Here is a 72089-nt window from a genome sequence, read left to right on the forward strand (position 1 = left end):
TGTAACGGGAATTACACATTGTTGATATGGGATTCCAACATATGTTGATGTCAATTCTATAATCTAATGTTACTCATGGGAGTGTGTCATGTTGTTGGATGCCCGTTATATGTTTTTTAATTCCAGCACTCACTTATTCCTATTATTTGTTGTGTTTGAACTTCAACAATTGAATCTTTTGTTTTGTTGAGGTATTCCCATGAGTTGGAGTTTCTTTTGCCAAGAAATTGCTCTCAGTTTGCCAAGAAAGGCCTTGTCTAAAGTTGCTCTCGGTTTTGTGATTGAGTTTGGATTAAGGATTAGAGTTGCATCTATTCTCTTTTCTATATTTTTTTGATATATATAAGAGAAGTTGAGTAGTGGCTGGTTTCTTTTATCACTTGACAAAAGCACCAATTTTTCCATGATTTGGTGCTTATTCTCTTGAGAATATTCTCTACTTAGTTTTGATGGCTAAATTTGCCTACAGTGTAATTGTTATTTGAGCCCCTTTGACAACTGACCTTACTTGTTGATTTATGTCAACATGGAGAGTGGACATATGAGTAATAAGAGTGACATACTTCGAATTACTACAATTTCACTGAGAGGACTTTCCAATTACCTCAGCTGGTCACAATCGGTACGGAGGGTTCTCATTACTCGTGACATTCTCAATCATGTTATCAACATCCCTCCTCCGATTGATGAAAGAGATGAAGTCTACCATAAATGGGTCAAAAATGATTACATGGTTATCATTTGGCTTATTAATAGCATGGATGTGCATGTTGTTAACAATGTGGTCCACTTGGAAACTTTGAAGGATATTTGGGACATATGTGCTAAGCTCTATTCTAGTACCGCCTCCTTGTAAAGAGTATATGATGTTTTCCAAAGTATGTTGGCTACCAAACAAGGAGATAATATTCATGAGTTTTTGGCCCGATTTTGTGGCCTTCTCCAAGAATGAAAAATTGCTCAACCATACTCTACCGACATTGCTGTCCAAGAAAAAAGCGCGAGGCCTTGGCAGCGGCTATTTGCCTTGCCAATATTAAGCCGTATCTAGAGGTGGCTAAGACTCAGCTTCTTAGTTCCTCTGCCCTTCCCTCTTTTGATAACATCAATGCAACGTTGTTACGGAATCTTGATCCATCTCCTCCTCCGATTGATACTCCATCAGCTATGTTCTCTGGTAATCGGGGTACATCATCCCCATTTCGAGGACGTGGCAGAAATACAAGAGGAGGCCGCAATAGAGGTGGTCGAACGGGTCCGACCCATTCCCGCACTGATCCTCGATTGTTCACTTACTGTGGTGGTCAGAACCACCTTGGGGATTTATGCTGGAAACTCCATGGTAAGCCTGATTGGGTGACAACCAATCCAGCCTCAGTTAATGTTGGGAAAAAAGAGGACAAGATTGATTCTTATTCTGGGAATGTGACTATCTCTTCGAAAGACTATGCTGTAATTCAGAAGCTGAAATCCTTATTGGATCGATCCTCTAGTCCACCGGGCCCTACTGCTGCCATAACCATTGCCTCAGGTGTGATTTCTTCCACTTCAAACCTTCCTCTTGGATCAATGACTTCGGGGCTTCCGAACACTTGTCAGGTAACAAACACAAGTTTCATTCTTTGTCTCCATGTCTTCTTCATAAATTGGTCACTATTGCTAATGGTTCCCAAACCAAGGTGCTTGGCAAGGGTTCCTCTTCTCTTACCGCGTCTATTCATCTCAAAGATGTGTTATTTGTTCCTCAATTTCCGTTAAATATGGTCTCCGTTAGTCAATTAACCAAACAATTGAATTGTTTTGTCACCTTCTCACCATCTTCGTGCATATTTCAGGATCTAACTACAAAACAGGTGATTGGTGGCGGCCATGAAAAACGGGGTTTATATTATTTTAATCTTCCACCAGTAGCTGTAATTTCATCCACTACATCCGAGGCTCAAATGTGGCACAACCGGCTTGGTTATCCATCTTTCTCGTCACTTCGTTCTTTAGTTCCTTCTCTTAAATCTTTGTCTAATTTTAATTGTGAGGCATGCCAATTAAGTAAGCATGTTAGGAGTACATATTCTCCTCGTCTACAACTACTAGTACTACTCCATTTGAATTAATACATTCTGATGTATGGGGCCCTTTAAAAGTCTCTAACATTTCTCAGGTTCAATATTTTGTTACTTTTGTGGATGATTTTATCCAAGTGACTTGGTTGTTTTTGCTTAAAGAACAATCAATTTTTTTTTCAATTTTTAAAAACTTTCATGCAATGGATCTAAGGCAATTTGGAAAAAAAATTCAAAGCCTTTGATCCAATAATTCTAAGGAATATTTTTCTAATGAGTTCAAATCGTTTTGTAAGAGTATTGGGCTTCTTCCCCAAACATCATGTGCCTATACCCCTTAACAAAATGGTGTTGCTAAAAGAATGAATCATCACCTCCTTGAGGTTGCTCGGGGCCTCCTCTACTCCATGAAGGTACCCTACTTTTATTGGCCTCATGCTATTCTTACATGATACTTTCTCATCAATAGGTTACCTTCATCAGTACTTAGAAATCAAACTCCGTATTCTATTTTGTTTCATGGTGAATATCCATTTTCTCTTCCTCTTAAAGTATTTGATTGCACATGTTTTGTTCATGATACTTCACCACCTAAAAGTAAACTTGATCCTTGGTCTCTGAGGTGTGTTTTTTTGGGGTATTCTCGAACTTAGAAAGGATATATTTTTTATAATCCTACACTTCAAAGGTTGATGGTATCTCGAGAAGTGACTTTATTTGAAAACATTTCCTTCTACTCCTCACATGAGGCTCCTCCAAGGTTTAAATCTACTCCTACCACTCCATGTCCGCTTGTGTCATTTCATGAATATATTACTCAACCCCCTGAAGCACTGGCCGTCCCCTCACCTGTGGAGTTGTTTGATCCACCGAAGGTAAGTCTTTCTCCTTCTCCTATGTTTGGGCCTGAATTTGATACTCGACCTATTGCATTACGTAAGGCAACCCGTTCTTGCACTATGTCTCATCCAATTGCCAATTTTATGTCTTCTCATCGCTTATCTTTTTAGTGTGTTCAGTTTCTTGCTTCCCTTTCGTCTGTTTCCATACCACAATCCTATCAGGAGGCCCTGAAGCATCCAGGATGGAAGGCGGCTATGGATGAAGAAATGCATGCATTATATGAAAATCAAACATGGACATTGGCATCGCTTCCAAAATGAAAAAGACTAGTTGGTTGCAGATGGTTTTTTTAGATAAACACAAACCAGATGGGTCGGTTGCTCTCCTTAAAGCATGCCTGGTTTAAAAAGGTTATACTCAGTGCAATGGGATAGATTATGAAGTGACTTTCTCTCTAGTTGAAAAACTGAACTCGGTACGTATTATCCTTGATATTGCTGCTAATTCATCTTGGCCAGTATATTAGCTCGATGTAAAAAAATGCATTTTTAAATGGTGATATACGCGAAGAAATTTTTATGGTCCAACCACCAGGATATGTGGTTGAGGGGGAGTCCGTATGCCGATTAAAGAAATCTTTATATGGGCTTAAATAGTCCCCTCGGGCTTGGTTTGATAAATTCAGTCAAGCGCTTCTACGATTTGGCTTTCATAGGAGCTCGGTTGATCACTCAGTATATGTTAAAGATACTATCAAAGGGAAGATATTATTGGCCGTGTATGTTGATGATATTATCTTGACTGGAAATGATGCTCATAGTATACAAGAAGTGAAGAATATGATATGTAAAGAGTACAAGACTAAAAATTTGGGTAAGCTCAAATATTTTTTGGGTATAGAAGTCCTTCAGTCAAATCATGGAATAGTATTCTCTCAAAGAAAATACGTCTTGGATCTTCTTGAAGAAACAAGAATGAAGGGTTGTAGACCAGTTGATACACCTATGGATGCAAATGAAAAATTGTGTGCCACAACTGGAGAAGATGTTGATACTGGAAAATATCAAAGACTTGTGGGAAAATTGATCTATCTCACGGTAACCATGCCAAATATATCATATGCTATGAGTGTGGTAAGCCAATTCATGCACAAACCGCAAATTACTCACTGGCAAGCGTTGGAGAGAATACTACGATACTTAAAAGGTGCTCCAGGAAGAGGATTGCTATATAAACAACATTGGTCACTTCAATATAGAAGGCTTCTTAGATACAGATTGGGCTGGATCACCCGATGATAGAAAATCTACATCTGGGTATTGTACCCTTGTTGGGGGAAACTTGGTCACATAGAAAAGCTAAAAGTAAAACGTGGTTGCAAGATCTAGTGGTGAAGTAGTATACCGAGCTATGGCCTACACTGTAAGTGAACTTTTATGGATAAAGACGCTTCTTACTGAATTGGGATTTTATAAAGGAGGTTTTATGGGCCTACATTGTGATAATCAAGCAGCTATTCACATTACATCAAATCCAGTTTTCCGTGAAAGAACTAAACATATTGAAGTGGATTGTCATTTTATACGGGAAATATTTCAAGCAGAAATAATTTCTCTTAAATATGTTTCATTTCAAGAGCAATTAACTTATATCCTCACCAAACCGGTAACGTCCAAAGTTCTATCTTATATAGGTGGCAAGTTGGGTATTTATGATGTATTTTCTCCACCTGCTTCATGGGGAGTGTTGGAAGATGGGCTCAAGCCCACAAGATTAAGGCTAGAAGCCCACATGTCAAAGGAGTGGCAAAGTGGTTATTTATGATATGTTCCTTAAGGATGGCATGGAGATGTAAATACATTGTCTTAATATGTCTTTTAATCTATTGAGTTGTAACCCTAAGGGCTTTGTAATACTATAAATAAGAGCATTAGCTAAGAGGTAAGGCATTCAATCCTTCTCCTCTCTTTGGAAAAACGTCCAACCACCATCTCTTCTCCCTTGACGCATTCTCTCTTTCCCTTAATCCAAACTCTCCTCTCAAACGTCCTTCTCCTTTCTCCCTCTTCTCTCCTTATTCTTCCACGTTAACCTAGAGTCATTCTCATGAGGTCCTAACTTCTACATTACTATTAACTTAGGCCTAATTAGCCGTGGACTAGTATGGCTTTCCATGGAGTTTCCAACAATTTTCTATAGAGAGGTTGGACCTCCGACCGTGAGTGCATCCTTGGTTGTTTGTTCTAGATGGATACGTCCTTCCACCTCTTCCTTCGCCTCCTCTTTAACTTCTACCACGACCTCGGTTGGTGGAAGATGTGCCCCCTATTACCAGAATACATGGTTGATGACACTTCATTATGAGAGGTAGAAGAAGAATCTAGAATTATGAGTAAGGTGGTACATACATCATCAAATGTTATGATAGTGGAGGAGCTATGGAGTTGAGTTTTGGAAACCTCAAGGAGAGGCTTGGTGTTTGCTAGACAAATAGCGGTTGCTAAGGCTTCCCTTTGTTTTTATTGGATAGAGACATCGGTTGAGTAATGCTGAGCTAGCTTCTACAGTAGAATCTGGCCTCTGAATCTTGCCAACTAATCATGTAAGTTGTCTCCTTGTTTTGTATTTATCATATTTTGTAAGACATCATATACATTTTGGAGACTATCAGTGGTTGAGTATAGCTTGAGACATGTATCCCAGAATTGTTTAGTGGTCTCTAGATGGATTACATTATTAGCTACTTGCTCCTCCATGCTGGTTATTATCCAATTAATCACCAAAGTATCATTTTTCAACCACTTATTGTAACTCACATCTTCTTCATAAATAGGTGGTCCTAGCTTGGTTAGGTGACCTAATAGGTCTTGGTTAATAAGGAATCTCCTAACCAATTTTGGCCAGCTCTTCCTCTTGGCTCAAATTCATCCATTCACCTCTCTCTCTTTCCTCTTCATTCTGTTCCTTGGTTTCTTCTCTCCCCTCTCCCAAGAACTAGAATTCCTCTCTTCTCTCCTTCCCTTGAGATCTCTTGTGTTTATGTCTTATCCCTATAAATCACCAAGTAGCATTCATTAAAGTATAATATTGCCACATAAAATATGCTTCTTGTGAAGGTGATGATATGATAAATCATTTTGGTCTATAGTTTGGTCGAACTAATCTTCTACTCGACTAACGGTTGAGGTGGAGAAGGTCCTAAAGAAGGACTGCTCTGCAACCAATTTAATAAGAGTCAACTTGTAAAAGGTCCTTATATTTTCATAAAATTGCGATGATGAGTTTAAAGAGAGAGGTTAAGAAGGTTAGAATAAGAAATATGGGAAGAAGACAAGAGTAAAGAAGATGAAGAGAGAGAGATAGAGAGAGAGTTAGAAGGAAAAGAGAGGAGTTCTATGGCACGAATTTGAGAGGGAGAGGAGAGAAAAAAAGATTTGGAAAAGGCTTGAGTCATCTCTTCCTTCGGCCAGCACTCCTATTTATAATATTATTTGGAAAACTCCTTAATCAACTAAGATTACATAACTCAAGGAGAGATTCTAAAAAATTAAAAAGATTATATCAATCTAGGAGAGATTCTAGGAGTTGAATTACTATATCAATTGAAGATAAATCTAATCTTGTATGATCGTATCTTATCAAGAAGTGGGGACATTTCCCCCTCTACCCTCATATCATATTTTCCATTTTTGCCCTCATACCCCACACCCCCTTCTTGTTGGCCTAGGTGGCTTCTCAAGAGGTTGGCAGGGGGTTGATTTCATTTTTAGAAATTTTAAGCTTAAAGTGTGTGGGTATTAAAGTATACAAAATGCAAATAAGGAGATAAAATTACACACCACAAATGAATACCAAAAAAATTCTTATGGATGTTCCCTATTTGTATTCACCGCCCAAGAATCTGTGCTTGGGAAATTCCACTAATAATCACTCTATTAGCAAGGAATTACAAGAAGGATATTTCAGCTCTCCTTCAAGCCACGTGTATGCCCAAATACACAAATAGAAAACAATCTCTCCAGGAGATTGGCTAGATTCTAACCGTACCAAACATTTCTATCTAGATTGAGCAAGGTTCTACACGAACGTATCAAGAAATGAAAAATTACAAAAGAAAGGTCACCCTTTAAACCGTGGAGAGAAAGCCTTCTTCTTGAGAGATCCAAGCTTGTAGCTTTTGATGCACAATAAAATAGATATGAGCTGGACTTAAATGTGTTCAAGGGGTTAGAATTGAGAAAGGAAAGAAAGAGATATGCCAAACAAGGTTTTTATTTCTCAAAAGGGACTAAGGAAGAAATTTTCTCGAGAATGCTTATAAATTGCAATAGGTATACAAATAAAATTTTATTAACTTCTCAAAGAGACGTTTGGTGGGGTATTTATAAGTTTACCAAGCCTAACTAGCCATTTTTTAAAGTTGACATTACATTGATCGATAAGTGTAAAGCGATCCATCAATCGTGTGTAACGACTATATTTCTGTAAAAAAATGACTTGTCGATCGTTGGTATGATCGATCAATATCTTCCTATTAGGTTTGGCATTTTAAGTTGATTGATCAATGTACAAGATATGATTGATCAATTATAATTCCTACTAGCAGTGCATAACAAGTATGATCGATTAATGGCTTTGCTATGATTGATCATGCTTTATGTCCCTGGTTGGCAAAGTTTTGTATGATCGATTGGTCTCAGAGGTTGATCAATCAATCAATATGAATTCAGATTGCCTGGATGATCGATTAGTCCACTTGGGTTGATTGATCTTGCTTTATAGCACAATTTGGTCTTTGTCTAGATGATCGATCAATTGACCTTGGTTGATCGATCATTGGCAGATGTTGATCGATTAATCCAATGCCAGTTCCGTATGTGGATTTTTAAAGCATGGATTTTTGTGATCCTAAGTGATTCTAACTGGTTTGAAATGTATGTATGCTTTTATACAAATATGTCCCAAAGCTAAAAAATTTACATTGTACCTCATGCTTTTGAAGGATTGGGGTTGTCTCTTAGATAAACTGAGTTTTGATATTTTTCAAGATTTCCTAAACTCTAGTATTCAATTCTCAGTGTTTTTTTTAGGTTTCTTCTTTAAGAACATTTTGACATGCCATAGTGCTTGAGGTATTTGAGAAGCTTGTGCCTGTTCATTGCTTAGACCTTTGAGTTTTATGTCTCTTAAAGGAAATGCATCCAAAATGCTTGACTTGAAATTGTCAGATGAATTAAGTTTTGTTATCATCGAAATAAAGAAGAGAGCTAACTTTAAGTCAAAAATCTCCCCATTTTTAATGATGACAAAACCTAATGTCAAAAAATTAAAAATATATCATCTCTAAGAGGCAAATCTCATTAAATGTGAATTTTTTGGGGAAATAGCTCCCTCTGAATCTATGCATATCAAATTTCAAGTTTTAATTTTTATTTTATAATTTTCATGCTTTGGATGCTATGTCCCCCCATTTAGTCATGCTAAGAAAGATTTGCAATAAATAGAGAGATAGAAAAGTTGGCTCAAAGATCTTTCATATATATATATATATATATCAAAATGTGTACAATAATATTGTAAATACAGTTCTAATACAAAATACAATCAAAAGTAAGCAAATGTAAATACAAAGGGAGTGGGGCTTGATCAAAATGGGCAAGAGGGGTAGTTACTGAGGCAGTGATGGCAGAGATGAGGATTTCGAACATGGTCTCAATCCTCCTCTAACTCTCTCAAAGCTCATCTTGACCCTTCTTCAGCTATTTATGGGTGGCAAGGATAGTTGCCTCGGTCGCTCTCACATTGTTCACAACATCTTCAAGTTCCTTGAGCTGATTTGAGGATGTGAATGCATCTTCAGTCCTCATCTGGGCAAATTTGAAATTCTCAGCTAGTGGCTCTGAGCTTATCTCATCTTCAAAACCAACTGTCCATGGTGCTTCTTTACCAATCGTGTCCTTTTGAACCGATTGGCCTCTCTACATGGTGAAGCCAAATTTGCTGACCTTTGTCTCACCGATTGACACTTTGTTCATCATATGTACGCTCTCCTCATCGGTGAGGTCAACTATAGAATGGCGAAGGATGGTTGTAATCTATTGAGAAAATGAAAGTCCATCGGATTGGGAGGTAGATGCGATGTCCGTCATCTGACTCACCATGAAATACACAAAGTTAACAATATGTTGGCCATGGTCTGCCTAGAAATTGTTCCTTTCCTTGGATTGAGGACATGGGTGACAATCTCCATAATGACCCACTTTTTCATGCTATGGTCCTTGATATCAACTTCATATGAGCTTCCCGTAGCTTGTCCAAAAACTATCTGAATTGTATCTTGGATGTTTTGGGGAAGTTCGCTCTATAAATCCATCGACCAATGTTTCTCAACATACTTTGTCATCCCCATTAGGACATCATTGACATCTATGGATTGGATGGGGACGGTTGTCTATTGGCCCAGGTGGATTGAGATTTACAATTTCAAATTTAACTAACCATGGAAATATAAAATAAGATATCATGCAATTTCAAAGTAAAACCATTCAGACACCATAGGGATGACACAATATTTTCTGTTATCGATGTTTTCCAATTGGTATTCATTGCCCAATAGCCCATGCATGGGCACTTCCACTATTTTTACTCTAATAGCTAAAATTTACATCAAAGAGATTATAGTTCTCTTTAAGCCACCTGTAACTCAAGTATACTCTTCTACCATCAATCTCCCCAAGAGATTGGCTAGATTCTAGCTCTAGCTAGACTCTTTCAATCTAGACTACTATAGGCTCTAGATGAACCTTTCACAAACGAAAAATATAAATAACGGTAAGACACTTACCACTTGCAGAGTACCTTCTCCTTGAGGGATCCAAGCATACAACTTTGTATCACAATGAAATGGTAGGAGTTTGTCTAATAAGATGAAAGGAGAGGAATGGAGGAAAGAGTATGAATGTTTTCAAAGTAATAACTGTCTTTCACTCAAAGAAGTTTGAGAAATTTTTCAAGTATTTGGGAATAAAGGTTGAAGGATATGCCAATAAATGCTCGTTAACTTTTCTATGGGAGATTTGGTGGGGTATTTATAAGTTTCCAAGGCTAAACTAGCTATTTTTTGCCTGTTTTCAAAAGTCAGTGTTTACACAGATCGATCATTGTAAAGTGACTGATTGATCAATCGAGTCTAATGACTATTTTTTTTCAGAATGTGTCATATAGATCGATGGTATGATCGATAAATAACTTCCCAATTGGTTTGATATTTTAAGTTGATCGATCATTGCCAAGGTATGATTGATCAATCAGAGTTCCCTCTTGCAATGCAATGCAAGTATGATATATTAATGAACTTCCCTTGATCGATCATGCTTTATGTCCCTGATTGACAAGATACTATATGATCGATCAGTCATGTGGGTTGATCAATCATTCAATGTAAAAACCATTTGCCTGGAAAATATTTATCGCTTGATTCAACCATGTTCTCAATGATCGATCAATCGACTTAGGTTGGTCGATCATGCTTTATAATCTTGTCTTGTGCTTTATAATCATGCTTTATAACATGATTTAGCAGATGTTGATTGATCATTCCAGTGCTAATTCAACAAAATTAACTTTAACAGCATGAAAATGAATGATCCTAAGTGCTCTAACATGTTTGAAAAGATGTATATGATATTTTTAAAACATGTGTGAATACAATGTATGTCCTAAAACTCCAAGTTTGCATTGTACCTCAAATTGAAGCATTTTGGACAGCTTTCTTTTGCATAGACTGATTTTTGACATATTTCAGTAAATTCTAAACTCTAGTTTTCAGTTTCTCTTCATCTTCCAAAGGTGCTTCTTCAAGATTGACTTTCCATGATGCTTGAGGTATTTGAGTAGCTTGATATGTTTATAAGATTTAGGCCTTGAATTGCATGTCTCTTGAAGGTAAATTAAATGAAATACTTTGTTGAAGAGCAAGTATGAAGAGTCTCACAAGACTTTCACTACAAGAAGTCTCACAAAGCCATAATTAATATGGTGGAGTCCTACAAGAGTCTCACAGGAGGAGGTCTAATAGAACAATCTTAGTTAAAGGTGTTTTAGTTATGTTATTCTTTTATTTATGTTCAATTATTCAATTTTTATGGGACTTGTCTTTTAGTGTTTAACTTTGGGTGTAAATGGGATAAGGGTAGTTCAATTGTAATTGGATTCTACGTATTTCCTCTTTTATAAATAGATGCTCATGTACTCAAATTAAAACAAGTTAGTGAAGCTTTTCTCTTTTCCATAAATTAAACATTGTATCTGAGCGGGTTATGTTGACTCGTTCAACCCACAAAGATAATATGATCCTTTTTTTTTTTATCTATCATCCCTAGTTGTTTAGGTTTGCATTCTACCATTTTTCTTTCTTTCATATACCGGTACCCATTAATTTCTTGGCATTCATACCTCCATAATGAACTTTTCATATTACAAAATGTATATTGACAAAAATAACATCGAGGCTAATTTCCACCACAAAAATAATTTTGAAAGTCAGAGTTTTCTACAAAGAAAAATCGATATTTGAAGCATAAATGAACAAAATGCAATGGAGATTCGAGCATCAACAAAAAGGTTCAATTTTTGAGTCATTTCATAAAATTAATAACAAGACTTTATATGGAGATATATATGTCAAAATAAATATCTGTTAGTCTATTTTATACCTCATCAAACCAATTCTCAAGCTGAGTTTCCTAGAGGTAGATATAAATTTTGCAAGGGTCAATGGCCATGTTGGCCAAAGAAGAAATAGTACTCAGTTCGGCCAAATTACAAAGTCCGAAATCTATTAGATCCCTTATCTCAAAATAATTATATTTTATGAGAAAAAGTTATACTTGGATGAAAGGTATTGCATTATATTTTGATCAGGGGAAAGTTTCATGTCAATATGATTTATATGAGGAGATATTCACATTGGAATTGGCAAGGGTCAACCTACATAATGAAGAAAATCAAGAGGTCATAAAAAATTCAAGAACGAAGATTTTTATGTCAAATTAGGTATAAATTTAAGGATTCTTGAGTGTAGTTTCCTTATCAATAATTTTTTTGTGATTCTGAGCTATATTTTTGGAGATATCTATATCAGAAGTACCAAAGGTCAATTATGCCAAAAATCTCTCTTTTTTCCCTATTTTCTCTCCTATTATCTCTCCATGCATTGACATGAATTGAGTTTCCTTTTGTCCTAAAATCCATGTTTTTTTATCCAAAATTATCTTCTAATCAGAGATTTTTGGTAAGACTTAATCACTCCATAGTGTGCTCATTCAAAGGATGCAATATCTATCTTCGATGTTACTTTCAAGTTTTGCATTTTTGTTACTTGGTTGTGTATCTTCCATATAGTTAACTCCAAAAAAATTGTGGTCAAGCCAAAAATTTATACATTTTAAATTTTATTAACTTCTACCGTTATAGTCTCCTCTTGTTTTAAAAAAAAAAAAAAAGAGGCCACTTTGGAAGTGTATGTGTTGCCTAGTCGCCTCCATCTGGTTAAAGTTGTTTTCCTCTAGTATTTCTTCAGTTTATCATCTTATATTTTTATCACTTCAGAGTAATGCCTAGACCCACTACCTAAAAGTATATGAGTGTGGCCAACATCCAGCTTGGGTCATATATTTTGTTTTTCACCCAAGAGGTGATTTGTGTTTTGAGTTATCCGTAAAAAAGTGAGTGGTCTCTTTGTTAAGCCCTAAAGTTGGGTTATTTTTCTGCCTTTAAAATTGAGTGAAGTGTGTTTTAGACAATGACCAAATTGACTGGTGTATGAAGCTTTGTTGTAAGAATAGAAGTGATTTTCTTCTCCCACATTGTGTTTTGTTCAAGTTGGGTCTATGTGACTTTTTATCCCTAATTAGAGGGGGAGAAGTAGATGAAGAAGTACACAAAAAAAATATTTTGTTCCACATGTGGTAATTTTTATGTGAAAAAAATATTCAAGAAAGGGGGAGGACAAAAGATGATTTTTTTGCATAAAGATGAAGTTTTTGCATCCATGAGGAATTTGTTTTAGCAAAAGAAAACTGAAGACCAAAAATCCTTTTCATTGCAAGTTGAAGTTATAAACACCACCTTGAGGGGGAGTGTTGAAGAGCAAGTGTGAAAGAGTCTCACATGAATATCAAATCAAAAAGTCTCACAAAGCCAAAATTAATATGGTGGAGTCTTACAAGAGTCTCACAGGAGAGGTCTCATAGAAAAGTTTTAGTTAAAGGTGTTTTAGTTTTGTTAGTTTTTAATTTATGTTCAGTTATTCAATTATTCTAGGGCTTATCTTTTAGTGTTTAACTTTGGGTGTAACTGGGATATGGGTAGTTTAATTTTTATTGGATTTTACTTGTTTCCAATTTTATAAATTCAAGCTCGTGTACTCAAATTACAACAAGTTAGTGAAATTTTTATCTTTTCCATAAATTAAACATACTTAATTTGTAATTTATCAGCTTTATTAAGTTTTAATGTTAGAAGATGAGCCCAAGCCCGCACGAGTATGGAGAAGGCCCACACGTCCAAGAGGGGAGGGGTAGCATGATTGTAAGTAAAGTGTCATCTCATAAAGATGGCACAAGGATGTAATTAATCAAGGTGAACATGTCTACGTATGTCTTTTCTCATATAAAGTTTGTAACCTTAAGGGCATTGTAGGCCTTATAAATTCCTCTAAATATATATATAGAGAGGCCCTTGGCTTGGGGTAGAGCATCAAGTTTCTCTCCCCTTATCCAAATTCGTCTAAGCTCTCTTAGCCTAAAGGCTCTCTCCCTTCTTCTTCTCTTCTCCTCTTCTTCTCTCCCTCTCTTACTTTGCTCGAGGTTCTAATCATGGGGTCCTAAATTGAACATGGTATCAGAGCAATGTATTTAGGATCCCCACGTCAAGATGATGCTCTGAAGTTTCTATGATCAAAGTTACTCATGCAAGGCTCCTTGTGATGCAAATTGAAGTTTGTTGAGATAAGTTTCTTGTTCTCATTATTATTATCTATTGATGGCGTCTTGATCTCAGTTTTTTATCCATGGAAGATTGTTTAGAGTTTATCCTCTTCATCCTATGATAATTTTGAGATTCATATCTCTTGATTTGGAAGAATTTTGTAAAGGCCAAATTGTTTTAGAAAATTTGCAAGTTTTTGGCCGAAATCGGTTATGTTGATTTTGTTTTTTTGCATGGGAAGCTAATGTTCGTGCTTGCAAGCTTTGTAAGTCCGAATTTAAGCCTAATTATTTCATGTGTCCTTATTACTATTAAGGACTTTCATTATTTACCGGTTATCTACTACTATACTATTGCAAATTTGGTACATGTTATTTGGGCATTGGCCCACTTCTGCTACTACTATTGTGTCCCTTTGACTGAGATTTTATAATGAAAGAAGTACTCCTCGGTTGCTATCTATTGTCAACATTGGTTATCCTGATGAAGATTTGAATAAAGAACATTGAGAACATTGTGGTCCCATCATCTTATATTCCTTTGATTCCCATTATCATGTTATTGTTATTTTTATTACTATATCTATGTTATTTAGTTCAAGTTGGGATCACTGCCATTACCTCCCAGCTTGAGAGGGAGAAGTAGAAGAAGAAGCATAAGAAAGAGGTATTTATATATTGTGGTAATTTTAATGTGACAAAAATATTCAAGAAAAGGGGGAGCACAAAGATGAAGCTTTTGCTGTAAAGAAAATTGAAGACCAAGAATCCTAACTCGCAATAATAACTGTGGTAATTATTGGTGATACCTGACTCGGCTTGACTCGATTCTATTTCTTAGGCTAGATTATTATTTTGAGGTATTTGCAACATAGTTCTTGGCCAACATATTATTTGGTGCAGATACTCTTATCGGATTATTTCATGGGTCATTTTACAAGGATTTTTATTATTTTTGTTCATGTTATATGGGCCCAAGCCAATTTCAACAGTAGCTATTGTGTCTCTTTGGATGAGACCTTATTATTGAAGAAGTGGTGACCTCAGCATCCTATCTTCCTATTTAACTATTAACTATTGGTTATTTGACAACCTAACTCCTACCATCCTTTATTTGACTCTCACATACATCTTTGGGCCAACCTTTTGCATGTTGCTTCGGTTGGGAGTTTAAGTCTATTCATATATACATATGGGTGTTTTAAGTCCATTGAGACTTTTTTATGTACCCATGGGTCTTTTATTGTCGTCTTGTGAATGACAGACATTACCCATTTATCACATCTTTATTGCCGTCTTGTGAATGACAAGCATTTATCACGTATCACGTCACCGTCTTGTAAATGATAGGCATTTATCACCCATTTCTAGTTGTGAGAGTCGGTGCCCGGGTTGGGACACCGTGATGGAGGAGTTTATTACTACATATATGTTACCCCCCTTAATTGGAATTTATTACTGCTACCACTTGAGAGTCGTTGTCCTATGGAGGTACACGGTGATGGAGGAGGTTTATTACACTTCTGAGCATTGTATATAGACAATGTCATACGGCTTGGAGTGATTTTACTCTCACTTATCATATGCTAGTTGGGCCTCATGGAAGAGACCACCAACGTGAGGGGGAGTGTTGGAAGATATGGAGGATTGCCATTTTATACGAGAAGATCATATACATCATTTGCAACAAGTAGGAAGTTCATGATGTTTTCTCACCCCCAACTTGAGGGGGAGTGTTGGAAGATAGGCCCAAACCCACACGACCAAGGAAGGCCCACATATCCAAGTGTGTTGGAAGATAGACTCGAGCCCATAAGACCAAGGAAGCCCCACACATCCAAGAGATGTGGAAGATGGGTTCAAAGCCCATAGACCAAGGGAAGCCCTTGGCCCATACAATTATGGCATGATGAGTTCTTACAGAATAAGAAGTCTTAAAGAGCTAAAATTATTATGGAAGCAGGTCTCACAGAAGAATTTCAGTTTAAAAATATTTTAGTCATGTTAGTCTTCTAATTTTATTGGGTTATTTAATTATGCTTGGACTTATCTTTAAGTGTTAGAGTTTGGGTGTAATTGGGACAAAGGTAGTTTAATTGTAATTGGACTCTACTACTTTCCTCTATTATAAATAGAGGCTCATGTAATCTGATTATATTAAGTCAATGAAGTATTTCTCTTTTCCTTAAGTTCAACATGGTATCAGAGCAATTTCTGTGAGTTGACTCAGTCAACCCACAAAGGTAATGTGATCTTTTATGATTTATTATCTCTAATAGTTTAGGTTAGTGTTTATCTTTTTTTCAGTCCCTACACTAGTTATTTGCTTTACATTTTCGCCTCTATACTGAGCTTTTCATATTGCAAATTATATATTGACGAAAAGATATTCACGTCTACTTTCCAAAGAATTTTTTTTTCAATCAAAGTTATCTACAAAGATAAAACGATATTTTAAACAGGGAAAGGAAGATTGCAAAAGAGGTTCGAGCAGCTGCAGAAAAATTCAACTTCCGAACTATTTTATGCTATCAATAACAAGAGTTTATATGGAGAATTATATATCAAAAGAAATATCTGTAAATCTATTTTCTTACCTATTCAACGAATTCCCAATCTGACTTTTTTATATGGAGATATTGATCTTGGAAGAGTCAATGGTAATGCTGGTAAAAGGTGAATGAATACTTAGTTCGGCCAGATTACAGAGACTGAAATATATCATATTATATATATCTCAATAGAAGTATATTTTATGAAGAGAAGTTATACTTGGATGAAAGGTAATTAAGTCTATTTTAAAAAGGAGAAAGTTTAATACCAATCTGATCTATATTTAAGGATATATTCACATTAGAAGAATCAAAGGTCATGCTGGTACCATTTTGAATAGAAAAATTCGAATTTAAGCCTAATTATTTCATGTGTCCTTATTACTATTAAGTACTTTCATTATTTACCGGTTATCTACTACTAGACTATTGCAAATTTTTTACATGTCATTTGGGCATTAGCCCATTTTCGCTACTACTATTGTGTCTCTTTGACTGAGATATTATTATGAAAGAAGGACTCCTCGGTTGCTATCTATTGTCAACATTGGTTATCCTAATGAATATTTGAATAAAGAACATTGTGGCTCTATCATCTTATATTCCTTTGATTCCCATTATCATGTTATTGTTATTGTTATTACTACATCTATGTTATTTAGTTCAAGTTGGGATCACTGCCATTACCTCCCAGCTTGAGGGGGAGAAGTAGAAGAAGAAGTATAAGAAAGAGGTATTTTATATATTGTGGTAATTTTAATGTGACAAAAATATTCAAGAAATGGGGAGCACAAAGATGAAGCTTTTGCAGTGAAGAAAATTGAAGACCAAGAATCCTAACTCGCAATAATAATTGTGGTAATTATTGGTGATACCTGACTTGGCTTGACTCGATTCTATTTCTCAGGCTGGATTATTATTTTGAGGTATTCACAACATAGTTCTAGGTCAACATATTATTTGGTGTAGATACTCTCATCGGATTATTTCATGGGTCCTTTTATAAGGATTTTTATTATTTTTGTTCATGTTATATGGGCCCAAGCCCATTTCAATAGTAGCTATTGTGTCTCTTTGGATGAGACCTTATTATTGAAGAAGTGGTGGCCTCAACATCCTATTTTCCTGTTTACCCATTACCTATTGGTTATTTGACAGCCTTACTCCTACCATCCTTTATTTGACTCTCACATACATCTTTGGGCAAACCTTTTGCATGTTGCTTCGGTTGGGAGTTTAAGTCCATACATATATACATATGGGTGTTTTAAGTCCATACATATATACATATGGGTGTTTTAAGTCCATTGAGATTTTTTATGTACCCATGGGTCTTTTATTGTTGTCTTTTAAATGACAGGCATTACCCACTTATCACGTTTTTTATCGTCGTCTTGTGAATGACAAACATTTATCATGTATCACGTCTCTGTCTTGTAAATGATAGGCATTTATCACCCATTTCTACCTGTGAGAGTCGGCGCCCGGGTTGGGATACCGTGATGGAGGAGCTTATTACTACATATATGTTACCCCCCTTAATTGGAATTTATTACTCCTACCACTTGAGAGTCGTTGTCCTGTGGAGGGACACGGTGATGGAGGAGGTTTATTACACTTCTAAGCATTGCATATAGACAATGTCATACGACTTGGAATGATTTTACTCTCACTTATCTTATGTCAGTTGGGCCTCATGGAAGAGACCACCAACGTGAGGGGGAGTGTTGGAAGATATGGAGGATTGCCATTTTATACGAGAAGATCCTATACATCATTTGAAACAAGTAGGAAGTTCATGATGTTCTCTCTCCCCCAACTTGAGGGGGAGTGTTGGAAGATAGGTCCAAGCCCACACGACCAAGGAAGACCTACATACCCAAGTGTGTTGGAAGATGGGCTCAAGCCCATAAGACCAAGGAAGGCCCACACATCCAAGAGATGTGGAAGATGGGTTCAAGGCCCATAGACCAAGGAGAAGCCCAATGCCCATACAATTATGGCATGATGAGTTCTTACACATGAAGAAGTCTTAAAGAGCTAAAATTATATGGAAGCAAGTCTCACAGAAGAGTTTCAGTTTAAAAGTGTTTTAGTCATGTTAGTCTTCTAATTATATTGGGTTATTTAATTATGCTTGGACTTATCTTTAAGTGTTAGAGTTTGGGTATAATTGGGCCAAAGGTAGTTTAATTGTAATTGGGCTCTACTACTTTCCTCTATTATAAATAGAGGTTCATGTACTCTGATTATATTAAGTCAATGAAGTATTTATCTTTTCCATAAATTCAACATGTCTACTTATGTCTTTTCTCATGTAAAGCTTGTAGCCCTAAAGGTGTTGTAGGCATTCTAGGCATTGTAAATTTCTCTAAAAAAATAATAAATAGAGGCCCTAGGCTTGGGGTAGATCATCAAGTCTCTCTCCCTTTCTCCAAATTCATCCAAGCTCTCTTAGCCTAAAGGCTCTCTCCCTTTTCTCTTTTTCTCCCTTCTTTACCAAAGTTCCCTCTCTTCTTCTCTTCTTCTCTTCTTCTCTCTCCCTCTTATTTTTTTCGAGAAGGGAGTCAACCTATGGTCAACAATCTGCCCCTTTTTTATGATGACAAAACCTAACTTTGAAAATTCTAAAACATACACAATCTAAGGTTGGAGCTAAGTCAAATGTGCAATTTTAGAATAGGCTCCCCCTTAAACTTTAAATATCTCTTTTTCATCATTTAGTTTTAAAGTTTTAACTTCTAGTGTGCCTAGTGGGTCTAAGTCTATCTTTTTCTCCCCCTTTTTTCATACTTAAAAAGATACTAAAAGGAGACATGTGAGTAATAAAAAAAGTTGGCTCAAGGCCATTTCGTATATATGTTCAATCTTTACAAACTGTGTACTAATTAAAAATGGTTAAAGGTAAATACATATGATGTATTAACACATGTAAGTACAAAATAGAGTCAAAAAGTCGCTCCTAAGGACTAGGAAGGTGCACCCATCTAAGAGGGTGGAGTAGAGCGAATAAGAATTTCTTGTAGCATACTCTCGAGTTGAAGTAGACCGGCTTGAATCTCTCTTTGATCAATCTTGAGCTGCTCTTGAGTTGCTATAATGGCGACTTGTGATGCATGAATGTCATCTACAACCTCCTCAAATGCAGTGAGTTTATCGGTGGAGGATGAGGCAGCTTCTTCCGTGGTTCTCCTCCTTCTCGCAAACCCATATTATTCAGCTTGCGCTTTTGGAGTCATCTCTTCACCGGAGCCAATAGTGTGGTGCCTCCTTGTGTATTAAGTCCTTTTACACCCATTGACCTCGCCACTTGGCAAAGCAAAAATTTCCAACTTTCCTCTCCCTGATGGACATCTTCTTCATCACAAAGATCAACTCCACACAGTCAGAGGATGGACATGATCTCTTGAGAAAGGGTAAACTATATGCTTTCAAGCTAGTGGCCATGTCCATCATTTTGCATGCCATGAAATACCCAAAATTCACTTGTACCTTTTGGGTAATCTCCCACATCCAGAAAATGTCAGCCGTGGAGAGTCGGGAATAAGTGCCCTTTCTTGGATTGAGGATGTGGGTGACAATCTTCATGATTACCCACTAGGCATCAAGAGGTCATTGATCTTGACCTCATAGTAACTCCTTGCTCTCTATCCAAATACACAAAGAGTTGCATCTTGAATGTATTGTGGGTAGTCCGAGTGAAGGTTGATTGGGCAGTTCTCCTTGATGTATCGCGTCATGCCCATGAATTTGGTGCCAAGAAGGTCGTTTAGCACTATGGACTGAATCGATATGGTTGTTTTCTTCATGTACGAGCTAATCTTTAAAGTATTGGGCCCGAGCTCTTCCACCTCAAGGTTGGAGTAGAAAACTTTTACAAGTAGAGGCTACACTAACTCTTCTCTTTCCAACAACCCTCTATAGTGTGTGAAAATTTCTTCAAAATCTTTTATTTATCTCTTAATAAACTCTACATCAATCTTGCTAGGTTCCACATTGATTTTTGGAGCGAAGCTTTGAAAATACTTACCCCATTGTTGTCGAGTGAGAAAGTGCTTGTGCCAATTCAGCATTTCTTCACATACTTCATGCTCTTTGACTAAGGTTTTCTTCTTTTCCATCATCTTTGTGTGAAACATTTTAATATTTAGATTTTTTTGAGATAAATGGTGAAAATAGAGGGTTTATCCTCAGATTTGGATGTGGAATACTTCAAAAATAAAAATGGAAGAGGATTGGGGGATCTAGAGCTATGAGATTTTTTTGGAAAAGGGTTTGGCAATGATATGGAGTGAAGATATTAGGGTTAAATTCATTTAAAACACTTGAACTTCTCATTTTATGCCGTGAATGATCGATCATTTTTGTGTCGATTGATCGATCAATCGCTTAAGTTGACCTTTTTATCAATGTGTGTTGATCGATCAATGCCCTATGTAGATTGATTGAAATGTAATATTTTGATTTGCACTTCACTAATAGGGCACTACTAAGGTGGCATTTGTTCTTTAACCTCATGTTTTTCAGCATAAGTAGATCAAGGGGGGTTGCTCATGCCTAGTTCTCTTCGAAGCATTGAGAACCAATCAAATCCTAATGGCTAATTGATTTTTTTGTAGCAACGAACTCAATTCTAATCACCTTGGTTTGAACCAATTATTTGATGAAATGATGCCTTATTTCTGTGTTTTGATCGAAAGTGGTGCACCGGGTTCTTACTTAGACTTATAGTGCTCATATTATCACAATGGACTGAAATTCTCTTTGCTCTAAGCCATAATATTCTAGTTGTTGTTTCATCCAAATAAGTTGAACAAAACAACTTCCACATGCAATGTATTCAGCTTAGGTGGTGGATAGTGCAACTGAGTGTTGTTTTTTGGAAAATCAAGAAACAAATATATTTCCAAGTAATTGGCAACTATCCCTTGTACTCTTTCTGTCAATTTTGCTACTGAAAAAATCAACAACGGAGTAACTACTAGATCAATGGCTGAACAATTTGACTATAAAAGACCTAAATTTGGTGTTCCAAGTAGATAACATAAAATTCTTTTCACTACCACTAAGTGAGCCTCTCTAGGATTGAAATCTAGTACATAGCATACTAAGAACATTATATCTAATTTGTTGGAAGACATCTCAAAGTGACATTAAGGTAAATACCTTCCCCACATCAAGGAGGTAGCAAAAGATGTAATTTAATGGTTTTCTCATAAGGATGACACATGGGAGTAATTAAAGAAGATGATGTATGTCTACTTATGTCTTTTCCTTTTGTGAGCTTGTAGTCCTAAGGGCATTGTACTCATTGTAAGCTTCCTTCCTCAACTATAAATAGAGACTCAAGGTATGGGGTAGATCATTAAGTCTCCCCTCTTCTCTCTCAAATTGGTCTTTAGACTTTTATCTCAAACCCTCTCTCTCTCTCTCTCTCTCTCTCTCTCTCTCTCTCTCTCTCTCTCTCTCTCTCTCTCTCTCTCTATCTCTCTCTCTCTCTCTCTCCATCTCCTTAGCCGTCCCTCTCTCTCCTTTCTCCTCTCTTCCTTCCTCCTCTCCTTTTCTTCTCCTCTTCTTCTTTCTCTCCTCTCTCACCCTCTTGGTCGTGGACCTTATCATGGGATCCTAAATCCAACATGGTGTTAAGGAATAGTCTCACATGGATTAATGAGATAAAATATTTTGAGCTTATTAGTTGGCAGAAGAGGTTTCCTAAGTGGCTAGTCATTTTGGGATGGGTCTTAGACCCAATTTAACATGGTATCAGACCAAACACTCGGTATCTGGGCCTCCACCCAAATTATCCATGTGCCTACACGTGAGGGGGGGGGGGGGGGGGGGGGGGGGGGGTGTTAAGGAATAGTCCCACATGGATTAGTGAGATAAAAGATCTTGAGTTTATTAGTTGGCAAAAGAGGTTTCCTAAGTGGCTAGTCATTTTGGGATTGGCCTTGGACCCAATTTAACAGGTATTAGAGCTATGGGTTTAGGATCCCGACATTAAGGTGGTGATTAAGTGAGTTTCATCAAGCATCATGTGGTTTTGTTGGTGAACCAAAGGCTCGACAAGCAAATATTATTTTTTTCTAGCTTTCATGAGATATTTTTTATAATCTCTTGATCTCAACAAGATATTTACTGGTTGATTCTTCTCTGGACAAAAGATAATTTTTCCATCTCATGCAATATTTCTTACGCTCGATTTACTTTGAATCACTCTAGAAAATTTTAAATCCTCGGTTTAAGCTTAGAAGTTTGATTTTTCTCTCCTAGAAAAACATATATTGGATGAAGATTTACTCGTCCTCTTGCCATATTTATGGATTATCATGATCAAAGAATGATTAAATTAATTCAAGACTGGCTTTTCTGGTTTTAAAAGAGATCGGTGAAGGCTGTTGTCTAATTTCTAAAAGGAGAATTTTTTTTTTTGAAAAGGTGCATGTCTTTTGAAAGGTTTTTGACCTTCCATTGGCTGTGTTGTCCTCTGGATTATCTTTCCTAAAAAATAAAGGAGAAAAGGTAAGATCAAGCTGTAATTTAATCACAAAGTTGGTGCTCTTTGTATAGAAGGAAAGTTTCCTTCTTCTAGAGCTGGACAAGAGGAAATTTGGAGAAAAAAAGTGTTGTGATTTCTCTTAAAAGCTTCCTATATTAGATTATTCTCTAGAATTTCTTTCCTAAATCATTTAAGGAAATAAGGAAGTCAAAGATTGTGATATTGTATTGATAGTTGGCACAAGTGACATATAAGGAAATTTTCATTCTTTAAGAAGATCCTCTAAGTTGTCCATGATACCTTGAGATTTTACTTGCCTTTATAATTTTTTATTAATTGAGAAAGACTTGGAATCAATATTATATTATTTTGATTAGCAAGTGGAGTCAAAATATCCTTGATTGCGTGCATGATTAAGGCCTTGGTTTGGTTTGGCTTAGTGTGTATTGTTGATTGCCTCAATTTGGCTCAGTTTGGCTTGTTTGGTTTCTTCTCTTTTATTATTGGTTGGTTAATATTGTGTATTGAATAATCATTAGTGATAGGTGAAGAATATGTGAATATGAGTGGTAAAAGTGACTTACTTAAGATTACCACTATACCCTTGAGAGGGTTATCAAATTACTTAAGTTAGGCTCAGTCGGGTTAAATGATTCCTTATCACTAGAGATCTCTCAGGACATTTGACTAAACCAAGTCCAGCCATAGATGAAGGTGATAGTTCCTATATTAAATGGCTCAAGAATGACACATTGGTCATTAGTTGGCTAATTAACAACATGGAGGAACATGCGGCAAGTAATGTGGTTCACCTTGAGACCACAAAATAAATTTGGGACACGTGTTCCAAGTTATACTATAATACTGTGAATTTACAGAAATTATATGATGTATTTCATAACATTTTTAATACAATACAAGGAGAGATCTTGCATGAGTACATGGCTAGGTTTAGAGGGCTGATTCAGGAGTGAAAAATTGCTCAACCCGATTCCACAGATATATCAGTTCAAGAAAAGCAACTGCTATTTGCTTGTCAAATATCAAGTCATATCTTGAAGTGGCCAAAACTCAACTCCTTAGCTCCTCCGCACTTCCATCATTTGATGACATAAGGGCAAAGTTGCTTCGGACACGAGATCCTTCCTCCACCTCTCATATTGAAGTATCATCTACTATGTACTCAGGAAATAGGGCGTGGTAGAAATTATAGAGGAGGTAAAGCAAGAGGTAGTAGAACTGGCTCTGGTTCTTCAAGGTTAGACAATCGGGTTTGCACTCACTATGATGGACTGAACCATTTGGTGGATACCTATTGGCAGCTTCATGGCAAACCAGACTAGGTCACTGACAACCAAGCCTCAGTGAAAAATGGGAAGTCAATCTGAGTCACAAAGAGGAAAGAAAATTGTTGGAAGATATGAATAAGTTGGAGGGTTATTGATGTAATTAGTTTATGTTTTTGTCTCGTATTCAGTCTGAATAGGGTGAAGGGTATAATTATAATATTAGTATTTTTAGCATCTATAAGTAAAGCTTAAGGGGGAGGGTTTGGACTAAGTCCATATTCTAATTCTTCCTCCTATTTTCTCTCCAACGTGTGCACTCTTCTCTCCTTTTCTCCTCTCTTCTTCTTCTTCTTCTTCTTCTTCTTCTTCTTTACCCAAGATGTAATCTATTGAGTCCTAAAAATAAACATGGTATAAAAAAAGTGATTTCAGGATTCCAGTTTGCTTCATCACTACTCGGATTATGAGACATGAAGATGATGATTTATGTTGAAGATTTCATAAGCATTTGTTTTTTTTAAGAAGACTACCTATGTTGATTTAGAAAGGATAAGTTCTTTTCCTCTTTACTTCTCTATGAAATAGTAGTTTGTTTGCATGCTGGTCTTTTGCACGGATTTCATGCATGTTTGTTGCCTTGTGTAAGTGTGCATGTCTACTGATCTATTGCTATGGAAGACTCTCTATAGCATACCCATGAGCTTAGTCCATTCTTCATCAGAAGATTCACCGATTGAAATTCTATTTGTCGAGAAGAGTCTCTCTTTATCTTATTGAAACATTACTACTAGAACGATTGAGGCATTCCAATCCAATTGAAAGCGAGGACTTACTATTGAGGTTTATTGACGGCTTCACTTTGTTACCTCCTATTTTATATGGAAAGGTTCATGTTTCTCTCATCTTCCTGTTGTTTTCAAGGAAGTGAGTTCCAAGCCTGATCACCCAAAGTGTGCCAGCCAGGCATCATCCACATCATGACAATGTGTTGTGCAAAACAAAGTGCTCATCTATTTTAAATGCTGCTTCTGTTGCAACAAGAAATCTGAAGGGGTTGGGCTTCAAGAGGTTTATCAAGATTAATGGCTAATTTTTCATTTTGGCTCCTAAAAATATTCTTATTAGACAAATATGTATCAATCAAGCAATCATGCATCCGCAATTACACAACAATTTTATAATGGTTCACAATTCTATATTAGATTACCAAGCCACTCCCAAGGTGTTTGCACATCAAAGTCACTATATTTAGTAGCCAAACGACATCTATAGCAAAGAACCTCCAAGGTTTAAATTATAGTATCTATCCACACTTGGGACTTGTGGTTAGCAACTAGACATGCAAGAATCTCTTACTTTACAATCAGTTCACATGTCTATGGATTGAATTTATAGATGCAAGAATCTCTTACTTTACAATAACTACTCAATGACACCTCTAGTTATGATTTTACAATAATATACACACACAAATACACTTAATCCTAGGTGATTCTACAAGAGTAATAACAACTCAAATTAATCTCAAATATGATTTCAAAGTAAAAGTACAATGAGATTTAAACTTAAATATAAGATTTTTTGAAAATTACTAAGAAATGCCCCAAATTAAGAGTTCATATTTGAAAGAATAACAATAGAAAACAACCCAAACATGAATGAAGTAAAACAAATAATTTCAAAGTATTGGGAGTGAAGTTCAACTAAGAAATTCCTAAATATAGTCAATAAATTTTAAAATCAAAGAACAATTTACTTAGCTTTCTTGAGACCTCTTGTTTTGGTTTCTTTCTTTCAAAATTGAAAGACAAGTCGTTTGGAAGGCTTGATGGAGCTTTAAAATGCTTTAGTTTGGTGTAGCAATGATTGTTTAATCATTTGGGCATGAAACTGTTTAAATATAAGTGAATGAAATGGTAAAAAAAAAAAAAACTAGCCATTTTCTTAAAAAAATGTCCTTTTGTCCTCTAACAAAATCAACCAAATTGAAGCTCAAAATCATGAAAAAATACTCAGTATTATTGTTTTGAGCTATTAATCACAATGGTAGGTCACAAACTCTAGAGACCTATAATGATTTAATCAAGGATTTGAATCTTCATCTACATCTTTTCTGGGATGAGTGTTTGAATGCCTTTAGATCATTTGGACGATCTTTAGTAATCACCTTTTCATTTTCTTTAATCATTCGGATGATGGGCTGGATGAATTTATGTTGTCTTTTCTCTCTTTGTCATCTGGACGATGTTTTCTGGTCATACAATTTACTTGGCAATGTTTTTTCTTTTTTTTAACCTTCTTTGGGATGCTCGTTCAGAGGTTTGGGTAAATGGATCCTAATTGAAAGCTTTCTCTCCTGATTTTCTAAACGATTGGTTGCATGTCGTCTAGATGGAGCGACGCCTCACCATTTATTATTTTGGATGTTATGGCCATTCGAACACTAACTTGGATGGTTTCTTCTTGAGTTTTTCAAATATTTTGGAGCTACTTGTTCAAAGGGCCATTCAGATGGGTGCTTTGTCTTGAACTATTGTCAGTTTTTTTCTATAGATTGTTTAGATGCTTTAGGTTGATTGAATGTTTGTGTTGCCAATTTTGTTATTAGGACTTAGTTGCCATTTAAGCTTGCTCAATGTACACAATTAGTTGCTAAATATTTGTTAACATCAAAATTTACCTGGGGGGAGGGGGGAGGGGGGAGGGGAACCTAGTGTTAGTGAAAGTGAATTTCATTAATATATTAAGATAGCTTACAGTTTAGTCTAAATTAATACAATAATTATGTGTGACAATTAACTAGTGCACTAATTAATTTTAAATTGATAAATAAAAAGTATTGAATATAATAAATAAATAAAATATTTTATTAATAACATAAGATAAATTTTATGTAGTATAAATTAATAATATATTTCCACAAAATTAAAAAAAAACATTATTTTAGCTAAAGATAAAAAATAGAATAATTAAACAAAAATACTTGATCAATTGCTTGCTTTAATAATATTTAAATTACCACTCTTAAATCACTAATTTAATATAGTAATAAAAATAATGAATATAATAATAATATAATATTTTATTAATAACATAAGATAGATTTTTATGGAGTATAAATTAATAATATATTTCCTCAAATTAAAAAATGACTAGTTTAATTAATTATAAAAAATAAAATAATTAAACAAAAATGCTTGACAATGAACCAAATTAATAATGAGTGAGAGCAAGATCGAGAAGGAGATGGGAGAGCAAGAGCACCGAGAGGACAGCGAAATCCACTTTCGTCAGGTGAGACGTGAATTCAAGTTGATGAACCAAGATTTCGGTGGGAATCCCGTTTCACCAATGCATTTGGGTCAAGTGATAGTGTAATCTAATTCACTTTCATTTGACCCAGAGGCGCACTAACATGTCCTAAAAGAAGTATTAAGACCAACAACAAAAGTGCTTCTATTGTATGAGTGCAAGTAGGAGCTCACCTAGCGACGGTCACCATGGTCATTCATTATTAGCAATAATAGATAAAAGCATGATGTTATGATGGATCCACTCGAAGTTGAGTTTGGCCGGCTGATTTTAGGGGGTTAGACTCAAATCCTTTTAGAATGTACAAGTTACTGCCAACTCATCTCAAGTCGTAATCAACTCGGACCCTAGTTTGGTCCTTGATCAAAGTTATAACACCCTAGACAATAGCAAAGCTCAATATATATATATATATATATATATAGATAGAGAGAGAGAGAGAGAGAGAGAGAGAGAGAGAGAGAGAGAGACCAATTAAATTCTCCAGTTTTCTATTTCTTTTCTTTCCTTTTTGAATTCTCTCTTTTAAAAAAAATGTTATAACTAAGAGGAAACTCACTTTCTTTCTTATTTTCTTATTTTTTTTTAGGATTCTTGGCTTCCAAAACGAACTTTCTCCCCATTTCTTTTCTTCTAAATTTCATTGTTTTAAGAGAAGAAAAGCTATAGCTAAGAGAGAAACTTACTTTATCTCCTATTTACTTTTTTAAGATTTTTTGCTTCCAAACAGCAGAAATAAACTCTTTCCCCACTTTTCTTTTTCTTAGTTTTCTATCTAAACTTTCATCATGTTAAGAGAGAACATGCTACAACTGAAAAAGAAATTCACTCCTATTTGCTTTTCTTTTAGGATTTTTTCCTTCTCAACAAAAAACTATGACTTCCCTCCCCATTTTTTTCCTTCTATGTCTATTTAACCAAACGCACACCTTGTGATCAAGACTAAACTTTCTTTAATAATGAGGACCACATAAGATTAACCCCAGAATCCAACAGCCTACTATAATAACACGTTAAATTGAGTGCAAGAAATCCTTCTTTATAAGAGACCTTTGATAAAAAAAGATAGGTGAAAACCATCAGATCTTTGCACTTTCTAAGCCCGGATCAACCAATATGGTGATTAAACTGGCAATATTAAACCTGCAATGTCAATTGGCTGGCTTATTACCTATTTAAACCAAGAGAGGCATTGGATCTAATTGAAACGCCTTCAATTAGCAGATTCCCCATATGAGTTTTATAACACGGTGGGGCTGTCACTACTCAAGAAGTCGTCCTTAACTGATTAGACCTGTTTTATAATTCGAACCAGTTGAATTGATCCATCGGTAAGGATTCAAAGTGAACCTAATATATGCATATGTAAATATCGAACTGAACATAAGAGGGCACTATTTTATATCTAAACAATAAAAGATAAATGATATAAATTTAGGTGGAGTACCATTTTAGATCAACCACTGGGTTAAACACATTCTAATCAGTTTAGACCGCAACCAGCCATCCTGATATGATGGCCACTTGGGTTAATAGAACATTGAATTCCACTACGATACATTAACTAATGCACGGATAATCTGAGGCAACCGTCCATTTCCAACGACAAATTGACAACCATTTTCCTAAATCTATCACACAAGCAGCCTAAGGTTATCAATTACCACATTGTCAAAGGCCAGCATTACCAACAGGTAATAGATACCAAATCATAAATACCCTGCTCATTTAACCGATTCAGTCATGTATCACTTGGCCAGAACATTTACTTATCACTTGGCTGGAATACATCCTTGGATGGATGCGCCTTTGAGCTGCTATCTGAACCATCTTGATGAAGCAATGAAGATTGCAAGTCTATGATTTCTCGTAATTTCCCTTCACAAGAGACTCGAGGGTAACATCAAGTGCCAGTACATACAGTATCGATCTACCAACTACAATGGATTCATAGTACATACAGGATGATGGAGAAACTTGAAATGCCTCTAATCCTAATCTTGGGTATCCTCTTGTATCAAAAAGCTTCCCTTAGGATCACGGCCCTAACAGGAACCCGATCTGCACCAAATGTTAGATTCTCATTTTGGATTCCTAAGAACAATGATAACAGAGTCTCCTCGAAGGAACATTTTACTGATGAATCTATCCTTGTTAACGGGAAGAGCTTTCTTTTTTCCTTTACCTGTCTTCGGAACCTGAAAAAAATTAATAATAAAATAAAATATACTAAAATAATAAAAAGGTTAAGAGCTGAGGTTGATTTGGCAAATATTATCAAATAAGAAAGACATGGTTGAGTTTTTCTGCCCTTACCTCTGTCCACATTTCCCTGACATTTTCCAGTACCATATTGCAGTGTCGATCAAAGGCTCTCACATGGCCAAGAAGCTTCTTATTGTTCCGGCAATTCACTAGCACTTGGGTGTTGTTTTTCACGCTCAACATTAAGACAGACAGTGGACCAGTGCTAAATTCCTCTTCTTCCTTCTTGCCAGCCTGTCATGTAGATGATAAATACATTGGATGATAGAGTAAGATATTCATTTGAAATCACATTCCATGAACCCCCCAGACGCGCGATAGACTTTTGTGTCATATTCGATATACACACTTGTCACAATTTTTTTAGGACAAAAAGAAGAAAAAAATCATTAATAGGGCCTAAAAAGGGCAATAGGTGAAAGAGAGTGACAAAATACAAGCACAAGGAGAAACAAGGAAGGTATGAAACAGGAGTTACGAGGCAGTCAAAGAAAAAACCAAAACAGATAACTCGAAGAATCATATAAAGAGGGAAGTGCCCAAAGTGAGCTGCTGGCAGCAAACTCCCTCCCTAGCTAAGCTATCGACCATCCCATTGGCACTCCGGAGGACATCCTACTAATGGATGGACCTGGATCTACTCATGTCCTCAATCTTGTCAATGTACTCCATGAATTGACTTGTCACAGAATTTTAGGCGTTAGTATTGTTTAAATGATTCAAATACAAAGATGAACACAAAATGGAACTTTGTAACCGCATTAACATTCCAATTGTTTCTTCAAATGTTTAATTCTATTTCAGAATGATTAGTAATACTTTCTATACATTAGTTTTTGAATAAAATGAGTAAGACATGCAAGAGCAAACAAATGCATTAGATGAAGAATCACAGCAACCACATTAGACCCTATGAAATAAGTTGTACTTCCAAGTACCAAAGAATGGAAGTATAGAATTTTCAAAAAGACAACACCTTGCTAGACAACACGAAGACTGACTACCCTGCCGAACTCTCGTTCCTGGCGAGCACCAGACAACACTACCGAAGTCGACTGATGACCTACCTGCGCTCTGATCTCACCTCATTGCCACAATGTAGATGATGCTGCGAGGACTTCCCGGCCTGGCTTTTCGCGTGACGCTCCGAGGACCAAGGACGACCATATCGACGCCAACTGGACCATCGTCCACCAACGACAGTCTCAACACCAACATTCCCGTGACTTAGCGGTGCCCTTTTTCGATCCGTGTATGGCCCCACCACACTGTCGATCGCTCGAGTGGCTCTATGTGCCACTCCCTGCATTCGGGTGACGGCATGTGGGGCTTGTTGTGCCTTCATCACCAAACCGATTGTGGCGTGTGCCTCATTCATCTCCCATTCACGGAAGCTACCAAAGTTGATCACGACTCCCTGCTGAGGTCCAAAGAGCTCTGGTCTAGACCTTGGAGATTCAGTTTTCTCACCGTCCACCAGAGAAACGCTGCCAATTACAGCATTGTCCAGTACAGGGAACAAACCACCATTGCTCGCATTACCATTCTGGAGGACAAAAATATCTCCTTTGGCTGGACCCAATTTATCCAATGCCTTTGGCACTTCGTCCCATCCCTGTTGCCAGCAAGCACCCAACCCCCACCCTATAATCGATTACCCCTCGCTTCTACCCAATCTAACGATCTCAAAACCCATCATTGTTGCGGCCTACTTCATCCCACCTCATGTCCCAGCTCCCCCACCCTTTTCATCCCCACAAAACTTGAATCGCCAACCTTTGACGGCCTCTGGCCGGGACCACCTAGCCATCACGGCCCTCCCACACCTCCTTTGCACTGGCCTCAACAGACTAGAATGCACAGCTTTGGTTGCATTGAACACCTCACCTGTCGACAGCTTAACCATCTCCCATTGGTTCTCTCAACAACTGCACCTCGACTACAGACTACCATCCACTTACCTCTGTCCTAGTGAGTGGATGGTAGTGGTAGCATTGCAAGGATGAAGGTCAAGCTAGTCGCAAAAGGATATACCTAGTGTTATAGTATTGATTATGAGGAGACATTCTCGTCATTGGCCAAACTTAATTCGGTACATATTCTAATATCTTTTGCTATAAATTTTAAACGATCTCTCCATCAACTCGATTTCAAGAATATCTTCCTTAATGGAGAGCTTCAAGAAGAGGTGCATATGGATCAACAACCTAGTTTTGTGGTTGAGGATTTGGTATGCAAACTGAAGAAATCCTTGTATGGGTAAAAATAGTCACTTGGAGCCTGGTTTGGTAAATTAGTAAACTGGTAGTTCGGTTTGGTTTTAATAGACATGTTGTGGATCATTTTGTTTTTGTGAAGCATATTGACAAGAGAGTGATACTTATGGCAATGTAGGTAGTTGACATTATTTTGATAGGAAATAATCTGAAAGATGAAGACTTAGGGCTACTTAAATACTTCCTTCAAATTGAAGTGCTATAGTGCAAGTAAGGAATTATTTTGTCTTAGGGAAATCTGCACTCTAACTGCTCAAAGAGACAGGTTGGATGTCAGCCTATAGACACTCTAATAGACACAAATGTGAAGTTATGTAGTGGTTCCGATGAAGATGTGGATGTTAGAAGGTTTCAAAGACTGGTAGGTAAGTTAATTTACCTCACTGTGACCAGACCCAACATTTAATTTGTTGCGAGCGTTATCAATAAATATATGCACAGAAATGACAACAAATCTATCTTGGGCTTTTGTAATTTTTTTGTTGGTATTCTAGTGACTTGGAGAAGCAAGCAAAAGAAATGTGTTGTCTAATCTAGTGCAGAAGTAGAAATAGAGCAATAGCACATGCAGTCCATGAAATTTTATGGATAAAATCTTCTCAATAAAGTCAGGTTTCATAAAGACGCATCAATGAAACTTCATTGTAACAATCAAGTAGCCATACACATTGCCTCAAATCTACTCTTTCATGAAAGAGCGAAACATTTTGAGATTGATTGTCATTTCATCTGGGAGAAATTACAATATAGAATTATGTGCATGGAACATGTCTCTTCTCAACGTCAGGTTATTGATATCTTTACTAAGGTAACTGCAGCAGAATTCCTTCGTTTTACTTGTTCTAAGTTGTATGTGTGTGATGTATATGCACTAGCTTGTATTTACCCGTCTTATTCCAGCTTATGTAGAGGGGCAATCTTGTAATTTCATATTTACTTAAAGTTATAAATATAAGGCTAAAGGAGAGGCAACAAGATCATAAGCTCTTATCCGAATCTTCATTCTTTTCTCTCAGTTTCTATTCCCTTGTTTCAACTCTTCCTTCCTCTTCTTTTCTCTGTCTCTCCACTTCCTCTTCTTTTCTCTGTCTCTCCACTTCCTCTTCCATCCTTCTTCTTCTTCCACACTTCTAACTAAGAGAATCCTCAAAGGTTGTTTCACGGAAAACTAGAATGTAACAATGGCCAAGAACGATAGCAAAGGAAGTTTGATACGATATCATGGCCAGATTCATATGTTAAAGCACACATGCTATGCAAGTAAAACGAAAAAACTGAAGTGATGACAACATGTAGGTCTAACTAGAGAGCAAGAAAGGTCTCCAAAGAAAATAAAAGTGAAATCATGTTTAAATTCAGCCATGAAAAAAGTTCTGTTAGAAGAAGCATACAATGTTCTTCTCTTTCTTGCTGTTATAAAGCATCCTCTCTGTTTTAACAATCGAAACAGTTTCCTTCTAATTTTCTACTATGTAATGAAAGGAATGTTTAATTAAGAGAATATGCAGTACAAAAAGATAAGGGAAAACTTACATTTGCATCCACATCCATTTTCCTGCGACAGAAACAAATACAGTTCACTAGTTAAACTTTTCATTCGGCATGCATCAGAAACAAACAATTGAAGCCATACAAAATAAGTAAATAAACAATTGAGTGTAGATGAACTGTCTGCAAAACAAAAGAGGAGAGATCCTGTGTCTGCATAACAAATTACAGCACAAGATCAATGAATGAGCAACTAGATGTGGGAACTACATTGGCGTGCACATTGCATATGCCAGCAGAAGTGCATTGCACTGTACATAAAAGTAAGTACGAAGCTTAACGTCCACTGCCGGAAAAGACATGGTTTAGGTTTCAACCTACTTGAAAGCATTTGATCTACAAAACTCAGTCTCTTCTCATCTACTTCGTCGTTTATCCATGCGAGAGAAAAAAAATGAAAGCCAAAATCTAAAAACCTACTCCTAATTTTAGTCAAACTGTCTTACAACAAGAATTGTAACTTTCATTTCTAAGTCTCTTTCAGGTTAACATCGCGGAGTATTCCCGGTATTTAGTGAATTCGAAGAAAATGAACATGAGAGGTGTCACACTTTCAATCATTGCAAGATAAAAACTACATCGGTCTATAACCAAAGAAAGGTGCAATTAAACTCCCAATACACGCATAAATATCGCAAAGATAGAATTTGCACAAAATGCCTTTATACTAAAAAATTAAACAGAAATGCTAACAACATGTGCGGCTAATTGTTGTGGCAGAGCTCGAGAAGAATGAGAGTAACAAAACTTACTATTAATCAGCGTTTTCAGAGGACGAAACCGCAGAATTTTTGCAGAAGGAGGAGAGCCTGGGCTTAGGTCACTAGGGCATGCGAAGTTATTTATTTCAGTTCTCTATAGACGGATGGACCAATAAATGAACCGGCTTAAGGTGGCTCGGCCTAGACCCGGAGGTTTCTTCATGTGAAATTAATAAGGCCGGTTCGGTCTGCATAGTGAGGCAGTTACTAGTTATTAGTTTAGTACTTTGTCATATTTTATATTTCCTAGTTCCCATGCGCTGATACATCTCAATTCTCGAGCCGGATGCGTTTCCTTATGATTGGGTAGTCAACCGCAGATCACTCCTGCCAGAATCCCAACTGGAGGGAGACAAACACTCCGCTCTCCCCCTTGCTCGGAAAATCCTCCGGCGCACCTCTCCAGCAGCCTGCTTCGCTCCCAATTCTTCCATGAATGCAGAACTGCAGAACCGCAGATCGGCCGAACTCTTTACAGCAATCAATTGGAGATTCGAAAATAAAACACAGAAAGGAACGCCTTCTAGAAAATTACACCAAGCTCCAGATTTCTCGTCACACGCCATTTGTGATGTACCATGGCTTTAACTGTGCTAAAAACCTTTTTAATCACAATAACTCTACTCTCAGTTTTCATCTTCTTCGCGATTACCTCTACTCATCCACACAGAAATCAAACCCATTTTCGATCTCTTCTCCAGTCGTCTTCCCTACCAATCTGTTCGTCTCCAAATTCCTCTGATTCTCTAATCAACTACTCCTATCTCCACTTCTGCATTTTCAATGAAGACTCGTTTATCTCAGTTCCATTTCTGTCTCTGATCCTCCTCTTCTGCTTCTACTTCCTCATCCAAACCGTGGAGTCGCACTTCTCTCGCATTGTAACTACGCTCTCAGACCATTTCAACCTCTCGCCATCGATGGGCGCAGTCTCTCTTCTTGCCCTCGGCAACGGGGCCCCTGACGTATTTGCCTCCATCTCCGCTGTCCGATCCGGACGGGCTCGAACTGGCTTCGGCGCAATACTCTCTGCTGGAGCGTTTGTCTCTGCCTTTGTTGTTGGACTGGTAGCTGTCCACGCTGCACCCTTTGCTGTAGACCCTGCGCCATTCGTGCGGGACGTGTTCTTCTATCTGATTGCAGCGTTGGCGTTGTTTTACGTGTACCTGACCGCAGAGATTTACTTATGGCAGGCAGTCGGTTTTGTGGGGTTTTACTTGTTTTTTGTGGGCTTCGTGGTATGGATGGACGTCGGGGCGGAGAAAGAGCGTAGAGTGAGAGATGTTGAGAGGTGTTCGTGGGCTGAGGATAGTGAGAACACTGAAGTGGTGGCACGGATTGAACATGATGAGAAACCCCCTGGAAGTTCTTGTGAAGTCCTTGGAAAGGTTCGTTCTTGGTTAGACGTGGAAACTTTTCTTTATTTTTGTGACCATCGTAGTTTTATTTTGTTCCCGGAATCTGGGTATGTCTTGATAATTTTTTCGCATGTTGTTGTCCTATGAAGCTTGGAATCAATGGTTTATCGGTGCGAACCCCAAATTAGAAGCGTTTTTTGTTGTATATGTGAGACAAAATAACACATTATTTCTAAAGTTGAAATCTATTGTTGGATAGTAGGGCCGTGAAACTCTCATTGTCTGCTGCTGAACTAGACAAATGATGCTGCTTTAGTATATAATAGAGATTCTTTGGAAAAAAATAGACAGAAAACTCATCATGAACAAGCTGCGGGTTTGTTTCAATCATGCTGAGCGTAGGTAACCTGAATTTGGTTGTCGTCTATTTTCTATTTTCCTTGTAATCTCAGACAGGCCCAAGGTCGAAGCCTTGAGATATATCCCAATGGTCAGGTCAGTGAAATGCTCTCTTGTTCCTGTGACTGATATCAAATATTCATATGCCTGGGGAGGCCTGAGTTTGAATTTCAGTTTGGTGCTGACAACTTTTTCCTTCCCATGTCCTCGACAGTTCTATGAAAACCATCATACTACAGATTGCATTTCATGGCAGGCTCCTAATAGCAATGACCAGGTATTGTGTGATTAAAGAGACTGACAATGCTCTGGTAATTGGAAAAACAAAATACTAAAAATAATTCAATAGAAGTTGTTTTGTTGTATCAAGATTCCTACCCTTTGGTTGACATGATCTCATTGATATTTGCGCCGACATACCCTCTTCTAAAGTTCTTTTGAGAACTCATTTTAATGAGTGGGCTCATGCCTTCCTTAACTCCATGTTGATTTCTAGGGGAAGTGTTCATTAAATTTGGAAATAGTTGTGTCATCCACTGGCTTACCTAGGGCTTACAAGTTCTATCATTTTTAGTCATTATCAATCTGTGCAGGATTACCCTCTTCTAAAGTTCTTTTGAGAACTCATTTTAATGAGGGGCCTCATGCCTTAACTCCATGTTGATTTCTAGGGGAAGTGTTCATTAAATTTGGAAATAGTTGCGTCATCCACTGGCTTACCTAGGGCTTACAAGTTCTATGATTTTTAGTCATTATCAATCTGTGCAGGATGTGCAGAGAACTTCATGTCCATGTCTATTTGGACAAAAAAAGGCATTGATATTCTGGATTTAAAACACACATCATAAAGGATGTTGAATTGTCTAAACAATTGCTGTTGTACATACTTGGTGAAGATGGCAGGCTGCTTTTGTTGACTAATTGGTGGATGGCATTCAGAACATGCAAGTTATTTAGGAAAGGAGTAAAACTAAAAGAAATTATTATAATTTAGGAGCTAAGGCAAGAAAAGCAAAGGAACTTGTTTTAAGTGTAGTCTCTAGCCTGTTCATGCTGCTGTACAAAATGCTTGCTCTCAGGATCAAGCAAGCTTCACATTATCAATGACCATCGGAGTGCTTTCACTCTAGGAAGGCAAATCACTGATTCTGCTTTGATTGCTCATGAGCTGATTGATAGCCAGAGGAGTGTCTCAAAGGTCTTGTCATCGAACTAGACATAGAGAAAGCTTTTGACCAGGTGTGTTGGAATTTTCTTATTCAAGCTCTTGCTAAAATTGGATTTCCCCAAAGTGGCATGATTAGATTCATAGTTTCGTATCCTCGGCATCTTTCTCTACTCTCCTTAATGGGACAGCAAAAAGACACTTCAAAAGCACCAGAAGATTAAGGCAAGGGAATCCTCTCTCCCCCTTCCTTTTTAACGTGGTTGACAAAATCCTTTGCTCCCTTCTTCTCTTTGGTCAAACCATGGTTGTATCTCTGGTTTAAAGCAGGAAAAGATGGCATTTGTGTCCCCCTACTGGAATTTTCAGATGACAGAATGTGCTTTTAAATGGTACATCACAGGAGATTCTGAATATACAAGTTCTTCTCAACCTGAATGAAAGCTAATTGGAAGAAGTCAGGAATCTTTGGGCTGAATGTGGAAGTGAGCCAAATTATGTGCTATCAAAAATCTTACGTTGCAAAGTGCTTGATCTTCCCACTGCCTATCTTGGGCTTCCTCTATTCTTAGGTAGACCTCCCAACAGTTTGTGGACTCCTATTGTTGAAAGATTTGATAAATGCTTAGCAATGTGGCAAGAAAAAATGCTCTCTTTTGCTGGTTGTGCCACCCTTACTTTTTTTTTTATAAAGATGTATTAATAAACGAGAGAAATTACAAGATTTGAGGGAGCAAGTCCCTTACCACCAGCGATTGTAGGGTAGCTTCTTGCTTGGCAAACACATCTACTGCCGAATTTGCAGATTTTGGAATGTGAGACCAAATACAAGATACAAGTGAGGTAATTTCTAAAATCTCCTGAAATGTATCCCAATGCCGCCACGGGGGAGGGGATGCACACTCACACCATCCAATAACCACTTTTGAGTCTCCTTTGATATGAAGAGGACCGCTGCATTTGTCTCTGAAAACATGGATACTGGAGAGGAGGCCATGAAGCTCTGCAGATGTAGAGTCGGATATGCCTTGAGGGCCAGCATAAGAGAAAAGCTGATTACCAGAATGACTGCCATAAGTAAATCTCTCCGAAACTAGAAATCCCAGGATTACTAAGAGACGAGCCATCAAAGTTTTAACTTAAGGTAACCGGGTTTAGGAGGAGTCCATTCTTGCAAAACCGGGATCTTTGTCCTAGAGGGCATCATAGCCAAATTTCTCCAGTTTTCACGAACAGGGGTGCCCAAAAAAAGAGGAGAAAGATTTTTTAGTCAGAAGACAAGTAGATATATGACCCACCACTCGATCCGCCACCCGATCTGCATATTCACTTTTTGCACCAAATCGTCTTCAATTACGCTCATTCCAAAGCCCCCACGGGATAAAACTAGCACAAATAGAGAGCATCATTTTTTTGAGGCCAGGCAGAGGGGTACCAGTGAGCGACCTACTGAACGAGAGTAGATCAGCCGCCATGCAGAATTGTAACCCAAACTTACTAAGAATGGAAGTCCACACCTTCCAAGAGAATATGCATTGAAGCAGAATGTGGCTTGTGGTTTCAGCTTCAGAGTTGCAAAATGGGCACAAAGGGTCAATTGAAGGGTGATCTCTTCTTCTAAGCACGTCTGTCGAGAGAATCTTGCCTTGACAGGCGCTCCACATGAAGAATTTTATCTTTGGAGGGGCACATAGACGCCATATGAAATTGATCTCATGCTCCCTCCAAGACGCATTCTAGCCATTTATGAAGCCATATGCAGATGATACAGTGAATGTGCCACTTTTGTCTGGCTACCAAATGAGCTTGTCTGCCTCCAAAGGATGAATTTTAACCGAGATAACCGAGTCCATCAAAGTTGCCATTTATAAATATGAATGCATTTGTCCAGTCAGGCTAAAGATTTCAGGCCGATTAGCCTCACTACTAGCCCTTATAAAATCTTGGCCTGTGTCCTTGCCAAATGCCTCAAATTTGTTCTTCATAAAGTCATTAGTCCCAGTCAATGTGACTTCATTGCTGGTAGGAATATCCTTGACTCAACCATGACATCACATGAAATCCTCCACTCCTTCAAGAATCGGAATAACCCCAGGGTGGTTTTAAAACTTAACTTTGAAATAGCTTTTGATAGAGTAAATTGGAATCTTCTTGATCGCCTCCTCCTTAAGATGGGCTTTCCCACTCGTTGGAGATTTTGGATGAGAAGTTGTATTTCCAATATCTCTACTCTGTTCTGATAAATGGCAAGCCCAATGGATATTTCAAAAGCTCTAGAGGACTCAGACAAGGGGACCCTCTGTCTCCTCTTCTATTCACTGTCATTGGGGAACAATTAGCTACAATGATCCGTTCAGCCAAATCCTATGGTTGGCTTAGTCCTATATCCCCAATCCTGCCCTTGATGTCAGCCTCCTCCAATATGGTGACGACACTATTCTTTTCTGTGATGGCACTCCCGATCAAATCCAAAATCTTAGTGCTATTTTGGGCTTATTTGAAATCTCATCTGGGCAAAAAATCAGTTGGGAAAAATCCTTCATTTCAGGATACAATATAGAACCAGGCCTTCTTAACTTTATGGCCAACTACTTGGGCTGCCGCATTGATAGAACATCTGAAACATATTTGGGACTTCATTCGGACCCCTCGTCTCCCTTCTAAGGCTTCTTGGCACCCTATCATTGAACGTCTTGAAGGAAGACTTACCACCTGGAGAGGGAAATTTCTTTCAGAAGCAGGCAAATTAGTTTTCATCAAATCATGTCTTCAAGGAATCCCAAACTATTATCTGTCCATGTTTCACTACCCTTCATCTATTAAGAACAAAATTGAGCTCATTAAAAGATGCTTCCTTTGGGGAGGTCCTAATGGCCAAAAAAAAATATCATTTGGTCAAATGGGAGGAGGTTTGTAAACCAAAATAGCTAGGTGGGCTAGGAATTCGAGACACATCCACAATGAACTCTGCCCTGTTGCTTAAATGGCTTTGGAAGTATAACATGAATCATCTTTTGCTGTAGAGAGCTTTCGTCAAGGAAAAAGGAAATCTTTCCTCTGGCTGGTGGATATGAGGAGGGAGAAGCCGCTCTCTCTCACTTGCATGGAAAAAAATTGCTCAACTACTTCCCAATTTCAAAATAGCTACCAAATGTTATATTGGTAATGGGAATACTTCGAAGTTCTGGAATAACTAGTGGATTGGACAAACACCTCTGACAAATAGCTCCCCAGTTATCTTTGGCCTTGCTGGTAACCAAGAGATTAGTATATCGGATAGTCTATCAGAAAATGGAGACTGGAATCTTAACCTTAGAAGGCATCACTGATGAAGAAGCTCTCCTAGCATCACAACTTCTCCTCACTCTTCCTCGAAGGCAAATGGACACATCTGATGATACTCTAATTTGGACTCCTTGTCCAAAAGGGTCTTTCTCCTCATCTTTGGCTTATGCTTTCCTAAACAATCTCCCAGATCATCCAAAACACCCAGCGGCTCATGCTTGGGATCTGCTAGCCCCTCCAAGAGCCAAATTCTTCATTTGGTCTGCCTGCAGAAACAAAATATTAACCTCGGATGCTCTAATTCGTAGAGGCACCTCAATCTTAGACCATCACTGCCCATTCTGCATAAATACCCTAGAAACAGCATCCCACGTCCTCCTTTCATGCCAATTTGCCTACCAAGTTTGGAGAGCCCTTCTTAACAAAATTGGCCTCCAATTCTAAGCTTCGAGAAATCTGCCTGACACTATCCTCTCACTGGTCAACTCACAAGTACCAAAGCTAGGGAGAATGATTATATCTTGTTGCATCGGGCATATTATCTGGGCTCTCTGGAAAGAACGCAACAAAAGGAAATTCAAACTCAAGTCCTGCTCTATTGAGGTCCTATCTAACCAAATAGCAAGCCAAGTCTCTGTTTGGCTTTTAAATAAAAAAGAATTCAAAAATTCAGTGCGGCAAACTTCAGGGAAAATTGGCTAACTTTGCCAAGATGTCTCATCCAGCTCTTCCCCCTACTATGGCCTCTTGGACTACCCCCCCCCCCTCTGGGTGTATCAAGCTCAACTTTGATGGCAGTGCTCTAGGCTGCCTTGGTCCTGCAAGTTTCGGTGGTGTTCTTCATAATGAAAATAGTGAACTTCTCTTCTCATATGCTGGCCCCCTTGGCAAGTCAGACTCTACTACCGCAGAACTTGCTGGACTTCTGCATGGGCTCAAGGTCTTCTCTACCCATCTCTCTGGCACCCTCTATATTGAAGGTGACTCGGCAGTTATAATCAATTGGTGCGCAAATCATGGTCATCCCCCCTGGCGGCATTGGGATATGTTCAAGGAAATCTGTAATTTACTTTCTGGTCTAAATTGTTTGTGGAAAAACATTCCATGCTCTGCTAACCACTTAGCAGACTCTCAAGCTAAAGCGGGGGTGTCTCTCCAACACTTTGTTGTGGAGCCAGGTCCTTAGCTAGGTTTGTAATTCTCTCTTTTATCAATATACGTACTTTCATAAAAAAAAACTGAGTCCATCAAACGACTGGCCTCCAGAGCCTCACTATCCAAAAGACCCCTTCTAGGATGAAGGCTCATACCACCCCCCTCAAAAGCTTCGGCCACTGATATGTCTCTACGAGATGTGAGGAGAAAAAGACTTCTGAAGGCAACCTATAATGGCACCTGCCCCATCCACAAATCTTCCCAAAACTTGAGTGATCTTCCATTGCCAACATAGAATCTACTCACGGAAGAAAATTTTGGAAGCGGAGGGTATAAAGCTCTCCATATTGAGGATAGACCTCTCCGATTACCACTTGACATCCACCAATGAGTGTCCCCACCAAGCTTAGCAAGAACCATTTCCTTCCAAAGATTTGAAGAATGGGTATTGAACTTCCATAGCCATTTTAGAAGCAGCGCTTGATTCATATCCTTAGATTTCCGAATTCCCAGCCACCCATATTCGTCGGCAAATATACATCATCCCATTTGACCAAATGATATTTAAAGGCATTGCTCGATCCCCTCCATAGAATTATTCTTTTGAGCCTATCCATAGACTTACATATGGAGGTAGGGCAAGGCATAAAAGATAGTGTATAATTAGGAATTCCTACAATGCAAGACTTGAAAAGGATGAGCCTCCCCGCCTTACTAAGTACCACCCTTACTAACTCTGTGTTGGCTGGCATTCTCGTCTACTGCCTCTCCTTATCCCTTCTCCAGTCAGTATTGGCACGCTTGAAGCTACAGAAAGGAAGTACTTATGGTTGGGATCTTCAGACAGGTTCAAATATCCACTAGTTTGTTCGGACCAAGTTGTCAAACCAGAAGAATGGGGGAATTAGAAGGCTCAAGCAAATGAACTATGCCTTTTTTTGGTAAGTGGCTTTTGAGCTCAGCTGAAAAGTCCACATTATGGACAAAAGTTATTTGTGCAAAATCCACTGCCCCTCGCCTCCTGGCTTCCCTCAAACTCTTCCAATTACAGAGCATCATTCCTGTGGAAGATCATCACTTCAGAAAGCACCAATTTGAGCATCATCTCAGACTCCTTGTAGGAGACGGTTGTCATGTCAAAATTTGGACAAATAGGTAGATTGGGAACTCACCCCTTTCTCATCAATTTCCAATGCTATATCTTTTTACCAGAAATCAGAATAATTTTGTGCAATCTGTACAGTCAAGCTTTGACTCATTGCATGGTTGGAATCTTCAACTCAGAAGATCTTTCTCAGATGAAGAGACAGATGAGCTTTTGGGTTTGGTTAGCTCGCTTGAGCCTCTCTTTATAGCGGACCAGGGCTTTGATCATCCAATCTGGAGAGCTGGAACCTTGGGTCAATTCTCCACTTTGTCGTATTATGAGATTCTCCAGTCTAGTTGGCCATTAGTCAAAGGATCGTTTTCTGCCAGCTCTTGGAAGCTCAAAGGGCTATCAAAAGTACTTCACTTGCTCCGGACTGCAGCCATAGAAAAGGTCTTAACATGTAACGAATTAAGTAAAACAGGGTCAACCTACAGTAAACTCCCTTTTATGTGTCCAAGTTGAAGATACAGAAAATCACTCTCTTCTTCACTGCTGTTACAACTACTCTGTTTAGGTTGCCATAATTGGGAAGTTTTTTGCTTCATCCTGTTTTCTACAATCAATAACAGAATTTATTCACCAATGTGGCCCTTTCTCAGAAACTGGGCAGAATCTCAGGAAATTATCTGTTGCCTCTGTTTTCTGGCAACTCAGGCAAGAAGTGCAAGGACTTTCCAAGGAACAAAGAAATCCATTGGAAGTACCATGGTAGCTTCAATCCAATCCACCCGCTCCTAGGGCCATGCTTTGGGGGTTCTTCCCCTAACACAAGTTCAATTATTAGCTGGCTAGCTCCCCCTCATGGTTGCGTAAAGCAGAATTTTGACAGAAGTTCAATAGGGAACCTTGCCCTAGCTGGTATTGGAGGCATTCTTCAAAATCATGACTGATCTGTCATATTAGTCTATTTAGGACCCGTTGTCTTTGCTTACTCCATTGAAGCTGACAGTAAAGCTCTACTGATGTTACTCAACTTAGTTCTTAGTGGCATAGTCCCACATAGAAGTGTTACGAAAGTCTATTAGCTTATAAGATCGAGTTAGACCTCCTAAGTGGTTAGTCATTTTGGGATGGAACCGAGCTTAATCTTTACATGTATCAAAGTTGCACATTTGCTTTTGTGGCCTAGTTTTTACCCCATTAAGTTTGTACCCCTTATTGTTATCCAAGTCTTAGGTCCATTATCAATGTGTGTAAGCTTGGACATGAGGGGGGAGGGGGAGGAGAGAATACTGGAAGGAATAGCCCATATAGATAAGTGTTAAACGAAAGTCCATTGGTTTATAAGACGAAGCAATAGGCCTCCTAAGTGATTAGTTATTTTCAGATGGAACTGGGCTCAATCTTTATATTACTCCTGCTTATTAATTGTTGAAGGGAACTCTCTTTTTGTCATGAATTGGATGAAAAAGTGTAGCCCTTTTTGGAGACTACGACATGTTTACAAGATCCTCTCAACATGTGACTTGATAGCAAACTCCTAGGATTGTCAATGATGAATCAGATTCTCTTACCAAGTTTAGGGTCTCTTGACCTTCACTTGCAATAGGGGATTCCTTCCTCTTAGTTGACTATCTTGCTCACCTTGCTTTTGGGGTCTCTTTGTATTCCTTATTCTATAATGTAACAAGAAGTTTATTTGTCATCCTTTTATCTGTTGCTTGTGGAAGAGGTTGTAAGTCATAGTTATTAGAGTAGGAAACAAAAACAAGTAATGAACATAATATTCAAAAGAAAAAAAAAGTGATCAAAGAGAATCATAGGAATTGAAATTTTTAAAAAAATGGATATGAAACTTTTGAGAAACTTGACATCCACATCAAGGAGGCAAATAAGAGACCATTTAGAAACGAATGCAAAATGCACAAGAATCATCATTTGACAATTTTATGCTATATAATTTAAAGGACTAATGACAAATTCTTATTGATAATAGGTGTCGAAGAAAGGAAACATAATTAATTAGTTATCCCAGATTTTCTCTTATTTTGGCAATACTATATGTTATATAAGACAAGAGAAAGGCGTACAACCGTAGAAGTACAAAAGCAAACATTACCGATAGTATCCATTAGAGAAGCATATTGTACTCAAGTGGATAATTTGAAGGACTAATGACAAATTCTTATTGATAATAGGTGTCGAAGAAAGGAAACATAATTAATTAGTTATCCTAGATTTTCTCTTATTTTGGCAATACTATATGTTATACAAGACAAGAGAAAGGCGTACAACCGTAGAAGTACAAAAGCAAACATTACCGATAGTATCCATTAGAGAAGCGCATTGTACTCAAGTGGATGCTATAGTCTTTCCTACGTACTAAGCATGTACACCACCAACAAATGGTTGAAAAATACTACAATAACATGGAGCATCTGCAAATATGCCCTAGTTAGGTATCCAAAAGGATGTATTCTCCTATGGCATGGCTGATCTGAAATTCCTTGTGATTACTCTTAGGCCATAGGCTCCCATCACAGGAATAGGGCTAGGAGGGGTAAGACCCAATATTGGACCAAGTCCAAAGACAACAAGGGGGCAAATGGATTTTAACAATGGGCAGCAAAGAACCCATGCTGAGTTGATGTGTTGGTCCATGTCAGACCAAGACAGGATTACTTAAGTGAATTACAAGGCTTATAGACCAATAGGAAATCATTAAAAACTTCGGAGCTTCCACATTTACTGTGTGAAAGAAAGTCAGATTGCTTTGACACTTTACCTCCACATGTGCTGTGTAAGTGTCTTGGTTGGCAAACCAGTTGGACCACGAGGGATCCAGATTATCATTAGGCTCACCTTTCAAGTGTGTTGCATTGCCTTAGTTCCAAAAAATTGTTTCAGATGGATTGCCAAGTCAACATGTTATTGTCTCTGCCATTCGAACCACCCTTTTGGAATCAAGATTAACTTCTTGTCCATTTTTAGTTTACTTTTCTGGTAATGATATCTTGGTTTGCGTTTAACTTCTAACAACACATGTTTTCAATCGATTGAAGCACCACCAGAGATTATTTTGCTTTATCTTATCACCTCCACAAACACCACATCTTATGATGGCTAAGTTTCCAATTGTTGAAAAATATTATAAAAGGAAATTTGGTAATTTCTCACTGTCTGCACCTCCTAGGAATAGTCTTATCTTATTCAGTATGTTTGATAGTTTATGTTGTTCAAGTTTCATGTAATTAGGAGGTGTAATGTTGGGGTTAATGTTGTAACTGAGTTTAAGTGAATAGGGGCATTATTGTCCTTATACATGTTTTAAGTTGTAAAAGGTGATTAGAGGTCGACCAGAACCCTAATCACAAGAGATCCTTCTCTCTTGCTGTCGTTTCTCCCCCTTTCTCTCCTCTCTCCTTCCTCCTCTCACAATCTCTCTTATTCCATGCCTTCACACCAACTATAGGCACAGACAAGCTGTCAGCCTTGAGAACTAGATAAGTTACCTTCTGGCTGTATTGAATCATTTATCTCAACACCTTAAACAAATGTACCCTTCACAATCATCATCAAAATCAGAAATACCACTAGCAACTTCTCTGTATCCAACCTATTATTTTCTCCTTTTACCCAACTGCAACAAGTCTTACAAAAGCTGATAGAAAAATGCTAACTCTACAGAAAACCAACACGGCATACTCCTCAAGCCTGAAAACAAAGTCTGAACGTGAGAAAGAGGTCTTAATTACCATTCTCTCCTCTATCCTTACTGCTGTCACCTTACTAGGGGTACGCACACCACCTTTCATCTCCCCAAGGTTTCAGTGGTTCTGGCATTTGTATAATATATTCCACTGCCTTTCAAAATAAATAAATAAATTCATGAAAAAGAGAGAGGAGTATGAGCCTAAGTCCATTGAAATTTGGTACACCTAATTTTTAAATTTAACCATTAAGTTTAAATTGATTGACTTAAAACTTAATTTCTTCTTACTGTATATCTTTTTCTTGTCTCATGCATTCATGATTGAAATTTATCTTAGATCTTTTTTCTCATATTATCTTTTTTTAATGATGAAATGGAGGATCATTTAAAAAAAAAAATGATAAAATGGAGGTAGTGGTCTTGCCATCAATATAACGAAGTAAGTGGCATTCTTATAACTAGAGAGATTTTTTAAGGAGAAAAAAATCATACTATTTACAAGAATATTGTTTGCTTTATTAGATTTACAACAATGCCATTTATCACCATTTCATTGTTGAAAATAAATTCATAAAAATAATCATGAATGCATGATATAAGAAATTAATTTGGAATTAAAAAATAATTTTTAATTAATTCAACTGAAATTTGTAACATGCAAAAAAAAAAAAAAAAAAAAAGTAAATTTTGATGATGAAATTAAAAAATTGGGTGCACCTAACTTAAATGGACTTAGGTTCATATTGTTATACATACATACATATATCCATAAATATATAGTGATGGATATAGATATAGATATAGATATAGATATAGATGTAGATATAGATGTGTGCGTGTTACTTGACAACTTAGTTAAACAAATCACTTAATTGATTTTTCATTTTTAACTTTTATGTTGAGGAAACATTTGTTTGATGTAGTTTTAAAGATAATTTGAATGATTTTTAGTGCAAGTGTCTCAAAACTTTCAAAAACTTGTTTAAAAAAAAACTTTCAAAAACATTTCCTGGAACTTTCTAGCCCCAATAAAAATTTTTTGGTGACTGTTAAGAGCCTGTTGCGTGGAAGTTACATTCTGGTAAGTGGTAGCAGATTAGGCTGAGTCAAGATTCAAAATGACCTGTTGAGATTTTTTTTTCTTAGGATGTTGACTATATACACAAGTACATACACATACATAGACCTCCCCCTGGTGAGACTTTAACTCAAGACCTCACACTTGGCACCCTCCCTCACCATCCCCTTCACGTGATCATTGATGCAAATGTCCAAGCCACCAGTTGTTCAAAGATTATTAGATAGGATGTGTTTCTCCAACTTGGTATGGCCCGAACCCCTAGGAAGAAATTATCTTATTACTCATAGCAGTTCAGAATGGGTCATGAAAAGACTCAGCATTGAGTTTAATTACCTGTTTGCCAAAAACCAGACATTTACTTTTCTCTGCACAGGTGGACAGATACTTGAAGATGGTATCTCACTTTGCTCATTCAAGGTGAAGCATGGTTACACCTTATACGGGACCCTAGAAGAATATATCTGCTCAAGATGTGAAATTCAGTTAGTTTGTACTAACACTGGATCAGACTGGAAGCTAAATTTAATGCATGATGTGGAATTTCATCCTCATATAGTTGTGCGAATGGAGCTGCCTGTCTAAATTAACATTGTGATGCATAATTACACTTGATTTGATGCTAAATATCCTACCACCTAAAGCTCAATGTGCTCACAACAGCTCCAACATTGGAACTGTGAGATTGCCTTTTGAGATTTTAAATTGGGTCATAGAACACGGCCACATGTTGTCAATCCAATACCATTGGCTGCAAAAGCTAGCAGGACAATAATTATTCATTTATAACATTTGAGAGATAGCAGAGAAATCTTCATTATCTATCACTCTTAAATCTGATTGATAGAAAGAAGAAATTCTTCCAACCATAGAATAGGACCACATATTCTGTATTCTGTGTTGAGGAGCATACTCTAAGAACAATCCAATAGTGTGGATTGGGTATTTGGCTCAATGATCTTATGGGTAGTGTGAGGTCTTGAGTTCTAGTCTTACCAGGTTAAGGTATTCAACATTCAAAAAACAAAGAGGTAATGCGATGGTAAAGTTAATAAGAACACTGCTTTCTAGATACCTCTGGAGATGGGATGAGAAAAAATTTGTTGAGGGTAGTGTTGAACTTCAATTCTGTTATGTGTACAGAGGATGTCGTATATTATTGATGTGTCCTAGAATACTTGGAATATTTGCTTTTGATTTTAAACAATATGACCCCAGATTCTATGAGTTCTATCCATAACAGATAGGCTCCTCATCAGCCAAGGTGTAAGGCCCCAGGTAGTAGTTTTATGTTCTCGAGTTAAATGAGGATATCTCTGGTGTGATATCACCTGTCACCTATAGTTGAGAGGTGAAGATATCCATTGTGCTAGATTGTACAGTTGCTCCACACGCCAGTAATTAAGTGATACTGATGTTTGCGGTTGTTTCACTTAATACTGAGAGTTGATAAATTCTACTCATGGTTCAGTTCAGTTAATGTTCAGGAGCATGGTTTGCTACTGATATCTCGGATCAGAAAGCTTCAGCATATTTTAGATTCCTAAAGAATCACTACACTATGGACTCTACTTCTCTTCTATTGGTTTAGATTTTCCTGTTTTTGAATGTTGGACTGCTTACCTAGTGAGACCTGAACCTGAGTTCTTGCTCTAAAATCATTCCATTTGGCGATTGAGTTAAAGGTCTAATCCACCTGCTTCTCTTCTAAAATTTTCTGATATCTGTTCTGACCAGCATCCTATGTGTTATCCATTTAAATTGTTTCATAATGTTAAGCCTCTCCAGTTTTCACCTGATGAAGTTGGATTCATTCAATTTGGTTTTGTGAATGTTTATGTAATGGATTGCAGTACACATGCCCAGATTTCTTGAGTAGAATAAGTCTGTTACATGGAGGCTTGATAATCATAATGCCACTTTAGTTGATCACATCAACTGTACAATCAAATCATTAACATCCTTTTGTCATCATTTGGTTTTGAGGAAGTGAACTCTGATTGTAGTATTTATATTATTAAATGGGGGATATATGTCTATTGGGTGTAAGGGAATTATGGGAGTAATTGTCTGAGTGTGTAAGGGTCGAATCAACTTTGGGAGGAAGTTTCTCTGTTTCTCTTAGTTGGTGTGAATGAGGAAGAAGGTAGAAGGAAACCTCTAAGTTGCCATGGAAGAGGGGAAGGAATTTCCTTTTCTGGAAGGTAGTTTGATAGTGGGCGACTTCTCCCACTAGGTAGTTTCCCGGTTAGACATTCCTTCGTTTCCTCTGGAGTAGATGTTTACTTCTTTAGGTGTTCTTTATTTGTTAGGAGTTCTGTGTCAAAGTAAGATGTTTATTTAAAGAGAATAGGTGAAAGGGAGAAGACACGTTGAGTCAATCCTTTTTTTTTTTCTCTCTCTCTCTCTATGTTCCTAACCAACCTTAGCCTCATCTCCATGATTATCTCCTTCTCAGGCAAACTCTTGTTTTTCTCTCAGTCACGCCAAACTTCCCTAAATCCTCTCCATCTCCCTCTCTGTCTCTCTTGAGGTTGAGCATGTAATAAGTTGGTATTAGAGCAGGCACCAAGTCACATGTTTGAATCTTGGAGCCAGTGGCCTATGAAAAGGTCTATCCAGTACCAGAGTGAGAGCTATCACAAAGGTGAAAAGGGCTATCTGGTCCAAAGTGGGTCACCATAGACATAGGCATGGCAGCATGGTGCATTGTTATGGTCTTGTGACACCCAACCTGAGGCATGGGTGCCAGGTTTGGCCAGCCTAGTCTGGAATAAGGGTCTAGCTTTTCATATTCCATCAGCTTTGGAGTTTTTGGCATATTGATTAGATACGCCAGTCTAGTATGCAATAAGGGTCTAGCTTTTCATATTCTATCAGCTTTGGAGTTTTTGGCATATTGATTAGATACCTAACAATCTCTCCAGGATACTAAGGTGGTTTTTTTATGAGATGAAACACATATCTTGATCCTTGACTCTTTCTTAGGTTCACAAAGCTAGTTTCTTTACTGGAAATTGAACTTCTTGTGACTTGTCGTGGAAATTACCATTTCACTTGATTATTATTCAGTTTTTTTGTTATATAAATATGGTTGTTTATTTGAGATCTTCCCTGTAATCTTTCCAATGTACTTTCTTTTCCCACGGAAGTGTTTCTGTTTCTTCTTCTATTATTGTCTCTTTCTCATCATTAAAAAAAAATTTCGCAATATCGAGATGTTGAAAATGTTTGGTCTGACCTTATAAACAAGTGAAATTGGAGTTTGTCTCTGGATTTGTTTTTTTTAATTTAAACTTAAATAATCACCCAAAGAACTTTAACGCAGTTTGTACCAATTATATGAGAGCACAAAAGTTTAAAAGAATCATATTATTTAATATTCCTTCACAGCATCTGTTATGTATTATTCTTTCTTTTATTTTTATTTTCTCCAGCTATCGTTAACTCTCAATGGCTAAGAGTTTTGAAAACCGTATGGAGAAGTACCTGAGTGTTCTGTTTTCATGGGTGCTTAGACAGGTCACAAGGCTGTGGGAGCTTCCAGTCTCAACACTTCTAAAGCTAACAGTTCCTTCAGCAACAACCTCCGAGTGGAGCAGATTCTATACCTCAGCCAACATTGCTCTCTGTCCTCTTGCTACAATGTATTCATTTAGATCACTTATCCCATTTAACCTTCCTGTCATATTTCTTCTTCCAAACACTCTTTTCCCTCTCTGGTCCGTGGTTCTGTGCACAAGTCTTTTTCTTGCAGTACTTAACTACTTAATGGATACTGAACCCCCACAGAATCAGCAATTAGCTACCATCCTGACAGGTTTTGTGATGAGTGTCTTTTGGATATCAACTGTAGCAGGTGAACTACTGGAATGTTTATCTGCACTAGGGTCCATTTTGGAGTTGCCCCCTCAGCTTCTTGGGCTGACAGTGCTTGCTTGGGGAAACTCGGTTGGGGATCTTGTAGCTGATGTAGCCGTTGCCAAGGCTGGACAGCCTGCCATGGCCATGGCTGGGTGTTTTGCTGGTCCGATGTTCAATTTGCTTGTGGGTCTGGGGACTGCACTAGTGCTACAGACAGCTGATGTATATCCAGACGCATATGAGCTCCGTTTCCATATCAGCATTATAGTGGCGTTTGTATTCTTATTACTGAGCCTGATGGGATCTTTGTTAGTGGTGACTTGGCATGGGTTCAGAGTACCCAGATTTTGGGGCTATTGCCTCGTTGGGCTGTACAGTGTATTCATTGTTATTAGTTTGATCATCGCCAAATTCCTCGGGTGATGAAAGAAAACAGTGAAAGGCATGTATCTGAACGAGCTGCAAGACTGGGGGGAACTGAGAACATGTCAGCTCAACATCGGTGGACACCGGCCTCCTGTACTTCCAATTTGAATGGAGCTGAGGTGGACTGGGCAATATAGCTTTCGACGGCTGAGGCTTGTGAAAGCGTGAATTCGTCTTGTGCCAAAGCTTCGGCGGCTGACAGGTAAAATGGCAAGCTTTCCAATTACCAAATTTTTGATATATCAATTTTGCTCCTTTTGCAAAAAATAAAAAAATAAAAAAAATAAAAAAAAAATTAATTCTTCTGATTGTCATTGAATCACTTGTGAAAGAACAATCAGATCACTATTTTTGCTATTTATAAGGTGAAAATGTTTTGCATGATTAAGAATCTAGAAGGGATTAATCGTTCTTCTCATGACTCTTTTGGTTTGGTTAACCTTTTATGATATTAGCTGTGCATATAAAATATCGAGAAACTAGAATGTTTAATGTGAAAAAATGAAATTTGCTCTTGTTTTAATGGACAGGGGACATGATAATACGGTTTCTGAATATAAGGTTTTATTTTATTTTGGGCCTGTTTGGAATTGTAGAAAAGAAAAAAAAAGAAAATGGGAGAAAATTTTTTTTCGTTGTTTGAGAGTAGAGAATCATTGACAGAAAAGAAAATAAGAGAAAATCTTACAAAATGATGGAATTTGGGGAGAAAAGAAAAGAAGTAAAAACTTGAGAGAAAATCTTAATTATCAAAATTTTAATATAGTGTTACTTCCTTGGGTGTTAGTGTAGACGAGTTAGTGTTACAAAATGAAAAGTATTATGTAAATTAGAGAATGAGTAACTTTTTATAATATACTTAAATATAACATATACCTAAACAGATAATTAATCAAAATAAACATGGTTATTACACTAATAAGTGATTTAATGTAGTATTAAAATATATTATTATACTAATTAATTAAATACTATATTATATTAATTAATGAGTATAGTTTATTATAAAATAATATAATAATTACGTTTGATAGTAATAAATTATAAAAAATAAAAAATAAAAAAAAAATAACATAAGCGAATATAATAAATAAATAAATAAATATTTTAATAACTTAAGATATATTTTAACATTAAAAATCTCTAATTTAATGTTTACTTTGACAATATTTTAATTATGAATATTAAATCACTAATTTAATAAAGTAATTACAAATTGAATATATTGAATAAATAAAAATACTTATTTTATTAATAATAGAAGATGGATTTTTTATGTACTATTAATTAATAATATATTTTTACAAAATAAAAAATGATTAGTTTAATTAATTATAAAAATGGGATAATTAAACTAAAATAATTGATCAAATGCTCTCTTTAACAATATTTTATTTACCATGATAGATTATAAATCCTCTACTATAAAGTATCTCTGCCAATTTTTGAAACACAATTTGATTCATCCTATAAACTTTCAAAATTTAACAAGTGATTTCTTTAATGCTTTTTGCAAATAAATCGGACCACTAATCCCAGAAGAACGTGGTGTACTCTATTCCAATGGCTGAGATAGTATATTCCTATGGCGTAAAAAATACATGTGAATATTAACATACTTGCAATCATTCCTTTGTCTTTCCTAATATCTATGGAAACATGTAAATACATTTACCACAAGAACAATGACGATTACAAAAATAATTCATGTTTCTTCCTAAAAGTTATAAACACAAATATATATTTATCGTCAATCATAACCTATTTTCAAGCATACCTCTACATAACCATATGCAATCACACACCCACAATATTCATCCACACAATAAGAACTTAACAATCATGAAATCCCAAATCTTAACCATAATGACATTCATAATTTATTAATGATAAGTTTTACAATGTCATAATTAAAAATACATAATTAAAATTCAAAACACTCGTCCCAAAGTAGATAGTGTACTTAAAACTTATTACTATATTTCACTAGAACAATCTTAAAGCCACTTCGAGTCGCTCTTCCACTGTTAGCTTCGTAAACATATCCCTCTTAATTTTCGTATCCAACCATCAAGGAGCGTGAAACTTCAACTTATCGACAAGTCTAGAATTTCCATGAGGGCTTCGAACCAATTATCTTCGACTTTACCATCTTTAGCTTTGATAGCATCACTAAATACCGCGACGATTTCCTTCATTGCATCAAATAATACAAAGTGTCAGAAGTGGACATATCATATATCTTTCTACGACAAGTTGAAGTTGACGGGTTACGACTTTGAGACTCATCAAGTGCCGACTCATTCCCGCTAAAGAATGGTGATGGAGTATCCCTACCTAAATCGACATCCTCGAGCATGTCCAAGAATGAATTTTCTGACTCACACCGGACATCATTGCACATGTCTATGTTAGTTTGACCTACTATCCCCATGGCTATAGTGCTTTTTAGTACCAATGCCAATTTGTCGTAACGCGAGCACCATTCACGTTTATACTTCTCATCATCTTTATGCTCCTACATGTAAGAAACATCTTTTAGACCTACCGATAGAGAGTTCTAGTAATGCGAAAAACATACAAATGTTTTGCAGTTCAGTACAATTTATTGACCTTGATGTAGTCTTGCCTATAGAATAACATACAGTAACTCGATGTGTGGTTGCATCCCAGCCAAATCCACTAGTGTTGAGACAGCTCATTACTGTTTGGTAAGTTTTCTTCCGTGATCTTGTTTGATTCTTGAGATGCTCAACAATTTTTTTATTAACTACGTCTTCATTGAACCTATTGACACAATCTATATACACCTCATGCTTCCAAACCCCATTGGGCAACTTGTTCCCCGTATTGACCTACTCAACCAAGATATCGAGCATTTTGTTATCATCCTCGAAGGTCCAAATGTCATATGATCATGGAGTTTGTTGTCTTATTTCAGTCATTTATAATCTAAATCCGAGATGGTCCTCATGGAAATTTTTTTATCAGACAACCTTTATCTGTCATAGTAAATAGGGACACATGGAAACACAAATAAGAACGTAAAAAAAAACCACGTGGTGGATATTTATAAGTCATCCGAATCTCTTCTCCACATGGCAAAATCATTCCATAGCACTTCAGAATTATTCAACAACATTCTATAACATTTACAAATTAATAAAACTAATTCCATTGCAGATGACTAGAATAATGCAAAAACACACTCATCAAGTCCAAATTCACCGAACACCCTTGGTAGAGCCCCATATGACTTCACAGACACTACAAACCGTACCTCATTAGTGATGGGGGTTGGGTTTCATTGGCTAATGGACGTCTATATAGGCAACTAAGCCTAATTTGAATTGGACTCAACCCACCCATTTACCCCATAAACCCACCCTCCATTAGCCTCTAAACCCTAAACCCTAAACCCTTAACCCTAACCCTAATTCTAGAACCTAAACCATAAACTTTTTACACTAAACCCCCTAAAAGCCCCAAACCCTAATCCCTATACCCCCAAACTCTAAACCCCTAAACCCTAACCCCAAAAACATAAACCCTAAACCCCAATGTAAAACAGAGAGAACCGAAAATAATAACAGAGATTGAAAGAATGATTTTTCGATGATTCTATTCTTCTCCGTTAGGAGGTTATTTATAATACATTACAAGTCGATTTTAGGATCAATTTAGATCCTAAAATCAAGGAATAAAATCAAGAATACAATCACGGGATCGGAGGAAACAATCACGCTATACAGTTTCCTCCGATCGCGCTATACAGCTATACATTTCAACACTCCCCCTCAAGTTGGTGCATAGATATCAGTCAATCCCAACTTGTCAATTATACCATGAAATGTTTTCCTTGATACTGCCTTCGTGAGCATATCAGCCATCTGACTCGCAGATTGAATAAAGGGGAATTGTATAATCTTTGCATCGAGGTTCTCTTTGATGAAATGACGATCAACTTCAACATGTTTAGTGCGATCATGTTGAACTGAATTTTGTGCAATTACGATAGCTGCCTTGTTATCACAGTGAAAATTCATAGGTTTGTCGTATTCAATCCCTAAGTCTCTCAGTATATTCCGTATCCATAACAACTCGCATACACCATGAGCCATACCTCAAAATTCAGCTTCAGCACTTGATCTTGATACTACCTTCTGTTTTTTGCTTTTCCAAGTGACAAGATTCCCTTCCACAAAAGTAAAGTAACCCGACGTGGATCTTCTGGTTGTCTGATCACCTGCCCAATCAGAATCTATATACCCTTCAATACTAGAGATACCATTTTTTTGAGAATAACAAACCTTTTCTTGGAGCACTCTTTAAGTATCTCAAGATCCGATAGACTGCTTCCATATGTTCTTCACTTGGTGCATGCATGAACTGGCTTACAACTCTTACTGTATATGCTACATCGGGCCTTATGTGGGATAGGTAGATTAATCTTCCAACTAATCGTTGATAACACCCTTTGCCTGCTGGAATTTGATCTGGAAGAATTCCGAGTTTATGATGCATTTCCATGGGCGTCTCTATTAGTTTACAGTCAAGCATTCTGGTTTCGACTAGAAGATCCAACACATATTTTCGCTATGAAAGAAAGACTCTATGTTTCGATCTTGCAACTTCAATCCCCAAAAAATATTTAAGTTGTCCGAGATCCTTCATTTCGAATTTAGTAGTTAAATACTCCTGTAAAGCTTGCATTTCACCTGGGTTATCTCCTGCCACGACCATATCATCAACATATACAATTAATGCTGTTATCTTTCCTTCTTTGTGTTTTATAAACAAAGTATGATCTGAGTTACTTTGTTTATAACCAAACTCCTTCATTGTAGCTGAGAATCTCCCAAACCATGCTCTAGGTGACTGTTTCATCCCATACAATGACTTCTTCAATTTATAAACTTTACCTTAAGACAAAGAACCACTTTTTACACCTGGTAGTAGTTCCATGTAGACTTCTTCTTCTAAGTCTCCATTGAGGAAGGCATTTTTAACGTCAAATTGTTGCAGAGGCCAGTCTCGATTTGCTGCTATAGATATAAAAATACGAATTGTATTGATCTTAGCTACTGGTGCAAAAGTATCCTGATAGTCTATCCCATACCTTTGCGTATATCCTTTTGCAACTAGCCGAGCTTTATATCTGTCAATGCTTCCATCCGGTTTGAGTTTCAATGTGAATACCCATCGACATCCAATTGTTTTTACTCCTTTAGGTTGGGGAACAAGTTCCCAAGTGGCATTTTTTTTGTAGAGCCTCCATTTCTTCATTCATCGTTTTTTTCCATTTTGGATCAGCTAATACATCTTGCACATTACTAAGAATAGAAAACAGGTTCATACTGTTTTTTTGGAACTCCCCTATTCAATCTTTGTGGATATCTAGAGGTTATGTTTTCTGTAGGAAGACATGTTTCATTACACTCATCAAACACAGGATTCGTATTTACCTGAGGAGGAACATTCCGGGTTGATTCTTCAGTTGTTGGTGCAGACGGGGGCAACTCTGGGGGTTCTTCAGGTGAAATTACTGAATCACAGTCTTGTTGCACATCATGACACTTGAAAAATTCATTCACTGCTTCTACCTCAATAAATTCGGCACCTCTTTCAGCACCTCCGTTAGTTTCATGTGGAACATTCTCTTCATTTGAACTCTCCCCTTGCAGAGGTCCAAGAGACTCCCCCTGAATAATAAGGGACTGATTCATGGAAGGAGACATCTAAAGTCACATGGAGCTTGTTGGTGTGTGGATCGTAACACCGATATCCTTTTTGAAAGTCAGAGTAGCCAACAAATACACATCGCTTGGCACATGGATCAAGTTTATTTCGTAAGATCTTTGGTATATGAACATAAGCGGTATACCCAAAAATTCGAGGTTCAAGATTCGGAAGATGGGGAATTGAAATCAGGGATTGCAGCTTGTGTAGAGGAGTTTGAAAATCAAGTACTCTAGAAGGTGTTCGATTGATGAGGTAGGCAGCAGATGTGATAGCTTCGCCCCAATAAAATCGAGGCATGTTCATGCCAAAGAGAGAGGCACGCACTACTTCCAAAAGTTGTCTATTCTTTCTTTCTGTCAATCCATTCTGTTGGGGAGTGTAGGTGCAAAAAGTCTGGTGACGAATTCCATGAGTGGTCAGAAAAGTTTCGAGAGAAGCATTAAAAAACTCAGTACCATTGTCAGATTGCAAAACACGAATCTGCTTTTGGTATTGAGTATGTATCATTGTATGGAATTTCTGAAATGCTAGACACACATCACTTTTTTGGATAAGCAGAGATATCCAAGTCATTCTAGTGCATTTATCAATAAATGTCACAAAGTAACGAGCTCTAGAAATAGAGGGAATCTTGGCTGGACCCCAAACATCAGAATGAATAACCGCAAAAGGTTCAAAACTTTTATTCAAACTCGGGAAATAAGCAATACGGTGGCTTTTAGCCAATTCACATGTGTCACAATGAAAATGCACATCAGTCAAACCTGAAAAAAGTTGAGGTCGCAATTTCTTAAGATAACCAAAGAAAAGGTGGCCTAATCGTCGGTGCCATAACCATACAGTTATTTGAGCATTATCCTCACTGCTAGCTTGATTTGTCTGATTGATTTTTGATCCCCCATTCTCTGTCAACTCCAAATAGTAGAGTTTGCCCCGTCTAACACCATAATCAAGAATCTTCCGGGTTAGAATGTCCTGAAAGACACAAAATGAGGGCCAAAAAAGTTACAGTACAAGCAAGAGTGAAAGTAATTTGGCTAACAGACAAAAGGTTATATTCAAGAGAGGGAACCACAAGGACAGTATCTAATGTTAGATTATTGGATAATATAACAGATCCTTCCCCAGTAATAGGAGAGGTACTACCATTGGCTGTTGAAATAACAAATTGTGGAGAAGGTAGGATGGATTGTAACTGACTAGGATCCCTTGTCATGTGATCGGTTGCACCTGTATCAATAATCCAAGGTCTATTCTTAGAATGTACAAAAAATACTAATGCATTATCGAGAATACCTGGATGGGCAACATTTGTAGTAGGTAGCTCCTGATTATCTTCCATGGATGTCACCATAGCTTTCCCAGCAATCTTATTACAGGGATTTTTCGAGAAATCCCACCACTTCGGATAGCCAATAATCTCATAACACCGGTGTTGTGAATGTCTTTTTTTTCCGCAGTGAATACATACACGATTGTTACCTTTGCCAGAGGATTGATGGTTCCGACTGCTTGATGATCCTTGTCGGTTTTGGTTGACCAACATCGTCGGGTTCTCGGAGACTGGGCGATAGCTCCCCATTGTCTGTCTCTGTTGATATTCACGTCTGACATATGCATATGTACTCTCCAAATCAAGTTTGGGGTCTTTTTGCAAAATTTCTCCACGAACTTGATCAAACTCGGAGTCAAGCCCACTGAGAAAAATATGAACCCGAAGCCTAGCCATTGCAGAGTGCAACTGGATTGGCCCTTCAACTGTTCCTTCCTGAGATATAGTTCTATGATCAATCTCCTGGAAAATAGCAACCAGTTCATTGTATATGTGGATAACGGTCTACCATTTTGTTTGGTAGAAAAAAATCTCTGGTTCAGTTCAAATATACAAGTTTCATCGGATCCATCATAGAATGTTTTTGATACTGCTTCCCATATCTCCTTGGCAGTGGAGAGGCGAATAAATCGTTGCATGAGCAATGGACTCATGGAGTCAATAAGCCAATTTTTGACTCTTTGATTTTCAATAATCCATGCTCCAAGATTGGCATCATTAGATGCTGTTTTTTTTGTTTCGCCGGTGAGGTATCCAGCTTTGTTGCGTGCGCCAATTCGCATCTCCATGAGTTGGGACCATAATGAATAATTGGTCTCATCGAGGATAATTCCAGTTGGAAACGCAGAATTATCTTGGTGGACTATAATCTGTGGTGATGGGATAAGTTCGGTGGATGTGCCTGTAGTGGTGGCCATCGATCTGAATTTTTTTTTTTTCTAATCCGGTCCGATTCGGTTCAGTCCGGTCCGGTTCGATCTGGTCCGGTTCGGTACGATCTGGGCGGATTCAATTCTGGTCCGCTCTAGTGCTGATCCGATCCGGTTCGGTTTTAGACCGGTTCGGTTCAATTCGGTTGACCCGCCGGTCTGGGTCGGCAGGAAAAATAAAGGAACAGTAGTTCCTAAATTTCAAAAAAATACCTTCATCTTCTGCAATGGCAGCGGAGCGTCGACTTCAGTCGGAATAGGGAGGTCGTGCTGTCGTCGGCGATCGTCGGCACTCATCGGCGACATGATTTCGACTACAGGACCGTCGTAAGAGAACTCTGTTCTCTTTCGGCAATTCGGCTTCCCTCGGCGACAGTGGTGATCAGCGGTAATAACGGGAAGGTGGAACTGTCGTCGGCGGTTGTCTTCGGTCTTCAGTGATCGTCGTCGGGCATCGGCGATGTTCTTTTGGCGTCGGGATAGCCGGAATACGGAGTTGCAGAAAAAACAGAGTTCTGCAACTCCGACAGATTTTTTCCTTCCTCCGACTTCCTCCTTCGGCGATTACGGGAGCACTTAGCTCCGACTTTCTGCGACGGAAAAGTGAGGATAATTCTCCTGCTCTGATACCATGTAAAACAAAGAGAACCGAAAATAATAACAGAGATTGAAAGAATGATTTTCCGATGATTCTATTCTTCTCCGTTAGGAGGCTATTTATAATACATTACAAGTCGATTTTAGGATCAATTTAGATCCTAAAATCAATGAATAAAATCAAGAATACAATCACGGGATCGGAGGAAGCAATCACGCTATACAGTTTCCTCCGATCACGCTATACAGCTATACATTTCAACACCCAACCCTACCTTAACCCTAACTCTAAATACCCTAAACCCTAAACCATAAGACGAAATTGAACCCTAAATACCTTAAACCCTAACCCTATATCCCAAAATTATGCAGAAACTAAACAATAAATACAAATACCACACACAGAAATTAAAATTAAATCAAATACAGTAGTAAATTAATAATAAAAAAATTAGGGTTTGGAGTTACCTTATTAAATTTTGGGCAAACCGAAACCCAATGTGGAAATCAAAGCCAAATGGGGAAATAAAGGGAAATCGAAGTAGAATCGAAGAAATTGACGCTGAAATGGGGAAATTGAAAGAAAACGCAACTGAAATGGATTAAATTGAAGGAAATTGGAAAGATTTTTAAGGAAAAAGAGAAGAGCGAGGGGGAGAAGGGAGAGGGAGACTGAGAGAGACAAGGAGAGGAGATGCGAAGACAATGAAGGGAGAAGAGATGTGAAGACGGTGAGAAGGGTGAAGAGATACGAAGACGATGAAGGGAGAAGAAGCCAAAGGGAGTGCGAAGATGAGAGGAAGAAGAGAGTAAGAGGAAAAAAATTTCGGGAGAGGAAGGCCGAGAGGGAGAAGAGAGCGGGAGGAAAAAAAATTCAGGAGAGGAAGGCCAAGAAGGAGAAGAGAGCACAAATGAGAAAAAAAATTGTCATGGGAGGGAACGACACGTCCCAAGCAATGCTTCAAGTGGATGATTCACAAAATTGGGTTGAATCACGATTCTATGATTTTAGCTTGAGACGATTACATGCATTTTTCAGATGATGTTGGTGCTCATTCACCACTAACGGCCTAATCAAATGAACTACGTAATGTGCGTGAACTTCATTTCAACTTTATTGTTGACTAACCCCCCTAAACAAGAGAAACTATATTTCTCTTCCATTTTCTCTCTCATTTCTATAGGCATCCAAACATGATAAAAGAAGCCTTTTCTTTTATTTTCTTTTCACTTTCTAATGTTCTAAACACAGCCTTAAAGAAAAAAATTTAATCCATTGGCAAATAAAATTTTGTTTATTTATTATATGACAAAATCATTTCTTTTATCCCCTCTATGGAATCTTCTACACAATGTCTAATAAAAGACTAAAATACTAAAAATAACCTTCTTAAAATATCTATGAACGATTTCCATAACCAGAAAGAACATAGACCAATTTTTTAATCCAAAATACTTAGTTGTGTTTTGAACACAGAAAATGGAGAGAAAAGAAAGGAAGAAAAGAGAAAGTGAAAAAGAAAACAAAAGAAAAGAAAAACAATTTTTTTCTCTTGTTTGGATGCCCATGGAAATTGAGTGCAAAAATGGAAGAGAAATATTATTTTTCTAATGTGGATATACGTGGAAAAAAATAAAAAAAATTAGTAATATTTTAAAATTTTCTCTCAAGTGTCTACTATTTCTTTTCTTTTCTCCCCAAATTCTATCAAGAGAAAATTTATTAACTGATCCTCTCTTATTTTCTTTTTTTCAATGATTCTGTGCTACCAAACAAAAACAAAAAAAACATTGTCCCCTTTTTTTTTTCTTTTTTTTTCTTTTTTTTTCTATTGGTTCCAAAAGTAATTAGAAACAAAAGAAAATCAAGGATGAAAAATCTTCATGCTTTTGGTAGAAATTCAGTTATCAATTAACCTTAAGTGAATTTGTTCATCCACGGGCAAAGAAGGGTGGTGGTGATTTGTGGTTGGTGCAAGCAAACGCAAACTTGTGATGTTTATACTCTAGAAATAGATAAAACTTGAAATGAACGTAGCTTGGAAGAGAAAAAATTCTGAAGATTATAAGCCAGAGATTTGTAGTTTTGTGCCTTTTATGAACTCCCAAAGGTCCCTCAAGTATTTGATATTAGTGGGTATGTAATGGTTTTCCATTGATTTTTTTTACCATTGGGGGTGTTAGTGCATGCAAGTCAAGTGAAAGTGTAAGTGATTGCACTGTCACTTGACCTAAATGCGTTAGTGTGCACACCGAAGGTGAGTTCAAGTGAATAAACCTGTTCATTCACTTGATCTCACTCGTCAGTAAAATGGGTGAATCAGGATTCCCACCGAAATCTTGCTTCATCCACTTTACCTCGTATCGACGCTCCCTCCTGCCATCTTGCTCTCGGCTTCCCTCGCGTCGTTATTAATTTGTACTACATAAAAATCTATCTTATGTTATTACTAAAATATTATATTTTTTATTTATTATATTAATTATTTTAATACTATATTAAATTATTGATTTAAGAGTGATAATTAAAATATTGTTATAGGAAGTATTTGAATAAGTATTTTTGTTTAACTATTCTATTTTTTATAATTAATTAAACTAATATTTTTAATTTTGTGGAAATATCTTATTAATTTATACTATGTAAAAATCTATCTTATGTTACTAATAAAATATTTATTTATTTATTATATTCATTATTATTATTACTATATTAAATTAGTGATTTAAGAGTGGTAATTAAAATATTGTGAAAGTAAGCAATTCATCAAATATTTTTTGTTTAATTATTTTATCTTATCATTGATTAAACTAATGATTTTTTATGTTTTGGAAATATATTTTTAATTTATACCACTAAAAATATATCTTATGTTATTAATAAAATATTATATTTATTATATATTATTATTATATTATATTAGTAATTTAAGAGTGGTAATTAAAATATTGTTAAAGTAAGCAATTGATCAAGTATTTTGGTTTAATTATTCTATTTTTGTCATTAATTAAACTAATAATTTTAATTTTTTAAAAATATATTATTGTTTTATACTACGTAAAGTATATCTTATGTTCTTAATAAAATATTATATTATATTTATTTAATATATTCATTACTATTTTTTAACTTTTTATTTATCTATTTTTATAATTAGTTAGTGCACTAGTTAATTATCACATGTAATTATTGTATTAATTTAGACTAAACTGAGATTTATCTTAATTTATTAATGAAATATCTTATTTAATTAATTAGTATATTAATATATTTTAATACTACATTAAATTACTTATTAGGGTAGTAACCATATTTGTTTTGGTAAATTATTTGTTTAGGTATATGATCTATTTAGGTATATTATAAAAAGTAACTTATTCTCTTGTTTACTCTACATTTTTCATTTTTGGCACTAACACAGGAAAATATTTTATAATGTACTTTACATCTACCACATTAACACCAATAAGTGATTCACTTTCACTTACATTAGGTAAAGTGCACTAACACCCCATTATCTGTTATGAGATAAACTGTTAGAGCTCTCTTAAAATTGAATGTGGGAGTTTCAAATCCCTACATTGATTCTTAAATTGTAAACAGTTAGAGCTGTCTTCCATAATCCCAACTACTGTACACATGTGAAATGAGAAGACAATAACATGCATTTTTGGTAATGAGCAATATACCTAGGAGACAATAGATCTTCCTCCGACACAACCACACTAGGCTGGAGAAAATTCACTAAAGAATTATTTTTCAACCTATTGTAGAATTCACCACCAAAATAATCTTCCTCCTCGACCAAATTTTGTGATTGCAACAAGAAGAGATAAAGACTTGTTCCAAGTTTGCCATCACCTTTTGGTAGAGAAGACCATGGACTTGTTTATAATGAATGGGAGATAGTTTGACTTGCCAGGGAATAAGGACATTACAAGAAAGATGAGGCCGAACAAATTCAATTTTATCACAAATTCAAGAGAAATTTAGTTTTGGAAACATAGACCCCTTGTTTGGATAATAGTTAAGTAGGCAAAGCAAAATCAGCTTGCAAGCTCATTGTTGCCTTTTTAAACTAAAGAAAGTCAGTTCAACCAAATCTAAACACCCAACTAGGAATAAATTACTTAAATCTTTTGTTATAAAATACTTAAACTAAAAAGTGTTACTAACCATTGCGCCAAAAGACCGGTCTGTTAGCGAAGGCGCAACATGCATATTAAAGACAAGTCATTCCAACACTCCCCCCGCACAGGGAACATCCGTGTACAAATGCAAATGCACAATCTCACCTATACAGGGACGGCCAAAGACAAAGTCCCACCTATGCGGGGACGAAACAAAGACAAAGTCCCACTTATGTGGGGACGAAACAAATGGGGGGAGTGGGACTAAAACTTGAGACCACCTGCTCTGATACCATGTTACTAACCATTGTGCCAAAAGACCGGTCTGTTAGCAAAGGCGCAACATGCATATTAAAGACAAGTCATTCCAACAAAAAGAAGGGTGAATACTCCTCCTTCTTCTCCCCTCTCCAATTTGGTAAGCTCCCCCATCTTCTCCTCTCTCCAATTTGGTAAGCTAAGGGAACAAAGGGGAGAAAGGGGGAGGATCCCCATCTCTCCATCTCTCGTTTTGAAGCTTTTATAACTTGAGATGCATTTGACTCTTGAAGGTGACATATCTGAAATACTTAGGTTTATAAATTGTTATATCATTTAATTTTTGTTATCATCTAAACCAACATGGGAGTCAACCTATGGTCAACAATCTCCCCCTTTTTTATAATGACAAAACCTAACTTGGAAGAAATAAAAATATACATTTCCCTAAGGTTGGACTCAAAGTAATTGTTCAAATTCAGCTTATGCTCCCCTTTAACCTTTGTATAGTTTAATTAGATCCTTTTAAGGATAAATTTTTAGAAATCCGTGTGCCTAAGGTCATTTGATCCAAGTTCCTATTTTTCTCCCCCTTTTTGTCATACTAAAAAAGATAATAAATTTAATACACAAGTAATAACAAAAAGTGGCTCAAGGTTGTATCATATATGATATTCAATCTTTACAAAATTGTGTACAATAACTCAAAGTAAAAATTAATTACAAGTATATCATCCAAAAAGTACACTGGGAGTCGCAAAAAAAAGGTGGATATATCCTAAGATGACTAAGCTAGAGGTGAAAGGTGACTAAGGATGGTCTCTAAGAGACTCTCAATTCTCTGTTGTGTCTGTTGAAGTGCAAGTTGCCCGGCCTTCAACTTAATACGGGTAGCACTTTCCTCTTTGGTGCATCACCTCTTCACGAATTCAAACTGATCCACGTGAGGCTCAAGACTGAGCTCGTCTCCTGAAGCTACCCGCTATGGGGTTGACTCCTTCGGAGTCTTATCTTTTTGGATCCACTCTTCTCGCCACTTGGCAAATCTAAACTTGCCAACTTTGGTCTCCCCTATAGACATTTGCTTTCTGATGCCCACAAATACCTCCTCTGAGAGGTCGATTCCGCATCAAATAAGGATGTTCATGATCTCCTTAGCAAATGGTAACCCATCTGCTCAATTGTTCGTAGCAATATCTGACATTCGGCTCGCCATGAAGTAGTCAAAGTTGATTTGAACCCTCTTGAATATGGCCATCATCTAAAATATATCCGCTATAGTGAGTCGGGAGTAATTGCCCTTCCTCAGGTTGAGGACATGGGTCACTATCTGCATAATAACCAATTGTGCCATAGTGAGGTCCTTAATCTTGACCTCGTATGAACTTCCAACTGTCTGTCCAAAGACTAGAAGTTTGGCATCCTGAATATTATATGGCCAGTCTAGGTGGAGGTCGGTCGGTCGACCAGCCAACTTTCCTTCACGTAGGAGGTCATGCCCATGAAGAAAGTGTCAAGTAGATCATTCAAGTCCGTAGACTGAATGATGATGGTCGTCTTCTTGATGTAGGAGGTGAGCTTGAGGTTGTGTGGTCTGATCTCCTCTACCTCTAGATTATTATAAAATACCTTTACGAGGAAGGGGTACATATGCTCCTCCCTCTGAAATAGACCTCTATAATGTCCAAGGAGGTCGAAAAATCCCTCTCCCTCTCACAGAAGGAGACATTGACTTTTGTAGGCTCAACAATAGATTTAGGGGCAAAAACAAAAAAATACTTACTTCGTTGTTGTAAACCTGACAATACTCTCTACCATTCAACATTTCTTCTCATGTATCCTCTTTCACCGGTGTCTTCTTCTTGGTCATGACCTTTGTTCTAACCATGGTTGAAGGTTTGATTTAGTGGAGATTTACCAAAAATGAGGGTTTTCACTACATATTGGGAAAGGGAATCACTCAAAACAGGAAAGAGGACGAAGATTTGGGACTTTGGAGCTCTGAAAAATTCAGATGAAAGGGGTTTGGAATGCCTATTGATTGATCGATCAACTTAAGTGATTGATCGATTAATTGAAATTGAGCGATCGATTGAGCTTAGTGAATACATCCCATTATTGTAGCGTCAATAGAGTGAAGTGAAAATCAAAAGATTATATTTTTGTCACTCTACACAAGTCATCGATCAATCAATGACCTATGAAGAGTGACAAAAAATGTAATCTTTTGATTTCCACTTCACTCAATTGGCACTACAATGATAGGATGTGTTCACTAAGCTCAAAAATTTTAGCCTATACTCATGCCTAGTTCTCCTCGAAGCTTAGAGAAATGGTCAAATCCTAATGGTTTTGTAAAGATGTCCGCTAATTGATTTTTGGTGGAGACAAATTCAATCTTAATAACATTGGTCTGAACCAGCTCTCTGATAAAGTGATGTCTAATTGTTATGTGTTTTGATCGAGAGTAGTGATCGGGTCCTTACTTAGATTTATGGCTTTCAAGTTGTCACAATTAACTAAAATTTATTTTTTCTCTAAGCCGTTGTCATCTAGTTGTTGTTTCATCCAAAGAAGTTGAGCACAACAACTCCCACATGCTATGTATTCAACTTTGGTAGTGGATAGTGAAATCGAATGTTGTTTCTTGGAAAACTAAGAGACATGAATATTTCTAAGTAATTGGCAACTACCACTTGTACTTTTTCTGTCAATTTTTCAACCGAATAAATCAGCATCTGAGTAACCGACTAAATCAATGGTTGAAGTGTTTTGAGTACCAAAGACCTAAGTTGGGTGTCCCAAGTAGAGAACAAAAAATTCTTTTCACTGCCACTAAGTAAGATTCTCTAGGATTGGATTGAAATCTAGCACATAGAATATTGAGAACATTATAATTGGTCTATTGGCTAAAAGGTACAGATCCTATCTTTCTTCTATATAGTTTTTTATCTATGGCCTTACCGGAGTTGTCCGAGTCAAGTTTTAAGGACGAACTCATGGGTGCGCTAATTAACTTAAGATTTTTTTTATTTTGAATCTCTTAAGCAATCCCTTAGTATATTTGGACTGATTTATAAATGTGCCATTTTTTGTTGTGTTACTTGAAGTTCAAGGAAGAATGTGAGTTCACCCATTAAACTAATTTCAAACTCATTCTTCATTAGACTAGAAATTCTTGACATCAAGAGGGGTTAGTAGAACCAAATATGATATCATCCACATAAATTTTAACAATAATCAAATATTGATCATGCTTCTTCATAAATAGTGTCTTATCTACGCTTCCACTCTTATAGCCATTCTTTTTTAAGAATTCGCTTAATCTTTCATACCACTCTTTAGGAGCTGGCTTTAACCCATATAAAGCTTTATGTACTTTGTATACAAGGCTGGGTTTACTCAAATCTTCAAAACCTTTGGGTTGTTCAGCATATACTTCTTCTTTGATATACCCATTTGTAATCTTTACGTCCATTTGGCACAATTTGAATTTCATGTAACAAGCATAGGCTTAGAGCATTCGAATTGCATCTAGTCATGCCACGTGTGTAAATGTTTCTTCGAAATAAATACCTTCTTTTCGATTATATCTTTTGGCGACTAACCTAGCTTTGTTTCTCACTATCTGATTTTCTTCATTAGCTTTGTTCCTATGACTAGTTGATTTTCGGGTCTAGGTACAAGAGCCCAAACTTTGTTTCTTTCAAATTGATTCAATTCTGCTTGCATTGTCATAATCCAAAAATCAGTTTTTTCGACCTATTAGAAGATATGATGTAATTAGAGTGTCATTGATGTAATTAATTTATATTTCTTGTCTCTTCTTCATTCTTACTACGGTGAAGGGAATAATTATAATATTGTTACTTTTAGCATCTATAAATATAGCTTAAGGGGAGGGTTTGGACTGAATCCATAACCCTATTCTTCCTCTTATTTTCTCCCTAATGTGTGTTCTCTTCTTTACCCAAGATGTAATCTATGGAGTCCTAAAAATCAATATGGTATCAGAGTAGTGATTTTCAAGATTCCATAAAAACATTATTTTTCATTGCTCGGTTGATCAAAGTAGACTAGATATGATTTAGAAGCTAGTGTTGTTGTTCATTTTATATACGAATTGTTGAATTTTTGGAAAAGAGAAAAACTTCATTGACTTGGTATAATCTGAGTACATGAGCCCCTATTTATAATAGAGGAAAGTAGTAGAGTCCAATTACAATAAAACAACCCTTGTCCCAAATACACCCAAAGTCTAACACTTAAAGATAAGTCCTAACATAATTAAACAACTCAACTTAAATAGAAGACTAACATAACTAAAACACTTTTAAATTGAGACTCTTTAGTAAGACTTTTGTAAGACTCCACCATATTAATTCTAACTCTATGAGAACTTCTTACTGTGAGAGTCATGTAAGAATCTTCCATATATTCTCTTCAACACTCCCCCTCAAACTGGAGTTTATAAATTTAGCTTGCAATGAAAAGGATTCTTAGTCTTCAATTTTCTTTGCCACAAAAAATTCTTCGTAGATGCAAAAATTTCATATTTTGTGCTTCTATTTTCTTGAATATTTTGGTCACATAAAAATTACCACAACATGTGGAACAAAATACCTCTTTCTCGTACTTCCTTTTCTACTTCTCCCCCTCAATTCGGGGATAAAAAGGACATATAGACCCAACTTGACAAAACACAATATAGGAGAAAAAAATCACTCCTAGTCGTACGACAAAACTCCATACACCAATCAAAACAATCTAGTCTGAAATATACTCCTTTCAATTTTAAAGGTAGAAAACTAGCCCAACTTTAGGGCTAAAAAAGAAAGTACTCACTTTTTAATGGTAGCTCAAACAAAAAATACCTCTTGGGTGAAGAAAAAAAAACTTGAGTCAAGCTGGATGTTGGGCACACTCCTATACTTTTTAGATAGTAGATCTAGGTATTGCTCTGAAGTGATAAACATACAAGATGATAAACTAAAGAAATACTTGAGGAAAATAACTAATCAAAAGGAGGTGACTATATAACACTCATACTTCCAAAGTGACATTTTTTTTAGAATAGCAGGGGAGACTATAATGGTATAAATTAATAAACTTGACCAAGTATAACTTTTTGGGGTGCTCACAATTTTTTGGAGTAACCTATGTAGAAGATATATAACTAAGTAATAAAAACACAAAACTTGAAAATAACATTGATGCAATATATTGCATATCTTGAATGAGCACATCATGGAGTGATTAAGTTACACCAAAACTCTCTGATAAGAAGACAAATTTAGCTAAAAATCCGGATTTTAGGAGAAAAGGAAACTCAAATCACATCAATGCCTGGAGAGATAATAGGAGAGAAAATAGGAAAAAAAGATAGATTTTCGACAGAACTGATCTTCAATACTTCTGAATCAATATCTTAAAATATAGCTCAAGATTACAAATGGTTTGTTGATAAAGAAAGTAGACTCAAATATATTTGATTTTATATCTAATTTGGCAGAAGAATATTCGTTCTTGAATCTTTTAAGACCTCTTGATTCTCTTCATTATGTATCTTGACCCTTGTCGACTGTAATGCGAAATATCTCCTTAAATATAGATGAAATCGACATGAAATTTTCTCCTTTTGAAACTATACTTCAAGACCTTTCATCCAATTATAACTTTTATTATAAAATATACCTCTTTTGAGATAAAGAAGCTTATATATTTTGGGAATTTGTAATTTCGCCGAACTGAATACACTTTCTTCTTTGGCCAGTATGACCATTGACTTTTCCAAGATCGATATCTCCCTCTAGAAAACTCTGATTGAGAATTGGTTGAATAGGTAAGAAAATATACTTATAGATATTTCTTTGGATATATAATTCTCCCTGTAAAGTCTTGTTCTTGAAGGCATAAGATGGCTCAAAAGTTGGTACTTTTTTTGTTGCTCGAACCTCTTTTGTAATCTTACCTTTGCTTCTTCAAATATCAATTTCTCTTTGTAGAAAACTTCGGTCGCCAAAATTTATTTCGCATTGGAAAGTAGACTCAAATATATTTTCATCAATATATAATTTGCAATATGAAAAGCTCAGTATGGAAGTGTGAATGCCCAGAAAACAACAAGTATTGGAACTAAAAAGAAAAAAAATATAATACGAACATAAACTACTAGAGATGATAGATCAGAAAATGATCACATTATCTTTGTGGGTTGATCGAGTCAAATCATAGAACCTACTTTGATACCATGTTGAATTTCTGAAAAAAGAGAAAACCTTCTTTGACTTGATGTAATCTGAGTACATGAGCCCCTATTTATAATAAATGAAAGTAGTAGAGTCCAATTACAATTAAACTACCCTTGTCCCAATTACACCCAAATTCTAACACTTAAAGATAAATCCTAGCATAATTAAATATGTCAACATAAATAAAAGACTAACATAACTAAAAACACCTTTAAACTAGTACTCTTCTGTGAGACTCTTGTAAGACTCCACCATATTAATTTTGGGTCTGTGAGACTTCTTACTATGAGAGTTATGTAAGAGCCTTCTATATCTTCTATTCAACATGAAAGATTAAGTTTCAATATATGTTGCGTTGTTATTGGTTTTTGGGTGTTTTCTCTTCTTGACTTCATTGATTTAGATGTTGTATTGAGAAATCTGAAGGCAATGTTATTCTGCTCTCTCTCAATAACGGCTTTGGTTATCTGGTTGTCTATTAATCTAGTATCTTCAATTATGAACGTGATAGAAGATTCTTTGTGTCTTTTATAGAGATGGTACCTGCATGCCTTGTAAAAGATCCAAAGAACTGACCCTCTTCAGAAAAAGATTTGAAGCGACTCCGAAGTTCGGTCTTGCATTGGCTCTCATGCCATGATCTCTCTCTGATCCTTACTCTTACTCTATTGATCGCACTCTACTGATTCTACTTTCTTTAGCTTCTATTTGAATTCGCTACTTACGGGTCGGAGAAGTTCAGTTCCTACTGCTATGCTTGAGAAGCTTAGTTTGTTCGGAATTTCGTACAATTATGCTCGGGATTGCAAATCCATCAGTATCCCAGTCATCTTCTTTGATCGCAGGCACTGAATAGACTGAAGACTGATCCATAGAGCATGCTTGATTATGGATTTTGGCCACTACAGTGCAAAATCCCAGCA

General features: G+C 36.9%; 2 protein-coding genes across 2 annotated transcripts; one reads left to right on the forward strand and one right to left on the reverse strand.

Moving 5' to 3' along the window:
- Positions 1–28985: 28985 nt before the first annotated feature.
- Positions 28986–34468, reverse strand: LOC137959922 (uncharacterized). Its single transcript, XM_068807342.1, has 4 exons — positions 34385–34468; positions 33618–33639; positions 29860–30042; positions 28986–29741 (listed from the first exon to the last, which is right to left on the reverse strand). The coding sequence occupies exons 2-4, from the start codon at positions 33633–33635 to the stop codon at positions 29625–29627; spliced, it is 318 nt and encodes a 105-aa protein (XP_068663443.1). The 5' UTR covers positions 33636–33639; positions 34385–34468; the 3' UTR covers positions 28986–29624.
- A 221-nt stretch (positions 34469–34689) lies between these two features.
- On the forward strand, positions 34690–52695 carry LOC137960328 (cation/calcium exchanger 5-like). Its single transcript, XM_068807920.1, has 2 exons — positions 34690–35781; positions 51158–52695. Exons 1-2 carry the CDS (start codon positions 34972–34974, stop codon positions 51920–51922), a joined length of 1575 nt encoding a protein of 524 aa, XP_068664021.1. The 5' UTR covers positions 34690–34971; the 3' UTR covers positions 51923–52695.
- The last annotated feature ends 19394 nt before the right edge of the window (positions 52696–72089 follow it).

The sequence above is a fragment of the Aristolochia californica genome, unplaced genomic scaffold (assembly GCF_029961685.1).
Source record: "Aristolochia californica isolate CCGP_79_NKW_82.1479 unplaced genomic scaffold, dmAriCali1.0.hap1 SCAF_3, whole genome shotgun sequence".
NCBI classification, from domain to species: Eukaryota; Viridiplantae; Streptophyta; class Magnoliopsida; order Piperales; family Aristolochiaceae; genus Aristolochia; species Aristolochia californica.

Coding starts and splice junctions, on each gene's coding strand:
- LOC137959922 (XM_068807342.1), bottom strand. Junction 29,742..29,859: donor TCAGGGAAATGTGGACAGAG/GTAAGGGCAGAA, acceptor AATTTTTTTCAG/GTTCCGAAGACAGGTAAAGG.
- LOC137960328 (XM_068807920.1), top strand. CDS start 34,972: ATGGCTTTAACTGTGCTAAAAACCTTTTTAATCACAATAACTCTACTC. Junction 35,782..51,157: donor CTTGTGAAGTCCTTGGAAAG/GTTCGTTCTTGG, acceptor GTGCTTAGACAG/GTCACAAGGCTGTGGGAGCT.